General features: G+C 42.1%; 2 protein-coding genes across 2 annotated transcripts; one reads left to right on the forward strand and one right to left on the reverse strand.

Annotated features, from left to right (window-relative positions):
* Positions 1-1,959: 1,959 nt before the first annotated feature.
* Positions 1,960-17,960, reverse strand: LOC308289953 (uncharacterized protein; the record flags this gene model as incomplete). Its single annotated transcript, XM_080731733.1, has 5 exons — positions 17,849-17,960; positions 7,847-7,978; positions 4,758-4,847; positions 3,978-4,123; positions 1,960-1,971 (listed from the first exon to the last, which is right to left on the reverse strand). Exons 2-5 carry the CDS (start codon positions 7,968-7,970, stop codon positions 1,960-1,962), a joined length of 372 nt encoding a protein of 123 aa, XP_080587859.1. The 5' UTR covers positions 7,971-7,978; positions 17,849-17,960.
* On the forward strand, positions 16,973-39,994 carry LOC308289964 (U2 small nuclear ribonucleoprotein B''-like; the record flags this gene model as incomplete). Its single annotated transcript, XM_080731744.1, has 5 exons — positions 16,973-16,978; positions 35,715-35,852; positions 37,859-37,894; positions 39,234-39,322; positions 39,835-39,994. 5 exons carry the CDS (start codon positions 16,973-16,975, stop codon positions 39,992-39,994), a joined length of 429 nt encoding a protein of 142 aa, XP_080587870.1.
* Between the last annotated feature and the right edge of the window lie 32,095 nt (positions 39,995-72,089).

Genomic DNA, 72,089 nt, shown 5'->3' on the forward strand with positions numbered 1-72,089 from the left:
CAGCAGTCAATCACAGACAGACGGGTTTCGGCGTTAAGCCATAATCAGTGTAACATGTTACACGGATGATGGCTTAACGCGGGTTATATCCTCCTTAACTTAAAACCATACATTTTCAAACTGCATCAATCAATATTTCATATCATAGGCTCTATGATTAAACCAGAGATGTGACAAAGACGCAATTTCTTAGCAGAAATATAAGTCACGGAGAAGAGAATAATGGAATACAGTTCAGAGTTTGGTTACTGCACCAGAATATTATCGTTAACAGGACAATAGTTCTGTATAATGATTGATCGTAATGGATGAATTTATCTGGTTCAGGCTGACCTAAAATGGTGAGATTTCATATTATTGTGTGCTAAGATGTAGGGTCACAATAAGGTATAAAAACACACCCACAATCCTATGTCATCAGTCCTGTGTACTGTGTCCTTTGTCCTGTGTACAGATACTTTTCTGCTGGCATTAATAAGGCTGTAATCTGACCCTGTTTTAATAAAAAACAAACAATCAGACCATCGAACCATTGAACGTACTGTACTTTTAACCAGCTACTTTGTTCAAAAATGTGCTATTTTACCCATTAAAACACTTGCAAGTTGTGTTTAAGCTCTTACTTTTTCTCTTTAAAACAGGGTTGGGGTTTAATTCGAGGGGATCTGTTTTGGAAAATCCAATCAGAGAAGTTTGTTTCCTGACAAACTCAACATATTGCGGAGAGCTGCATGGACGATAATAAGTGACTGCGTCGAGATTTAACAAAGCCAGAAATTGCATTATGGATCCTTCGGTGGTTTGCAATGAAATCCATCTTTGCTTCATGCTTAGGAGAAACACTATTTCATCTTAGGGTGGGTGGATGGGTATTCGGAGCACACAGTCTGTCCTGCTTGGTCTCAGTCAGCAAACGTGTGTCTGTGTCTCTGTCTCAGCGTTGTCAGCGAGGCACAGAACATGCATGTGGTTCGCGGCCCCAACAGGAGCGGAATTGGAGCAGAGGACGGTCCTCGATCGTGTGAATCAAAACAGCATCCCGCTTCGGGCAGTGGAACAAGGGCAGAGAGCTTAATCTGATCTAGCTATAATAACAACAATCATGACATAGGCTATGTATTATAATCACTAATTCACTATGAAGTGTATTTAAATATAATTAAAGTAAAAATAGTCAAATAACAAGGACACATTGTTGTGCACACAAACCTTATCAAACCAAAATGCCTAAACTACTGTAAATGTATGTAGGTCAGGTCTATTATAACTATATGATAATGGTTCTTGTAAGTCCCAATTAATAAGTAGAATACTTGACCTTATTGATATAGAATGTTTGTTTATAATGTGTTATGATTATTTCTTGTGTTATATGTTATGAAACATCGCATGTAGGCCTATTATATTACCTATAACATATACACGAGTGAGCTCTCGGCACCTCTGTGCGGTGCAGGCGAACACAACGGAGCGCTCCCTACCTCCAGTTCAGCCAATCACAAGCTTCCACTGCCAGAAACGGGATGCTGTTTTGATACACGCTCCTCGATCACTCCAAGCTTTCCTGACGCATTTTAAAACTACTTATCAACGGTCACCATTAACCATGAGTGTTTGACGGTAACCAACCTATTTGGCTATCCCTATTACTGTGATATTCTGAAAAAAACAAAGCCATTAATTTAGAACTTCAATTGCCAACATAACAAACGGAAGTTCAAAACCTCTGATTGTTCGCTTACAGCCCTACATATTAACACATGTATTTACTTATATACTTCTAAAGATGCATACATGGTTGCTTCGTTAACACTTAAAATAAATTGAGGATATTACATTATTGAGGAAATTAAGGATAAAAAGAAGAAAACAAGCAGGGGAATGTCCCCCAAAAGACGAGTCTTAATGGAGGACTATGTTGACAGGAGCAGTATGAAAATCCATAATATTATTGCTTTTCTATCCTCCTCCCTGTCATAAAACAGGGGTTTAATGTGATCCTCACAGTGAGCTGATTTGTAGTGGAATGTTTAATCCTTTCACTTGGTGTGAATAACCTGGTGACTTTTTAAGACTTCTCAAATGTCTGAAACTCTTGTCACAATGTTTAGAGTGGAGCTTTTTTCCTCCCAGTGTGGACCAGCAGGTGTTTCTTCAGGTGACTTGACTGACTAAAACTCTTGTCACAATGTTTACAATGGAAAGGTTTTTTTTCCAGTGTGGACAAGCTGGTGTCTCTTCAACTCACCTGACTGACTGAAACTCTTGTCACAATATTTACAGTGGAAAGGTTTTTCTCGGGTGTGGACACGCTCGTGTAGCTTTAGGTGATCTGAACGGCTGAAACTCTTGTCACAATGTTTACAGTGGAAAGGTTTTTCCTCAGTATGGATACGCTGCTGGTGTCTCTTTAGATGACTTGACCGACTGAAACTCTTTTCACAGTGTTTACAGTGGAAAGGTTTTTCTCCAGTGTGGACATGCTGGTGTCTCTTCAAGTCACACAAATGAATGAAACTCTTGTCACAATGTTTACACTGGAAAGATTTTTCTCCAGTGTGGATACGCTGGTGTGTCTTCAGAAGACTTGACAGACTGAACCTCTTGTTGCACAGTTTACAATGGAAAGGTTTTTCTCCAGTGTGGGTATGCTGATGCAGCTTCAGTTTAGATGACTCACTGAAACGCTTGTCACAAAGTTTACAGTGGAAAGGTTTTTCTCCAGTGTGGACACGCTGGTGTATCTTCAGAGCACTAGATTGACTGAAAACCTTGTTACACAGTTTACACCAGAAAGGTTTTTCTCCAGTGTGGACACGCTGGTGTGTCTTGAGATGTTCTGAACGTGTGAAACTCCTGTTACACAGTTTACACTGGAAAGGTTTTTCTCCAGTATGGATACGCTGGTGTGTCTTGAGATGTTCTGAACGTCTGAAACTCTTGTTACACAGTTTACACTGGAAAGGTTTGTCTCCAGTATGGACATGCTGGTGTCTCTTGAGACTATATGAACGTCTGAAACTCTTGTTACACAGTTTACACTGGAAAGGTTTGTCTCCAGTGTGGACACGTCCACTTGTCTCCTCCCAATCATCACTGTCTTCAGTGACTTCAGTGTCAGATTCAAGCTCAAATTCACCTTCAGAGCAGTGTGAAGAGAGGTCTTCATCATCAGCTTTACTTTTCACTGATGGCAATGTTAACATTGATCCATGAGGCTCCTCTGGTCTTTGAAGTCGCTCCTCGTCTTCCTCTTTAATGTGTGGAGGCTCTGGTTTCTCCTCACTGCTGCCTTGCTGCAGGTGCCCTGGTGGATGGGGAGCCTGGTGAACCATGTTCAGAGGGAGTTTGTGAAGGACCACTACTGCAAGCTTCATAGTAGCCACTAGAGAAGTCAACGTTGACCCAGAAGGCTCCTCTGATGTGTGAAGTATCTCCTCCTGTTCTACTTTAATGTGTGGAGGCTCTGGTTCCTCCTGTTCCTCTTTAATGTGTGGAGGCTCTGGTTCCTCCTGTTCCACTTTAATGTGTGGAGGCTCTGGTTCCTCCTGTTCCTCTTTAATGTGCGGAGGCTCTGGTTCCTCCTGTTCCTCTTTAATGTGCGGAGGCTCTGGTTCCTCATGTTCCTCTTTAATGTGTGGATGCTCTGGTTCCTCATGTTCCTCTTTAATGTGCGGAGGCTCTGGTTCCTCATGTTCCTCTTTAATGTATAGAGGCTCTGGTTCCTCATGTTCCTCTTTAATGTGTGGAGGCTCTGGTAACTCCTGTTCCACTTTAATGTGTGGAGGCTCTGGTACCTCCTGTTCCACTTTAATGTGTGGAGGCTCTGGTTCCTCCTGTTCCTCTTTAATGTGTGAAGGCTCTGGTTCCTCCTGTTCCTCTTTAATGTGTGGAGGCTCTGGTTCCTCCTGTTCCTCTTTAATGTGTGGAGGCTCTGGTTCCTCCTGTTCCTCTTTAATGTGTGGAGGCTCTGGTACCTCCTGTTCCTCTTTAATGTGTGGAGGCTCTGGTTCCTCATGTTCCTCTTTAATGTGTGGAGGCTCTGGTTCCTCCTGGAGCAGACTGGGGCTCCTCTCCTGTTCAGGAGAAACCTCCTCTTTACATACAACCATGTGCAGGATGTCTAGGAGAGGAAAAATAACAGGATAGTGAACACTGGATTCCTGAAGAGTAAATAAACATTTCCATCCACCAAGTTCCATGTACAAATTGATGTATCACCTACTTAAGGTGTATTCACACTGAAATATTTAAACATTATCGCCTCTTCAAGCTGTCATCCCTTTCTGGCTGTGCGTCTGGAAGGGCTCTCTCTAGTGTGTTGTCTTTGCAGTGTTGTGTCATACAGCATAGAACAGAGTTTGTATTTGCATGTATGTACAGTATGTATGCTGTACATACTGTACTGTACAAGTTGGAATGAAGTTTAAAATGTGTGTAAATGATTTTCATGGTGTGGCTCTGTACATCTAGAAATAGGTCTGTGCGTCAGCACCTGTCTGTACAATGAGAAGTGATATGGTACAGTTTTTCCTTTAGTATTGCTTTTGCACAAAGGAGATGTTCTTTTGTTTATTGTAACGAGAAAAACAAGCTTAATAATTGATTTCAAGAGATATTTTAATGATAGCTATATGTTTGCATTATTATTATCATTCTCAAGATATTTTTGCAATGGTTATTGTTCAGTGAAAATGAGATATTATGGCAGTTCTACAACATAAAAATGACAGAAAGAAAGAGCAGGTGAAACTTACCGAGTGGATGGTCTTCAGGTTCCTCCTGTTTAATAGAAATGTCCCTGGCTGAGTCTGGAGAGTTCATCTTCTCCACCAGTCTGGACTGATCTGAAATGAAGCAAATGCATAACGACTTTAAAGGACAACACTATAGGGATGTTAATCGACGCATTATTTGCGAATCGACGCATCGCGGCTGAAAATCGACGCGTCGATCGACTTTTTTCACTTTTTTTTCTCCCCCACTATACTAATACTAAGCTGCAGCTGAGAGGAGACCACAACGGGCAACGGCGCATTACTTTAAGCAACACAACTTGCAGCAGCACCCACCAGAACTTGCATCAAAGACCTAATAATTATTATAATAAACAATTGCTCTTCCTTGCGTTAGCATGGAGTCTGTTCTCTATAGACTAGAAGCGGAGTGACAAAGTCCATGGAACCGTTCCGTTGTGGGAGCGCTCAGGCTATCAAATGTGGAGCTTTGTTTGGTCTGCCTCGCTGGCTCGCACTCCCTCCCCAACCGTGTCCACGGGTGTGTCGCATTAACGGCGAGACACGAGTAGTGTATTTATTTTGTGTTGTGTTTTATTGTCAATCTTGACAAAATCACTGCACACGAGGCGACGTTGCCATTAAATAAGCGAGCTTTCGTGTCAAGCATGCGTGCAAAGGCAGGAGGTAAACAACACATCCAGTCAGCGCGCACTGCTATGACGCGGCACACGAACAGACCAGCTAGTGTTTCTCAACCAGTAGTCCGCGGACCTGACCAGCGCCGCATGCATGCGAATCTGCGATCCATGCATGCAACACAGACATTCACTCGTCCCCGACACACACACACACACACACACACACACACACACACACACACACACACACACACACACACACACACACACACACACACACACACACACACACACACACACACAGTCCTCTCACATTTGGAAAACATTGACGCTTATAACGAACAAGCGATTAAAACATTTTTTGGGGGAAAGACTTTTGGAGAAAAAAAAATAATAATAAAAAAAAATCAAATAAAAATTCTATTTTTCGACTCATACTTTTTGAGTCGCGGCGAGCACATCCCTAGACAACACAAGGCTAAATAACATCTAGGCTAATATTCCTACTTATATTGATTGCAAATGACAGTCGACGGGGTTATATTCGGCACATTTGTCCATGCCTAATCTTATGTTGAGCATGATTTCTTCCCTAATATGAGTCCTCCTATACCTATGGCATTTGCACCCAATATTCATATGTTGGAGAGCTGGGATTAGTCCATATCGCCTTTACCTTCTGCAAATATTACTGTTATCCTTGACACCACTGGGTCTCCAGTCATTAAAGGACAATTACATAACATCTAGGCTCATTTTCCTACTATTTATTTTCATGAATGTGTTACTAGTTGTCATTACAAACACGTCCATGCCTTGGTTGTCCCTCAAAAGCCGTCATAGTCTCATAAATCATGTTTTGGGATGAGTGTTGGGCACGTATCACAGCACGTCTTTTCCGGGACTTGGCAAAAAAAACACAACAGCATAACATCCGTTTAGCAGATTGTGGCGACTCTTCTAGGACAACGATGGCATAGATGTGTGTGTAATGACAACTAATAACAGAATGATTAAATAACAGCAACAAATAGTGTAACAGTGATAGGCTTAAGCCTCGAACAGAGTCGGGTCCGCGGTGGAAGTCTTTTTGAGCGTTAACGTTGTAGTTTTATGACTCAAAAAGACTACACCGCACTACACCGACCCGACTCTGTTCGAGGCTTTATGGGCTCCACTCTGCTATGAGGGCTGCTGGGTTCTGCTGAGGAAACTGGACAAGGACATTGCTGTCAAAAGATGGACTACTGATGGCATGAAGTGAATAAGGTGAAGGTTTTTGCAAACATGCACAGAGTGATTACTATAGGGCTGTGTAAAGAAAATGTATGTGTCATGAGCTGTAGAAATGGTTTAATGTAAAACAGGGTTTCCTGCAGCGCTTTATTGGCCAGGCGGGCCACCCGGTGTAAAACCTGTAGCACCCGGCCAAGAGTCTGGTGAAAATTATGCAACATTGCTCCTAAACGTGCAAAACAAACCATAATTTTTGCGTTTGTGTTTGTTTAAGCCAATTCTCCTCCTATGTTGAGGGCAAACATAAGGATTAATCAACTTTAAGAGAATTAATTTAATCGAATGAATGAATTAATAAAAAGCCACCTGGCCAAGCCTTTTTCCTGCATGAAACCCTGTAAAATATGTGTAGTTCCAACACTGGGCTGTGATAAATTCCCCAGTTACAACTGATGTTCACAATTAGTAGGGATGGGAGAACACTTCAACAACTAAAGTCTTTTATGGCCCCCACACAGGACAGGAATATGAAATCAAAGGTTTTATCAACTGTAATACCACCCATGGAGTTTAGATGTTGAAATCCCTGTGGTATGATTTACATTGGTAAAACCAAACACAACATAAAGATTTGTATAACCGAACACAAGCCAGCCATAAGGAGTGGCAACATGGAGTACGCCATAGCAAGGCATTACAGAGATGGGGATCACGGTTCTGCAGCCACACTCAAATGTGTGGGTATTGAAAAGGTCACACTGCCACCTAGAGGTGGTGACCACAAAAAACCTTTTACTGCAAAGGGAGACAAACTGGATCTTCACATTCAACTCAATGGAGCCACATGGCTTGAATGAAAGCCTAGACCTGAGTTCCTTTCTGTAAATCACTTCATTATTGTGTCAAAATGCGACACATTGTGAGCTTGTAGATCAGCTCTTTTCAGCAAATTTTGTACCAGAGAAGGCATGCTAAAACATCAAATCAAGAAACTGACTCAACCAAAATAGCCTGTCAGATCCATTTGTGTTGTCTCACACAGATCACACTCACAGACTCATTTCTAGATGTCTCACCAATTACAGAGTCACCCCATATAAATGCATTTACAAGACATTTTGTCTTGATCTACACTGGAGTTTGCTTGGTTATCGCACAGTGTAAATGGGATATTGTGACAGCTCTACAACAGAACAGAAAACATGAAGGAAAGGGAGAGCACATGAAACTTACTGAGATGTGGTTGGTCTTCAGATTCCTCCTGTTTAACAGAAATGTCCTCATGTTCCTCTAGTTTAATAGAAATGTCCCTGGCGGAGTCTGGAGAGTTCATCTTCACCTGCAGTCTGGACTCCATAGACTGTTCTGAAATGAAGCAATAGCATAACAACTTTAATGCATGGCATACATATGAATCTTCAGGAGGCAGAACGGCCGCTTGGGAACCAGAAGGTTCTCGCTTCCCAGTCCTCCAGGCTCCCTAGTCTCGCATGGCCAGACTGTTGACTCCCTCAATTTGCAAATGCTCCCGTCATACAGTCTGGGAGATTGAAGTTCTGATGATGCATATCCGGTATGAGAAGCAATACAGCATATGTGAAGCCTCCTCCCCACCCCTGTTTCGTTTTTACAGCTGCGCACATTTACCCTAATATAAATAAAAATGTTGACAGCTTACTGCTGGGAGTCTAGTGCTGCTGCAGCAGCGACCTGCCTCCACTGACTGTCCTCTCCCAGGGGCGCCGGCAGGGGTAAAATAGTGAGGGGACGATATTGTGGGCGTGGCCAGCCGGTGACGTCATGACCGTAATCAAACGTACACATCAGCTTGGACTTTAGTTAAGTAACTAGCCTATAAGCACTTTAATGTGTTGTTAGATGACAATGTAGGCCTATAAGATCTGGATAAAGAATTTAATTCAACTTTCAAATGTAAATGTCACAATAGTCTACTTGTTATCCTGCTGTTCTTATTTCAATATTAATTATAAGCCTATATGCCTTCTGCAATCTCTGCATCATTGAAAATGAGGGCTCGGCGCTCAATGTATTTTCAAGAAAATAAATTATAAAAGTTTAAGTTAATAAAGTAAGGAAAATTCCAGCTTACTGTAGCCTATAGTGAAAGTTAGATGAAGTTAGAACTCAACTGCTCTGCTGCTGCATCGCACCAGGGTTTCCGCCACCGTTATATAGGCCGGGCGCCCCGCCCGGTCTGATATCGCCCCCGCCCGGCCAGACGTCCAGGGAAAATGATGCAAAATTCCTCCTAAAAGCGTACAGGCAGGCGACACGGCTCTGGAATGTGTTCAAGAATGTGCATGCATCCTGCCTCGCTGCGCTGTCTATCAGCGCACATTAACACCTTGACGTCCGAAATAGAATGGTGGTTGGTAGATTAGCCGTGACATTTCTATTATTGTATTGTGATCTGAGACATAATATTATGTTTATAAACATGACCCCGCAGCCCCTCCATCTTGAACAGCGCCGCTGTTTTTTCTTTTTTTTTCCCCCCCAGGCCAGTAACTCACCATGATTTTCTCGATTTCCGTTGGGATAGAATGGGGGTTTTGGCCGATCGTCGATGTCCCCGTGCGTTTCGCGTGCGCGATCCTTTCACGTAAATGTCCCCGCAAATAGTCCATGTGTGACTGAAGAACAGAACTGAAAAGTTTCGCTAGCATAGCCCCAAGCATGGCTGCAGGAGGAGCTCGAGTGTGTAGACAGTAAACGGATGGGTGGAAGGTGCCTTGGAGAAGGAGAGGCGCTGACGTTACCTCTGCTTCATGCACGGTCTGCATGAGCTATCAGTGCACGAGTGGTGACTAGGGAAGGTTAGACGATCGCCGATTTTCGGATCAAAAGCTTTTATTCCGGTTTTAAAGACAAAGTCCGGGAATGTACGACGTGGCTGAGAGTCCCTGGGGGGATGTGCGATATAGTACGGTTTTAACATTAAGGGGCTCCCCTTGGCTTAGAAGGTGTTAAAGGGATATTACACTTTCAAAAAAACTTTTAGGTCTAATCAGGCTTGTATGAACACCCTGAACAGTTTTTAATTTGCTTCATTCAGTATTTAGATATTTGATGTAAATGTTACCAGCTCCAACACGCCCAGGCCCTCTCCACATACACACCCATTGTAACTTCAAACTCCATTTTAACCATGATAGATTCATTAAAAACACACATAATTTTTTCTGGTGACTCATAATACCCTCCTAATACGTGAGCAGACCGTGTTTTTTCAATAACCTTTTTCTTTTATTTTTAATAATTCTTTGGGAAAATGGAAAACATTAAATACAATAATATTTTATTGAAAATAAATGAAAAAAGTTATTGAAAAAACACGGTCTGCTCACGTATTAGGAGGGTATTATGAGTCACCAGAAAAAATAATGTGTTTTTAATGAATCTATCATGGTTAAAATGGAGTTTGAAGTTACAATGGGTGTGTATGTGGAGAGGGCCTGGGCGTGTTGGAGCTGGTAACATTTACATCAAATATCTAAATACTGAATGAAGAAAATTAAAAACTGTTCAGGGTGTTCATACAAGCCTGATTAGACCATACAATGACCAAAAGTTTTTTGAAAGTGTAATATCCCTTTAACACCAGATAGATTTGTGTTACATAGTTGTTATTTTTTATTCTTTTGTGCTGTGCTGTATGGCTGCAGCGTGCAGAGCATACACCATACCCCTTTTTTGCAAAGAGACTTCACGTCGTCGTCATTAGACACACACACACACACACACACACACACACACACACACACACACACACACACACACACACACACACACACACACACACACACACACACACACACACACACACACACACACACACACACACACACACTTGCAGAGAGAGGGAGAGCTATATTATTAGCCGACATGCTAACAGTGCCGCTATGTGTCCGATGGGACGCGATGCCAGATGAGAACCACAACAAAAAGTTTTCATCATCTTCACCTCCCAGCGAGTCAACAGTTTGCAAATGCGGATCCTACATGCTGCCTGCATTAACATTGGATATGTTTCTTTAGCCTACTTGAAAGGGGCAATAGTGTTCCGTTTCTCTCTCTCGCTCTCTCTCTCTCTCCCCCCCAGTCCCTCCCGTACGAACGTTGTGCAGTGCAGGCTTGCTGGCGTGTGAGCTTGATGAAAACCGCTAATCTACAGGCTCACATTATGCAAAAAAAAGACGTGCATCCGGACGCGATGAGCGCTCAACTGCCTGCAACTAATTCAAAATCGCGCAATGCAACCCGTAAAGCGACATGCCTCATTGTGCGAACATGAAGTGACTGTTATGGAGAAACTAGTCTTTAGCTGTGAGTTTTCTCAATCCCCCAAAACAGGCACAGGAGTAGCGCTAGGTAGAGAGGCGCGTGTGTGTCTTTGTTTTCAAAGAGTCAGAACAAACTCCTGGGCTGGTGATCAACACTGCTTTTCCGACGTTTCCTCCCAACAGCGACACATATCCACACGTTACTGAGCTGCATGTGTGTCCAGCCTGCTTGCAAGTGTTTGTGTGTTAAGATAAACACATCTCCAACTCCGACCGTCTAACTTTGCTCAGCGTTGCCATGTTTTGTTTGTGAGAGAAAGAAGCAATCAGGTCTATGCAAATAAAATGTATGTTTTTGTAGTGGAGTAAAGGTACAATATTTGGATCCGAAATTGTGCTGGAGTAGAAGGAATCAAAATACTGAAAACTGGAAATAGACAACAAGTAGGTCGGGAGTGGCTTGTTGTCGGTATCAGCCGGTAACACGCGGGAGTCTGTCCCCGTTACAATGCGCTAGACCCCTGGGAGATGGACTGCTGAGGTGGAGCGCCACACCTACCATCAGCTCCCAGTACTTGCCGCACGACTTGCCAAGCCGTGCTACTCATACGCCGAGTTGGCGGTGCCCGGAATCGAACCCATGACCTTGCGGTACACAGGCGAGAGCTCTACCGACTGAGCTACCCAGGCACAAATACCTTGAAAATAATTAAGACACTTCTCTTTACTTCTTTAGGCCAAAAATGATAAATGTTCTCTTATTATTTTGAGGGCAAAAATAAGAATTAATATTAAAAATTAAGTGAATTAATTACTGGAATTAATTAATTAATTATCAAAAGAATTTGGCGCCCGCGCTTTGCGCGGGCGCGAGATCCCCCCCTGGTCAAGACTTTTTCCTGCAGGAAACCCTACTGAGAGTGAGCAAACCGATCGAGGCACGATCAGCAAGGCCGTCAGTGATGAAAAAAGTACTCACATGTTTTCCTTAAGTAAAAGTAGAAATACTCTTTTAGAAATCCCATGTTCAAAATGTAAGCCTTGGCTTGAGTAATGACGTTTTGGTATCAAAATGTAGGCTGTATAAAGAAAACGTAGCCTATAGTCAAGTCATTTCACAAATGTAGCCTACCATTTGTAGATACAAATATTTGAGCAGATTAAGCAATATTGTGAGCTTGTATTTTCAAATGGCCTAAATGTAGGGCTGAAGTGGTGAATGTATGCCTTTATAGCCTATAATCGAAATTTGCAAAGTAGGCCTATCTAACTGTTTTCAAAAGATTGTAGTGGAATAAAAATAGCCTACTCGAGTAAATGTACTCAGTTACTTTACACCAATGAAGCCTGCATGTGCCGTCAATTCAACACGGGCGGACAATTAGAACCGGTTCAACATGTTTGGCACAGATATTTTGTGTATTGGAAGCAATTAGCATGTCTAGAGGGTCGCCGGTCGCGGCAACCTCAAGCAACACAATGGGAACGTTGGGACTACAGCGCCGATTGGGAAAAAAAAGACAGACAAAAATAAAGAAAAATAGGTCGATAGCATGAAAAGTGGGGGGACAGTCCGGACCAAACGGACACTGCTCCGGCGCCTATGTCCTCTCCCCCTCCGGGAGATAATCCAGTCTCAACTCCCAGTTCGTTCAATGAATCACAACTAGCTGTTCACAGACGGACGGACAGGGTGCAAAACATAGTTTTTGAGATCTTCAGTTACTGGAGTAAGAGAGATAACAACCGTTTCCGCTACCCAGGACGGAGGTGGGAAAGACTTGAAAAGTCCTGTGTGCCGGTCGCTCTCAAGCAATACAACGAGACTCATGATGGTCGCTTGCCAAGGCCTAATAGGATTACCTAGGAGGACAACTGTTACCTTGCACTACTGGAACAAAAGTTGTACTGACTCTGACCTCTAACATGCTTTTCCCTGAGAGGGTTGCGGTGGCGTCTTGCTGTGGCTCCCTTTATCTTTATAAAACAAAAGGGTAAATCATCTACTACCGGGTCAATCACCGCTAACTTAAAACCAAACCACTTGGCCAAGACGTACTACATATCTACTAAATATAGCTTACAAATTCAAACACCCATGCCAATTTTGCAAGATGTAGTTTCCAAACCTCTGTATACAGTTGTATTCGTTATTACCGTCATCTTTTGCCTCTGTATAAAATAGCCTCAAGTCGACCCGGAAACAGTTAGCCAAATAGCTAATACTTAGCTCACAACTTTCTACTTCTTCTCTTTCACCTCAATCGCGCTAACGTCCGTATTTCACTATTGGCCGTCCACTCGCGTTAATAGTCCCCTCAAATAGTTGTCATCTACAACGCAAATCAAACAGTATACACCACGCCATCGCCTCACCATTACTTTATTAACGTCTGTTTACATTACAGACGTGGGTGCCACTCGATTCTATAGGTCACCATTTGCGGTGTAACAGCCCTGCACGCGCGCGCACACACACACACACACACACACACACACACACACACACACACACACACACACACACACACACACACACACACACACACACACACACACACACACACACACACACACACACACACACACACACACACACAGATGCCTGTTAGGGGCTTCCACATAGACTCTACAGAGAGAGTAGAGAGACACAGAGAGACGGCAGGGATTTTTTAAAATTTTCAGCGTTTCGCTCGGACAACTTTCGCCCGTGTGTGTGTGTTAGACAGTCAGTGTGCATTAATGCCTCGGAGACGGAGAGACGCTTTCAGCACCGTTTCCCAAGCACTGGGTCTTGACCCAGGGGTGGATTGCGGAATGGGACTGTGTGTGCGTGTGTGTGTGACTGGCTGCTGCTTTTACTCCTGCCACCAATTTAACGTGCGCCCACCCCTGCAATAGCATGCACCAAATGGAACTGTACGGGCGTGTGTGTGCAACAGTGACACAAACCTTGAGGTCTGTGTCTCATTTCCTCAACGCACCAAAACATTGCTTCAGAACATGAAAGAGTATAGATCCAGCGGCAGCTGATAGGTAGCAATGTTGTCTAACTGTGTCGCAGTCTGTTGCTTTGTGTTAATTCTTTCAACTACTTTTACGTTGATAACGAGGCTGATCTACCGCGCGCGCTTGTGTGTGAGGACTGCAGAATGCAGTGTCGTCTATATTCCTGCGGTTTACAACACAACACAACACCCATGACTGGCGACTGGTGCAGCAAGCAGCATGGAAGAGGATGAGGAAAACGTTTATCCACCGCCAGTTAAAAGCTAAAGTATGGAACCATTTCGGTTGTGAAAACCAGGGAGTCGACTCGGGAGTTAGACTGCTGAAATCTGCGCATTTAAGACATCCAAAAAACTCCGCTGGCATTTGCAAAACATAATTGTAAACAACTGCGCCTCAACGTGTCGTTTTAACCACATGAGCTAAATTGCGGTTACGTCACGATAGTTCTCTGTTTTGTTTTGATGGATCAGAAGTTCAATCAACATCCACCGTCCCAGTGAAGGAGCACGGAGGAAAGCGAACACAAACACACAGTGGGGTTGATGTAGCCTGGCTCCAGCCAATTGACCCGCCCACTCTCTGAGTGAACTGCATCTCTTGGTCTGGATGTGTCATATGACGTGTCTCTTGCTACCGAAAGCTTCTCAAACCGACCGAAACCGACCAATGAAATCAATGCAATGCGGAGGAGGGGCGCGTCTAACTTTTGAAAATCAACAGAAACAGTGGAGGGAGGGGTGGCTGCGTGGCTCACCAGAGTTCTTAATTGCTCCCTTTGAACTTCAAAAGGGCTCCGAACTGCAGTCATTGATTGAGCCATACAAGTGTCGAATAGCTCGTTAGTGATTCTCTCTAATCAATGAAACATCAAAGACAATGACCTGTTTGGTGCATGTCATTGAGGGGAGGGGGAGGAGGGAATGTTTTGTGTGCAAAAGTCAAACACAACCCCTCCCACCAGATCTCTTGTGATTGGGGATTTCAAATTTGAAATCCCCTCCCCTTTTCAATCAAATAGAATGGAGACAGGTTCAGACTCAAGCCCCAGCGTAGAGTCTGAAATCAGGCTAGGGTTGATGCCAGTTGTTGCTAGGGTTGGGTACCGAAGTCGGTACTTTTATTGGTATCGAATGCATGACGTCGGTACTATCGAGTATCGGTTCATGTAAAAACAAACGGTACCTCGTTTCGATACTCTTGAACGTACCCGTGGCCGGTCGCATCCGTAACAACATTGAATTGCTTTAGTAAACTTGCGTAGTTGCGTTACTGTGAAAATGGCCCACAACTGAAAACATCCGACAATAGCCAATAATATTATTATGATGATCCAACGTCTATGATCTCCGGCTGTGACACTGTGTGAGCATCGATCGTCACCTTTCCCCAGTCCAGTCCCACGCTAACGCTCTGGACCAGAGCTACTCTTCCCCATAGCCTCTCCCCCTCTCCGCTCGCTGCTCTGTCTGGCTTTCACCCTTTCCGTGTTGAAGAAGTGAAAGCCTTTTTCTGTGTCGTATAAAAAAAAGAATACAGTCCCGGGAGAGATGTGTACTATGGCGGTACATGTGTCTTTAGTTCCGACCGTCTAGAAAAAGTAATTGATCGTTTGAAACAAACTTTTTACGCATGTTTGTGTTTGTTTCGCCAGCGCAAGGCAGACACCCTGCCTCTGTGTAAATACATTGTGTACTTTCATGTATGCAGTAGACGCGCATTCGCGTTAAATGGAGTTGCATTCAGCAACGCAAATTGTTGATGTGAGGTTTAAGAAAAAAGAGAAGCAAGGTTTTATTCACTACTCAGGGACAAGAAGCAAAATGCAATGTTGTGATAGAGGTGATAATAATAATAAGAAAAACTAAGATAAGGTAAGATGATGATGATGATGATGATGATAATAATAATAACAATAATAGTAAAAATAATAAACCGTATAGCCATAGAATAGCTGTATAAAGAATGTGTTCTATGCAGACAAACATAAAATAGCAGCCATAGTAACAGTAATAGTAGTCCCATCAACTACAGTAAGCCTACTACTTGACATGAAAATGGCTGTCTTAGGCGGCCTTAATAACCTATTGTGGTGTGTAAAATAGCCTATGGAAAAAAGTTAATAATAATAATAATAATAAATAAAAAAGTATCGAAAACAGTATCGAAACAGGTATCGTATCGATTCCCAGGTATCGAAAAAGGTATCGTATCGATTCAGAGGTGAACGATACCCATCCCTAGTTGTTGCCAGTTTCTCTTTTGCGAAAGAAACAAGCAACCAGGTCTAGACAAATAAGCCAAAAATAAGCAACTAGGTCATGTCAGTCAAACTTTATTGTCTAATATTGTTTTACAACAGTGGTTCTCAACCATTTTCATGGCAAGATCAAGGAACCCCAATTTTTTGTCTACTATACAGAAAAAATATCTACTTATAATAAACTGATTTGGCAACACAGTCCAGTGCAGCAGCTACTGTATTAATAGCCAAAAATCCTCACTCTCTTCTCCTAATAATTTTACCTGAATTAAATAGGCCTATTGTTGATTCTGCTTCAACAGAAATGTGATATTAACTAAGTAATCAAAAAGTTATTTGCAATTGTAATAATACTATTACAATATATTAAAATATATAGGCCTGTATATTTTTGTGTTTTTAACACGTCAAAGGATATATTGATATATATCGTATCGTGGCCTCTGTATTGTGATACCTATCCTAGATCATTGTCGTCTATATTTGACGGCCGACACCATGGATTATATGAACAAGCATAGTGATTCTTCTACATGACGTTGTCCTTTCCACTCCTACACAGGAGGGCGATCCCACTGCTGTTAAAAGTTGTTATCTTATGCATAGATTAAAAGCTGACGTTTCATTTGCAGTGATGTTGAATGCAACACAGTAACGTGTGTGAAATCAGTGGTGGAAAAAGTACTCACATTATGCTTAAGTAAAAGTATCAATGAGTGACATCAGCACGACAGAACAGTTAGCTTAAATATTTGACCACATTACACATCACGCCACTGCAACATGGCGGTGAGGGCCGCGCAGCGGCCGGAAACTCTAGACTTTTGCGGCCCAAAGGGCCGCAAATTTCTAGTTGCTTAAAAAAGGAAAAAAATACATATATTCTTGATTTATTTGCGCTGACTTTGGTCACTTATTTTCTGGCCCTGCACTATTGGGTTGTGTTGGTTGAACTGAGTACTATTGCTGTGTTGATATGGCGGTGTGATACTTGTGTTGCATTGACTAGCATTGACTGTTATGTGCACTTTTTTTGTTTGTAATTTTTTTAAGTTGTGCTTTGAGTATAGCTTTTTTGTGTGTGTGTGACAATGTGTCAATTATGAGCGTTGAATGTTCCGTGGTCACTTTATGTATATATTCTTCTTTTTCGCAATAGTTTTTCGACACTTTGTTTATATTCTTCTTTTTTGTGCTTGCTCTTTGGACTGTACATTACAGTACTCTTTTTCTTTTTCTTACTTCTTTGTAACTTGTAACCTTAAACTGCTGCCTCTGGGCAACTGAATTTCCCCTGTGGGATAATAAAGGTATCTATCTATCAATCTATCTATCGTCTCGGCCAGGATGCCTTTCGGCCTGGTGGAGACAATAAACGTAAATGATCCAGGTTGTATTTTTTCAGGTAACCAAAGTTCTGTCTTCATAACTGTAATACTGAAATGATCCTCTTCTTTCACGTCAACATTCAAGTTACACAATATTCTTACTGTTAACTACATGTAATAATAACACGCACACAAACACACTTTAACAGCCTAAAGTGGGTCAGAACCTCTAGTCTGAAGTGTACTTGAAGCTAGCTTAGCAGAGCTGGCCTGATGAAGCGAACAGAAACACGTTGTCTTTTAAATGGTTTTGTAAACATGATGAAAGTACCTTGATGTGACGTCCTCTCCTCCGTTGTGTTCTTTGTCCTGTTTGGCTAGCTTAGCATTAGCATTAGCATTAGCCCACAGAAGAACTTGCTGTGTAAATTCCTCCCGTTTTCACCACGAGCCAGCTAAGCCTGTAGCTCTTTGCACAGACAATATAAGTTACACAAAGGTTTGCACACGGCAAATGATAAAGGCGTTCTAACTCTTATCTCCCGTTAACACCGTGGTGGATGTTTTCAAGATGTTCTGTTGGCAAATCTAAGACTTCCTGTGGTCGACCTCTTCAGAATAAGAGTAGACATATACCTGAAGCCATTGAAAAACGATACATTTGCACATGATTATGCATATTAAAATAGCAAATTAAGCATGTAAATGAAGAAATGGTGTTTCTGTGTAAATAATTCTGCATGATAAATGCTGCTAAGCCAGAGAGGTGTTAAATAGATTAGTTTTTGGTTAAAACTGACACTTTTTAAACAGTTTCCAAATAGATTAAACATAACATGAATAATTAGTTCGTCTTCTGCTGTGTTTCAGTGGTTGAGCTGCTAGCAGACGTCCTCCCATACTGCTTAATGACGACTCTGTTTTGAAACAACAGGGTTTGGTTTGCTTTGTATTGTAAAGTGTCAACAGTCAGTCAACGCAGTGAACGCACCAGTCTGTCTAGACACCAGTTGGTGTATTGCTGCCCCCTACTGTTGGTCTGGGGTAGTGTCCATTGTTTCTATCCAGTAACAGTACCACGTGACCTTCCAGAGCTGTAGAGAAGAGAACATCCATCTAGGAGTGAAACACTGAATACAACTAATGATTATACACTATCATTGTTCATCATTAATTAATACAACTTGTTAAGAACGTTTCGTTGCCAAGCTCAACGTTGGGCATTTAGACCTATACATGGAGATATGGAGTGAACCTGTTTGGCCTAACATGGAGATGTGGAGAACACTATATATGGAGATAGTCCATTCCATCATGTCATATGGGACTACCGTCATAGACAGTAGCCATTTGTTTTGCAACCAGGAATAATACGTGTCAGAGTGATGTCATCAATATGACATCAGAGAAGCGCATATAAACCGGCTTCTCACCTAGATCAGGGTCAGATTCCAGCGGCTCCAGTTGAACACAGGAAGAAGAACGATTAGAGCAATATACCCAAAGGGATAGAACGGGCATGGCATTGGAAGCGTTAGAGGTTCTGCCGGTTAGTTACGAGCCTACGTCAGAGCCCCGTGACTGAGCTCTGAGCTCTACTTTACAACCAATACAACTAAATGATTGTACACAATATCATTGTTAATTGATGATAGATTAATCGATTAATAGCAGAATCTTCGCTGATTTTAGTCGTATCCCAAAATATAGCAGATCTACAAGCTCCAAGCTCATCACAGTGAAATGATGTTTGAGCTTGTAGATCAGCTATTTTCAAAAGTCTTACAGAACACTGTTGGGCAACATAACATAGGGTTGATACCGTTAATCAAAAATATAAATATAAACATTAAAAAACTCAATTGATTAATCAGAAAATAAATCTATATAGATGGATGGCTTAAAACAGTTCAGTAAAACAGTTTGATTGTAATGGATTAATTGTACTGAATCAGGCTATAATTGGCTAGTTATAATTTTGATAACTTCTGGGCCTGCCATAATTGTTACATATTTGTCTAATCACAATTATTTTTGTCATAATTGTTTACATGTTGAAAAATGTTCATACATGTTTATTATAACATTTCAGAAATAGTGGAAATAGCAGATCTACAAGCTCACAATGCATCACATTGCGATACGTTGTGAGCTTGTAGATCGGCTATTTCCACAACCAATGTCCTTTTTGAGAATAAAGTTGTCAAATGTCAGTCATTTCTTTGTATGTTTAGGTTGTGTCATATCTGCCATGTGCATAGATAGACAGACAGACAGATAGACAGACAGATAGATAGATTTTTATTAAAGTGTCATGCACCACTGCCCAGCCCGCACAGGCTTCAAGACAATCACAGTTCCCACACATCTTTACCAATTCATTTCCAAAACTTTTCCAGAATTTTCTCAACCTTTTCAGGCCGAGACCCCCGAAATAATCATATTTGAACTGGGGACTCCGGCACCATGACGAGCACTAAGAGTTGAGGAATTTTGTATAACACGGTTTTATTGTGAAAATGGGCCTGTCATAATTATTACATATTTGTCTAATCGCGAGTATTTTTTCCTAATCGTTTACATGTTGAAAAATGTTAATATATTTTCAAACAATTTAGTGGAAATAGCAGATCTGCAAGCTCAAAATGCATCACATTGCGATACATTGTGAGCTTGTAGATCGGCTATTGGCACAAACAATTTCCTTTTTTGAGTATAAAGTTGTCATATCTGCCATGAGCAACTTCAAAGTCTACAGGCCAGAAATGTAAAACAACAAAAACACAATTAAATCGTTAATCACAATAATTATTTGAGTGACAATTAATCGTCATGTAAAATGACATAATTAACAGCCCTAATCACATCACACGCTATTGTAATATAATATTACTTAAAAGTTATCATAGCATTTGCATTAAGAGTAATTATTACAGTCATATATCAATTCAAACACATGCATTTCCCCCCACAGTTAAGCAATGTATAATAATTAAAATGGTTTGATTGAATACTTTATTAACGGTTTGCTACAAAAAATAAAACAATAAAACAGTGTAAAAGTACAGAGGCAGAAAACAATGCTGCTAAAAGGATAACACAACAAGCACTGGGGGCTTGTTTCCATTGTGGTCCTATGGTGCTCCATTGGAACACAGCAAGATTACATTAAATCATAACATTTAAACTGTAAAGTTATAGAAACTCACTTCTATTATAAGACATGCATGTGTACAATAATGATATGGTCATGTATAGAACGAGTGAATAAAACCAAAAAATAAAACCAAAGTAATTTACAGTACAACTGAGATCTGACATTAAGATCTTTTAAAACAAAAACTTCTCTAATCTACATTATTGACACTATTGCAGCGTGTCAGTATGCTACTGTACAAACAAACATACAGACAGACTCAAACCCAGGAGCGATGCATGCAACACTCAAAGATGAAGTGGTGAACGACCTACCTAATTCATGGGTTGCATTTGTAGTCCTACAGCGGCCATGTTGAGGACCAACACAGGTGTCCTGATAGGTGTAGAACATTAGTTCTATGCCAATCAGACAAATTGAAACACCTGTGTTGGTCCTCAACATGGCCGTTTAGGACTACAAATGCAACCCATGAATAGTTGTGCACTCACACAAATGAAACAAGGTGACTCGAGACTATGAGATTTAGAACAGGCAGAGAGGTTTTCTAACATGTCCCCGACAAGCGTGCAGTCCTTGTTGTCTGACCCTGGACTACAATGGCTTCCTCCGCTATAGAACAATACATAGATATGAATTAACATAAATGGTTACCGTTAACACTTACAACAAACTGAGGAAATTGAGAATTGAGGGAGAAAGGAAGGAACACATATGGGTAATGTCTGCAAAAGACGAGTCCCAACGGCGGCCTCTGTTGCCCGGAGCAGTGTGAATATCCATAATATTTCTGCTTTTCTATTCACCTCCTTGCCAACTTACATGTGTTTGATATGATGCTCCCATTGAGCTGATTCATAGTGGAAAGTTATGTTTCTCTTATCATGTGACCAGAGTTATTGAAACTCTTGTTAAAATGTTTACAGAGGATACAATTATTTCATTTCTTCTCCAGTATGGACACGCTGCTGGTGTTTGTACAGGTTACTTGACTCACTGAAACTCTTGTCACAATGTTTACAATGGAAAGGTTTTTCTCCAGTGTGGATACGCTGGTGTGCCTTCAGGTGATGTGACAGACTGAAACTCTTGTCACAATGTTTACAGTGGAAAGGTTTTTGTCCAGTGTGGATAAGCTTGTGTCTATTCAAGTCACCTGACCGAATGAAACTCTTGTCACAATGTTTACACTGGAAAGGTTGTTCTCCAGTGTGGACATGCTGGTGTCTCTTCAGTTCATCTGACCGACTGAAACTCTTGCCACAGGTTTGACAGTGAAAAGGTTTTTCTCCAGTGTGGATACGCTGATGTGTCTGCAGGTGAGATAACTGAATGAAACTCTTGTCACAATGTTTACAGTGGAAAGGTTTTTCTCCAGTGTGGACATGCTGGTGTTCCTTCAGGTAACCTGACAGACTGAAACTCTTGTTACACAGTTTACACTGGAAAGGTTTTTCTCCAGTGTGGATACGCTGGTGTCTGTTCAAGTCACCTGACCGAATGAAACTCTTGTCACAATGTTTACACTGAAAAGGTTTTTCTCCAGTGTGGATACGCTGGTGTTGCTTCAGGTGACCTGACAGAGTGAAACTCTTGTTACACAGTTTACAATGGAAATGTTTTTAACCAGTGTGGAGACGCTGGTGTTTCTTCAGGTTAGATGAATGACTGAAACTCTTGTCACAAAGTTTACACTGAAAAGGTTTTTCTCCAGTGTGGATACGCTGGTGTTCCTTCAGGTGACCTGACAGACTGAAACTCTTGTTACACAGTTTACACTGGAAAGGTTTTTCTCAAGTGTGGATACGCTGGTGTCTATTCAAGTCACAACCCCAAAAGAAACTCTTGTCACAATGTTTACACTGGAAAGGTTTTTCTCCAGTGTGAATACGCTGGTGTTCCTTCAGGTGACCTGACAGAGTGAAACTCTTGTTACACAGTTTACACTGGAAAGGTTTGTCTCCAGTGTGGACACCTCCACTTGTCTCCTCCCAATCATCACTGTCTTCAGTGACTTCAGTGTCAGATTCAAGCTCAACTTCACCTTCAGAACAGTGTGAAGAGAGGTCTTCATCATCGGCTTTACTTTTCACTGCTGGTAATGTTAACATTGATCCACCAGGCTCCTCTGGTCTTTGAAGTTGCTCCTCGTCTTCCTCTTTAATGTGTGGAGGCTCTGGTTTCTCCTCACTGCTGCCTTGCTGCAGGTGCCCTGGTGGATGGAGAGCCTGGTGAACCATGTTCAGAGGGAGTTTGTGAAGGACCACCACTGCAAGCTTCATTGTAGCCAATAGAGAACTCATCGTAGACCCAGAAGGCTCCTCTGATGTTTGAAGTATCTCCTCCTGTTCTACTTTAATGTGTGGAGGCTCTGGTTCCTCCTGTTCTACTTTAATGTGTGGATGCTCTGGTTCCTCCTGTTCCTCTTTAATGTGTGGATGCTCTGGTTCCTCCAGTTCCTCTTTAATGTGTGGAGGCTCTGGTTCCTCCTGTTCCTCTTTAATGTGTGGAGGCTCTGGTTCCTCCTGTTCCTCTTTAATGTGCGGAGGCTCTGGTTCCACCTGTTCCTCTTTAATGTGCGGAGGCTCTGGTTCCACCTGTTCCTCTTTAATGTGTGGAGGCTCTGGTTCCTCCTGGAGCAGACTGGAGCTCCTCTCCTGTTCAGGAGAAACCTCTTCTTTACACACAACCATGTGCAGGATGTCTAGGAGCAGAAAATAACATGATAGTGAACACTGGGTTCCTGAAGTGTAAATACACATTTCCATCCTCCCAATGTAAGATAAAGATAATCTTTCTAGTCACTTGAATCGTGTCATTTTGGTCGCTCGGTGTTGCGATGGGACAAAAGTGTTTATTTGCATGTTCAACTAATCGTCAATCACTTAACTCATTGACTGCCACCATTAAAAGTGAACTATCAAGCTAGGTTGAAAACCCTTGTTTCACCAAAACCAAGCCCTCTCAGAATAACAACTGGAGAAAAATACGTTTTTGTGAATGGTCTCTTTTCAAGCAAACAACTATTTTTTTTTACTCACAGCTCTTTATTTATTACATGAGATGCTTACTTTATGATCTGAAACAAAACAATATTTTCTTACAGTGTAATGGGCACATTGTCTGTCCGTCCGTCACACGTCACACTTTTGCACGTCACATCGTATCTCCGCAACCGTTGCCCAGATCCATGCCAAATTTTGCACACACACTCCTTGCCTGCCAAACTACAACCTCCACCCATCAATTCTCACATGCCCCTCTTCTAGCGCCACCTTGAGGCCGATTCTTGCAAAACACATTTTTGGACACTGCTCCTACAAATTTTGCCCTAAAATCACGCAAATCGGTACATACTTGCTCTACACTGATGTCATCAACATGGAGCTCTCATTTAGCGCCACCTTCAGGCCAATTTTTCAAAACCCATTTTTGGACACTACTCCTACAGATTTTGCCCTAAAATCACGCAAATCGCTACACAGTATGTCTACACTCATGTCATCAAAATGGATCTGTCCCATATAGCGCCACCATCAGGCCGATTTTTTCAAACACATTTTTGGACACTGCTCCAGCTCCTACAGAATTTGCCCTAAAATCACGCAAATCGGGACACAGTATGTCTACACTCATGTCATCAAAATGTGTCTGTCTATCATCGACGTCGAGCACCGCTTGCATGCTCATAGTCAATCTCTGCGTGGTACCGTTCAAAACAAAGCCTCCTGTGCAAAGGCACAAGACACAGATGGCAGTAGAATGAGGTCTCACTCCTTTTCTTGTGTATTTTGCTGCAGATGTAGCAGACCCTTGTAGGGTTTCTCCTTCGTGGTCTGGGCGGTATCTTTTCAGGGACATGGGCTGACCTCCTCACAGTCCGAGAATCGGGCCAGAGGGGTTGGGTGGGTCGCGGGGTGCACCAGGCTTCGACAATGGCTTCGGTGAAGCTCAAGCCAACACAAACACATCAACAACACAGCAACACCTCCCAGATGAAAGCATTGACAAATCAACACTCAAAATGTTATAAAAGTTTCAACATGAACTTACCTCAGTGTGATGAGGAGAGCGTTGGTGTAACACACACACAGAGAGAGAGAGACAGATAATTCCAGTGCCGTTTAGTGTCAGTAGATCAGTAATCCTATAGTTTCATTCGTGTAGTTTTCTTTTTCTTTTTTCGTTGTTTGTGAGCGGGTTTCATGCCCTCACCGCGGAAGCCTAAGGCCCCGGCCGGGCACAGCAAGCGCCCGACGGCTAGCCATGGTTCACCGGTCGCCTCTAGTTCTGGTTCCCGTCGCGAACCAGCCCGATCCTGCCCTGGACGCGGGCGAGGTAGAGGGGCTAGAGGGCCTCCATCGAACCCCGGTCCTGGTCAGACCACCATGGATGCCTTTCTAAGTAAGCAATTTACCCCGAGTGAGAGGACATTATGCTCTCATAATGTCCGCAGTGAGGGTGTTATCGGACGAGGCGCAGCCGAGTCCGATAACACCCTCACTCAGGACATTATGAGAGCATAATGTCCGACCCCGAGTGGTAAATAGCTTTTCTACCACTTTTTCCCGTATACATGAAAGAAAACACATAGTTGTAACTTGCAAGGATCTTAAGTTACAATCATTATTGCCTATAAAACTTCCGCGAGACAGCAGATAGTTCCACAAACAACATCTTCTACTCACCAACAGATGGCGCCAACTCCATACTAATCCATGCGTCTAGCTTACAGCTAAGCTAGAAGTTAGAAGTACCGTTCCGGCCGTAAATAGAGGCTGTTCGCTTCCAGAAAGGCATAGGTTCAGAGAAAAGGGGCTTTAAAGTTGGCGGATTGCATTGGATCCAAATAAATCGGCGACTATAGCATGCACGTTAGTAAACATAGGACCGTTGCCACCGTCATTTGTTGGTTGGGGGAAAGGTGTTCCGACTACCTCCTGAAGTCCCCGGATGTACACTGAGGTGCATTGATCTCGGACAAGTCCTCATACAACTTTGCGGCAGTTGTTTTGTCATAACCTCCGGAATTTAGCCAATCAGAATCCAGTATTTGAACACGTGACTAGAAAAAGTGGTAGAATCGCCAATTTGCCCCGTCCGGAGACGGATACGGAGTACGAGACGGAGGAAGAAGAGGCGGCACCAAAATCAAATGATGTGTACAGGTCCGTGTCCGAGGACTTCTCCGATGCAGATGATGTCATCGGCAGCACTGGTGATGGAAGTGCTTCCATCACCAGTGCTTCTCTGTCAGGCACTGGGACACAGAGACCTTCAAGCAAAGGAACAGGCAAAGGTAAGATAAAAATAATGATATTTTATATATATGTGTATATATATATATATATATATATATATATATATATATATATATATATATATATATATACATATAATATATATATATATATATATATATATATATATATATACATATACACACATATATATATATATACACACATATATATATATAAAATATCATTATTTTTATCTTACCTTTGCCTGTTCCTTTGCTTGAAGGTCTCTGTGTCCCAGTGCCTGACAGAGAAGCACTTCCTTGATCAGCTTCTGAAAACGCATACCAAAATAAAATAAATGATTTACTCCTCAAATTGAATGAAAAGTTCTGTTTCCATGTGTGTGTGTGTGTGTGTGTGTGTGTGTGTGTGTGTGTGTGTGTGTGTGTGTGTGTGTGTGTGTGTGTGTGTGTGCACGCGCGCAATGTGTGCTGCATGTGCACAACTTACGCGCAAAGAAAGAGTCATCTTTGCTCTCCGGGGGGTGCCACTCAAAATCACCAGTGCTGCCGATGACATCATCTGCATCGGAGAGGAGAAGTCATTTGATTGAGTGAATAATTTAGCGAAAGTTAGCTCAGGAAAGTAGGCTACGAAGTGATGCGCTGTGAACTTGCACTGACTGCTATCTGCTGTTTTTGAATGGATCAATGATATGGATTAGGATAATACATACATCTCACTCTGGGACTGGGAGAGATAGTGAGTCTCGATATTATCTCTCGGCGACATGGGCATGGCAGAGCGTTCTTCGCGTGGCCTCAATCCGGTGTTTGGGACGGCGAGCCACCGATTCCGGCGTGAGGAGTGCGGGCAGTGGAGCCGTGTCTGCCCGCGGTGTGTGTTGTTGGGACGGCGACGCCGCCTCTTCTTCCTCCGTCTCGTACTCCGTATCCGTCTCCGGACGGGGCAAATTGGCGATTAGAAAGGAATCCATGGTGGTCTGACCAGGACCGGGGTTCGATGGAGGCCCTCTAGACCCTCTACCTCGCCCGCGTGCAGTGCAGGATCGGGCTGGTTCGCGACGGGAACCAGAACCAGAGGCGACCGGCGAACCATGGCTAGCCGTCGGGCGCTTGCTGCGCCCGGCCGGGGCCTTAGGCTTCCGCGGTGTGGGCATGAAACCCGCTCACAAACAACGAAAAAAGAAAACTACACGAATGAAACTATAGGATTACTGATCTACTGGACACTAAACGGCACTGGAATTATCTGTCTGTCTCTCTCTCTGTATGTGTGTGTTACACCAACGCTCTCCTCCTCACACTGAGGTAAGTTCATGTTGAAACTTTTATAACATTTTGAGTGTTGATTTGTGAATGCTTTCATCGGGGAGGTGTTGCTGTGTTGTTGATGTGTTTGTGTTGGCTTGTTTTGGTATAGAGAGGCCTGAGAGGCCGGGCGGTTGCTACGAGGCTCTGATGTAGCCATTGTTGTCTTGCTGTTTTGGTAAACTTTTGTTGTAGAGACTTTGAACTTTTTTGCGTGTATATGGAGCTGTGTGTGGGTTAGGGTGACTCAGTGCAGCAGGTCACAGCTTTTCAAGTGAAAATGTTTTTGATTCATGCAGAATGGTCTGCTTGAAGATCTGCTTGTTTTGTTTTCATTGTCTGACACCACCACTGCTGCGGCCGCGCCGCACTGTGTCGGCGGAGCCGTGTCCTGATAAATGAGTTCACTTTGGGTTCATGGGGAGGTCGATTTCTCCTTTGTTTTCAAACAAGCTGACTTTGATGTGTGATTTTTAACCACCCTTTTATCATAGCAACATGACATTTTGTCACAGGCTAGGGGAAAGTGTACTTTTGCATAAACCTTGAAAACAGCCCCAACTCGTGAAACTCGGGCGTCGCAGCCTCAGACAATGGAAAAAACTCGGGGAACTCGTGGCGGCGCAGTCAATGAGTTAACACATTGGGTGTTATATAATTATTTAGATACCTCGCCAGGGTTTTCCATTGATTGTACCTTATTTTGAGAACCCAGGGAAGCCACAAACTTCATTTACTTAATGGCAAGATATCTGCTGTGTGAATATGGTCAATGTGTTAACATATTATGCAAACAGTAGGCAATTCTAGTCTAGCAGTATGTTTTCTTTTGTTGAAATGTTGAAGTACTATTTTCTGATAATAATCATTGCTATTTAGTGTTCAGTCTCTCCAGTTCTGAATTAACATACCCTACCTTAAAGGGATATTCCACTTTCAACAGGGAGCAGTGGTAGGGCTTCTCTCCACATACAAACCCATTTAACTTCCAACTCCATTTTATCCATGATAGATTCATTAAAAACACCCATTATTTTTTCTGGAGACTCATTTTACCCTCCTAATACGTGAGCAGGCCGTGTTTTTTCGATAACTTTTTTATTTATTTTTAATAATTATTTGGAAAAATGGAAAAAATGAAATACAAAAAAATTATTATTAAAAATAAATGAAAAAATGTCATCGAAAAAACACGGCCTGCTCACGTATTAGGAGGGTAGTATGAGTCAACAGAAACAATAATGTGTGTTTTTAATGAATCTATCATGGTTAAAATGAAGTTTGAAGTTACAATGGGTGTGTGTGGGGAGAGGCCCTGGGCCTGGAGGGCCTGGTAACATTTACATCAAATATCTAAATATTCAATCAAGCTAATTAAAAACTGTTCAGGGTGTTCATAAAAGCCTGATTAGATGATAAAATTACCAAGTTTTTTTAAAAGTGAAATACCCCTTTAAGTCAAGCTTCAGTTGAACATTTATTGTGTAACACATTTAAAAAGCAATGTAGCACTAGAAAATACATTTTCTACAGAATGTTAAGTGTGCCTGCAGCTCGCTAATTATGTACAACCTTGTGTAGTGGTTGGTGTTAGCATTAGCATTTTTAGCATTAACATTAATATCAGCACTAGAAAAGAAAATTCCTACGAAATTTTAAGTGTGCCTGCAGCTCGCTAAGTTTGTGCATTAGCATTTTTAATATTAGCAATTGTAGCATTAGCAATTTAGCATTAACATTTTTTAACATTAGCATTAAGATTTTAATGTTAGCATTAGCATTAGCAATTTTAGATTAGCATTAGCATAAGTAGCGGTTAGCATTAGCAGTTAGCCGTTGGGACTGAGGGACCATCCACAGAGACCAGTAATGTGTTGGGAAGTGGAGTTATGGTTGTTAAAAGCCCAGCCAATAGGAAGGCAGAGGGGGTGGGGCTTAAGCAATTACAGATCATTCCTAATGGCCATGTAAGTACACACAGCGAGTTTCGAGACAGTACCATGCTGCAAACTGGAGATATAGCTGTTTAAGAGGGGGGCGGGGCTTAGGTAATAATTCCCTATTGGCCGTTTAAGTCCAGACACCAAGTTTCAATATGGTACCATGCTGTGAACTGGAGTAATGGCTGTTTAAAGCCCAGCCAATAGGAATACAGAGGGGGCGGGGCTTAATCAATTACAGCTCATCCCTATTGGCCGTAAAAAGACCAAAATTGTGTGTGCATTGTAAAGTTTAAATCACGTTGCTAGGCAAAAGTATGGCAGAGATATGTGGTGCCAAAGTTTCTGGGTTTTTTTCTGAGTCCCCCATTCAAAGTCAATGGGGGGTTTTGTGCGTAGTTTTTTACGAATTACGTTGCCATGGTAACGCGGATCGGAAAGAAAAGTAACAGCACACCATTCCCGGCCGAGCCGCACATTTTGATGTATATATTGCGGCGGTGGTGTAAATCGTGCGGCAGTTATTACGTGCCGAAATTTGTGGGATCATTATATTTTAAGTGTGCCTGCAGCTCGCTTAGTGTGTGCAACCTTGTATAGAAGTTGGTGTTAGCATTAGCATTTGTTAGCATTAGCATTTTTAGCTTAGCATTAGCGAAAGTAGCAGTTAGCATTAGCAGTTAGCCGTTGGGACTGTGGAACCACCCACCGAGTTTGAGACCAGTAACGTGTTGGGAAGTGGAGTTATGGCTGTTTAAAGCCCAGCCAATAGGAAGGCAGGGGGCCGGGCTTAAACAATTACAGATCATTCCTATTGGCCATCTTAATACTCACGCCAAGTTTCAAGACCCTACCATGCTGCAAACTGGAGATATAGCCGTTTAAAGCTCAGCCAATAGGAAGATAGGGCGGGGCTTAAGAGGGGCGGGGCTTAAGTAATAAGTCCCTATTGGCCATTCAAGTCCAGACACCAAGTTTCAAGACGGTACCATGCTGTGAACTGGAGTTATGGCTGTTTAAAGCCCAGCCAATAGGAATACAGAGGGGGCGGGGCTTAATCAATTACAGCTCATCTCTAAACAAAAGGTGGTAGTTACTAGTTCTTCTATCTATGCCATGTTGGGCAGACCATGTGCTTTATGTATGACATAGGCCTATTATAATTAAGTGTGCCTGCCATGCAATGGCAAAACACTTATTGTAATCCGCCATACTTAAAGGAGCTATAGTCAACTTTTTCATTGTAGGTGTACATCCTAGTCTACAGACTAGGATGTAAACAAAGTACGGGCCCTGTAAATGTAAACAAAGGGCCAAAATGATTATTAAGTGTGCCTGCCATGCAACGCAATGGCAAAACACTTATTGTAATCCGCCATACTTAATTAAGTCCATAGTTTCGCCACAAATTTCTGCACGTAATAACTGCCGCACAATTTACGCCACCCACGCAATATATACATCAAAACGTGCGGCTCGGCCGGGAATAGGTTGCTATTACTTTTCTTTCCGATCCGCGTTACCATTGCGACGTAATTCGCAAAAAACGACGCCAAAAAACCCCATTGACTTAGAATGGGGGAAACTTCGGCACGTAATAACTGCCGCACGATTTACGCCACCCCCGCAATATATACATCAAAATGTGCGGCTCGTCCGGGAATGGTGTGCTATTACTTTTCTTTCCGATCCGCTTTACGATTGCGATGTAATTCGCAAAAAACAACGCCCAAAAACTCCATTGACTTTGAATGGGGGACTCCGAAAAAAACCCAGAAACTTTGGCGCCACATAACTCTGCCATACTTTTGCCTAGCAACGTCATTTAAAATGTAAAATGCTCACACAACTTTGGTCTTTTTCCGACCAATAGGGATGAGCTGTAATTGATTAAGCCTCGCCCCCTCTTTAACAGGAAGTGCCCTTCACCAAACAGGAAGTGCCTCTATAACTCATGAACCGTTTGTCGTACAGACTTGCGGCTGGTGTCATACCTTTTCTTTTTTTCTCAATTTTTTTTTTCTCAATTTTTTTTTCTCAAATTTTTTTTTTTCTCAATTTTTTTTTCTCAAATTTTTTTTTCTCAAAATTTTTTTTTTCTCAAAATTTTTTTTTCTCAAATTTTTTTTTCTCAATTTTTTTTTCTCAAATTTTTTTTTTTCTCAAAAATTTTTTTTCTCAATTTTTTTTTTCTCAAATTTTTTTTTTCTCAATTTTTTTCTCAAAATTATTTTTTTCTCAAATTTTTTTTCTCAAAAATTTTTTTTTCTCAAATTTTTTTTTTCTCAATTTTTTTCTCTAAATTTTTTTTTTCTCAAATTTTTTTTCTCAATTTTTTTCTCTAATTTTTTTTTTCTCAAAATTTTTTTTTCTCAATTTTTTTTTTCTCAAAATTTTTTTTTCTCAAAATTGTTTTCTCAAAATTATTTTTTTCTCAAAAAAATTTTTTCTCACATTTTTTTTTCTCAAGATTTTTTTTTCTCACAATTTTTTTTTCAAAATTTCTTTTTCTCAAAAAAGTTTTTTTCTCAAATTTTTTTTCTCACAAAACAATTTTTTCTCAAAAAACTGTCGTTAAAGTGCGACCCGTGATAACGGCCAAAAATGCTCCAAAACGCCACTAATTAGTCGAAATGGCTGACTTCCTGTTTGGTTTCTGATTGGCTGCTGGCCTTGTGACGTGGGTAGAGCTGCGAGGGCCTGGTCATCGCTGCTTGCAGCTTTAATTCATTAATCGTCCATGACCTTAATTGGGGCCTATTTCGCCAAACAGGAAGTGCCCCTCACCAAACAGGAAGTGACCCTTGATCTCGTGAACCGTTTGTCATACAGACACGCGGGTTGCGTCAAATGAAATAACGCTAATGCTAACACCAACCGCTACAGAAGGTTGCACAGACTTAGCGAGCTGCAGGCACACTTAAAATTTCTTAGAAATTTTCTCTTCTAGTTTTATCATTATTTTATGCTTTTTGTGGTCATTTTTTAATTGAAACACATATATGAAGCTTATTTTTTTATAAAATATTTTCGAAACATTTTTATTTTAGCATCCGTTTTTCAAGAAAAAGTTGACTATAGCTCCTTTAAGTCAGTAAGTAAGTAAGTCATGTTCTTGCAAATTTCTGCTCGTAATAACTGCCGCACAATTTACGCCACCCACGCAATATATACATCAAAACGTGCGGCTCGGCCGGGAATAGGTTGCTATTACTTTTCTAAGAGAAAAGTTGTATCGTTTAATTGATATTAATTTATTAGTGAATTAATTTTACCCATTGACTTATAATGGGAATCGCAAAAACTCACATTCAATATTTTTTTTCTTGCAAACCATAGGGGCTACAGTTTCAAAACTTGGAGAGGAGATTTATAATGATATCAAGGATTAAATAAAAAATAATTTCGTAAGTTGGCCTCATGGTGGCGCTATAACAGTCCACTTTACCTTTCGGCCTGTAACTCTTGAACCGTGGGTCGGAAAATTAAAATTCCTTTTTCCCTGGATTCCTTGGGTCATGACGCATCTCCTCATATAGGCCACGCCCATTTGCGTCAGGATAGATTTTCCGCCATTTTGAATTTTCTTCAAAACACACTTTTTGCTCCTTTTCCTACATATTTTTTCCAAATGTCACAAAAATCGATACACACGATCTATGGACTCATGCGATAAACATATTTAAACGATATTTTGATAGTCCATACCGTTCTTCCGTAACAGGGTTCCAAAGTTAGCGGGAGGAGCCCGTTTTGTAAGAAGTAGCCATAAATCACAAACGAAACATCCAGTCAACACCAAATTTTAACCACAAGTGGGGGGCGCTATACTGAACATATACCCAAAAGCATTTCCACTTCGACCCATAGGGGGCACCACAAATGCGCAAAACGTAACCGTTTCATGCCAAAACGTGTTTTTCAGGGGGAACGACCCTCTCAAAACGAAACACTAACACCAACCGCTACACAAGGTTGCACAGACTTAGCGAGCTGCAGGCACACTTAAAATTTCTTAGAAATTTTCTTTTCTAGTTAATGAAGTAGTTAGTTTCGCCACAAAGTTCGGCACGTAATAAGTGCCGCACGATTTACGCCACTGCCGCAATATATACATCAAAACGTGCGGCTCGGCCGGGAATGGGGTGCTATTACTTTTCTAAGAGAAAAGTTGTATCGTTTAATTGATATTAATTTATTAGTGAATTAATTTTACCCATTGACTTATAATGGGAATCGCAAAAACTCACATTCAATATTTTTTTTCTCGCAAACCATAGGGGCTACAGTTTCAAAACTTGGAGAGGAGATTTATAATGATATCAAGGATTAAATAAAAAAATATTTCGTCAGTTGGCCTCATGGTGGCGCTATAACAGTCCACTTTACCTTTCGGCCTGTAACTCTTGAACCGTGGGTCGGAAAATTAAAATTCCCTTTTCCCTGGATTCCTTGGGTCATGACGCATCTCCTCATATAGGCCACGCCCATTTGCGTCAGGATAGATTTTCCGCCATTTTGAATTTTCTTCAAAACAGAGTTTTTGCTCCTTTTCCTACATATTTTCTCCAAATGTCACAAAAATCGATACACACGATCTATCGACGCATGCGATAAACATATTTAAACGATATTTTGATAGTCCATACCGTTCTTCCGTAACAGGGTTCCAAAGTTAGCGGGAGGAGCCCGTTTTGTAAGAAGTAGCCATAAATCACAAACGAAACATCCAGTCAACACCAAATTTTAACCACAAGTGGGGGGCGCTATACTGAACATATACCCAAAAGCATTTCCACTTCGACCCATAGGGGGCACCACAAACGCGCAAAACGTAACCGTTTCATGCCAAAACGTGTTTTTCAGAGGGAACGACCCTCTCAAAACGAAACACTAACACCAACCGCTACACAAGGTTGCACAGACTTAGCGAGCTGCAGGCACACTTAAAATTTCTTAGAAATTTTCTTTTCTAGTATATCCTCACACCTTTATTAGAATCGCCCCAAAAAATAGCGTGTTTGTTTGTGTGTTTGTGTGTGTTTCCATCTGTAACTCCACGTTCAGCAGTTGTTCAATTCTCTAAAAAACATAATACAAAAATCAATAACGCATGTACCTTGCCCAACATCAACTTTATCACCTTCAGATGTGTCTCTACTTCTCATATAATGCCAAAATGTTTAATTTTTTTTGCGCCATATATGCTTTTTTTCTATCTTATTATAACCCACCCAGCCAAAACAGAGCAGGCCACCCTGTACCTGAGGGGTTTGTATTTCTGAAACTATTGTATATATCTTACAGACTCAACATTTTACACCATTTTGCATTTTGGAACACACTGCATATTTAATGTTGAGCTATCCTACATTTGTATTGCTTAGCTGCCCTCTGGACTGTATCCATCTCTTGAGTACAGGGGACTTTTACATAAGGGGCCAGGCCCCCGCAGGGGCTTTTTTCTAGTATATATATATAAGTATGGCGGATTACAATAAGTGTTTTGCCATTGCATTGCATGGCAGGCACACTTAATAATAATAAAAATGTTTGTAATATTTCAGAGGATCCAGTACGCTAAGACAGACCTTTGAGGTTTATAATGATGTATAATAATATTATTTCAGAGGATCCAGTAGGCTAAGACAGACCTTTGAGGTTTATAATGATGTATAATAATATCATTTCAGAGGATCCAGTAGGCTAAAACAGACCTTTGAGGTTTATAATGATGTATAATAATATTATTTCAGAGGATCCAGTAGGCTAAAACAGACCTTTAAGGTTTATAATGATGTATAATAATAATATTTCAGAGGATCCAGTAGGCTAAAACAGACCTTTGAGGTTTATAATGATGTATAATAATAATATTTCAGAGGATCCAGTACGCTAAAACAGACCTTTGAGGTTTATAATGATGTATAATAATAATATTTCAGAGGATCCAGTACGCTAAAACAGACCTTTAAGGTTTATAATGATGTATAATAATAATATTTCAGAGGATCCAGTAGGCTAAAACAGACCTTTGAGGTTTATAATGATGTATAATAATAATATTTCAGAGGATCCAGTAGGCTAAAACAGACCTTTGAGGTTTATAATGATGTATAATAATAATATTTCAGAGGATCCAGTACGCTAAAACAGACCTTTGAGGTTTATAATGATGTATAATAATAATATTTCAGAGGATCCAGTACGCTAAAACAGACCTTTAAGGTTTATAATGATGTATAATAATAATATTTCAGAGGATCCAGTACGCTAAGACAGACTCTGAGGTTTATAATGATGTATAATAATAATATTTCAGAGGATCCAGTACGCTAAGACAGACCTTTGAGGTTTATAATGATGTATAATAATATTATTTCAGAGGATCCAGTACGCTAAGACAGACCTTTGAGGTTTATAATTATGTATAATAATAATAACATTTGTTGTAATATTTCAGAGGATCCAGTATGCTAAGACAGACCGTTAAGGTTTATAATTATGTATAATAATAATATTTCAGAGGATCCAGTATGCTAAGACAGACTCTGAGGTGATCTCCAAGATGAGAGGAACGTATGGAGACAAGGACAAGAAGAAGGAGAAGAAGAAGAAAGTTCTAGAGCAGTCCTCCAACCTCAGCAAGAAGCCTGCAGTACCAGTGAGAGAGACACACGCACGCATGCACGCACGCACGCACGCACACACACACCCACACCACACTCACCACACACACCACACACACACACACACACACACACACACACACACACACACACACAGATCTACATGCTCACAACGCCTCGCAACACGAGGCGTTGTGAGCATGTAGATCGACTATGTTCACAATGTTCGCCTCTTGCTTACTTAATATTTGACAGTTTGCCCAGTCCTGTCGAATATTCGACTATTCGAATAGTTTGAGGTTGAATAATTCAAATACTAAAAATCACTATTTGTGAATGCCCTAACACACACACACACACACACACACACACACACACACACACACACACACACACACACACACACACACACACACACACACACACACACACACACCCTCATTCAGTCCCACTTTGACAACGCTTGCACCAACACCAAAAAGCCACTAAAGACTAAGCTCCAAACCTCCCAAAACAAACTGATTGGGCTACTTCTCCACCTGGGGCCCAAGGTCATGACCCACGTTTCTCCCACATATTTTGCTAGCCTAAGTTGGCTCAGTGTTGAAGACAGGTTAAACAACTAAAAATGGGATTGGCTTTCAAAATAGTCAATGCAAATCTGCCCTCCATCCCCTCAGTACCAGCATATCTGACCAAACCAAAAGGTTAGCGACACCCACAGTCACAACACCAGAGGAAGCAACACAATGATCTGATAACACAAACCCATAAGGCAAATATGGGTAAATTCTCTTTCTACAACACTGCCACCCAGGTGTGGAATTCCTTGACCCTTAAAACATGTAGCTCGCTGGCATGGGACCGTACCTATGTTCCCCAGGTTCTATGTTCCCCACGTACCCCCTCAAAGAAGGTTCTATGTTCCCCACTTAACTAAAAAATGCTTCTATGTTCCCTGCTCATCCAAAAATGCAGGAAACATAACTCAAAACACACACAACATTACATAATGGAGAGAAATTACGAATACTAGTGGGTCAGGGGGGAACTAGAGACATCTGGGCATTATCTGTGTGGCACTAGGTAGGGACATGTGGGCATTTGGACGAGTGGGCACCTGGAAAAGTAAGCACTTAGGGGTGGAGACATCTGGGCACTAGGGGCACCTGGACAACTGGACGAGTGGGCACCTAAATTAGGATTGCCTACATGGTTCTTAGTTCCCAGATCCCACCATGTCCTGCATTTGAGTTGGGAACATACAGTACCTTTTTTGGTATGAGGAACATGGATCATCTTTTGGTTGAGCGGGGAACATAGAACCTATTTTGGTGGAGGGTGGGGGACCGTACCTATGTTCCCCAGGTTCTATGTTCCCCAATTACCACCTAAACCTAAACTTAACCTCAGTAAAACTATGCCTAAACCTAACCTTAACCATGACTATGACCTAACCTCAGTAAAACTAACGCTGGTGAATGCTAACCTGGTGCATTTTAACCTGTGGGGAACATTTAACCTGGGGAACATAGGGTGGACCCCGAGGGTGGGTACGGAACATAGAACCTTTTTTTGGGGTAAGTGGGGAACATATAACCTGAGGAACATAGGGAGGACCCCCCCACACACACACACACACACACACCTGAATAAAATATATGGACAATTTGGTCGACAAATAAAAACTATGCTAGTGGAGAAGAGATCCAGAACAGTGATGTTATGATTGGCTGCGTGTGGGGTCAGAGGTCAAACTCTCAATATAGCCGATCTACAAGTAGTTTGGTTATTTATTATTCAAGTTGTCAAAGCCTGCCAAACAATAGATTTTTGTCGACTAAATCAACTGTAGATTTAGGTGAGGAAAGAAAACTAAAACAAGACTAAAAACTCAAACATTTCAGATGACTAAAACTAAATGGATTTGTATTCATAAGACTATCAGTAAAACTACAATGAGGTTTTATTCATAAGGTTATCAGTAAAACTACAATGAGGTTGGGTGTTAAATGACCATGTGTGTTGTTTGTGTTTCCAGGGGTCCAACAACCAGACTCACACACCTGCTGAAAAGGTAAGAACTTTCACCACTGTTTCCTAAGAGCTGTATATATTTGAACACATTCAATGTGTGGTGCGGGCACAGTCGGTAGAGCTGTCGCCTCACAGCTAGAAGGTCCTGGGTTCGATTCCATCCGGGGGACGCTGTGGGTGCTGGGGGCGTGCTCTCTACTCTGCGTCATCAGCGCCCACACCCTAGGTGGGGTTGGCGAAAGGGCCATTTCTGTATAGAGTTTGCATGTTCTCCCAGTGTCTCCTAGGGTAGTGTCATGACTGGCCATAACAGGTAACAGGTCATAACAAAAGATTGGGGAGAGGAGACATGGCAAAAGTGTAACAAGGTGTATTTATTAAATAAAAGCCTAGGACATTAACTAAGGAATGCTTCAAAACAACTGAGCTCAACATAATGTCAAAAGGATCCTATGAGTGTGGAGTCAGTAATCAGTGGTGTAAATGTGGATGTGTGGGACATGGTGTAGTGCAGGGTGTTGGATGGAAAGTAAAGCAAGAACTAACTAAACATAACAGAAAGGGGCATGGAGCAGAGGCTGGTGGAGACGTCTGCCTCCCCTGTATCTCTGGTTCAGAATGGCCTGGGCTGGCTTTTTATAGACTCCTGGAGGCACCGGGCCCAGGTGCTCTCCAATGAGCCATTAGACCAACTAGCCAATGAGGCCCCACCCGGCTCACAGAGACAGTTTTTTTTTTTTTTTTTTTTTTTTTTTTCACAGAGACAGTTAAGCAAGGCAGGCACCCCTCTAATGACAGCCTAAATGTGTGGGGCATCACAGTAGATACACTCACAAAAAACATGCAGTAATCCTGGTCACTATACTGCCTCCCCCTGGCCAGCCGGGACGCCTGATGGAGGGGGAAGGAACTGGTTGGAATAACGCAGGGCTACTCAACTTAAGACGGCTCAGGGGCCACTCAGCAAAATACAAAAAGTCTGAGGGCCGCAAGCTCAACATGACAGTCCTATTTTGGACGTTTAGACAATGAAACAAAATAGCAAAAAGGTCTTAACAAAACAATAAAAAAATAGTTTCCTAGTGGTTTTGGACAGTAACTGAAAAATGAATGAAATTATTTGTCCCCACTGAAAGTAGGCAAAATATACAGTATTTATTGGTAAGACCATGACGGGCTGCATAGACATGCTGCAGGGTCCTCCTCATGCACTGAAGAAAGCATGAGCTCAGTTCAGGGCTCTCCCCAGGTTGGCAGAGGGAGAGCAGAGCCCAGGATTACATTGGACAACTGGCACCGGGTGAAAAATGGGTTACAACATCGTAGGATGAAATAAATAATGATTCAAAGATATTCTTCATTAATGCTGTCTTCTTCAGGTTCCTGACAACCCTCCAAACTACATCCTGTTTCTGAGCAACCTGCCAGAGGAGACCAATGAGATGATGCTATCTATGCTGTTCAACCAGTAAGATCACTTTATGTTAATGAGTGGATGCTCTTCAACCAGTAAGATCACTTTATGTTAATGAGATGATGCTGTTCAACCAGTAAGATCACTTTATGTTAATGAGATGATGCTGTTCAACCAGTAAGATCACTTTATGTTAATGAGATGATGCTGTTCAACCAGTAAGATCACTTTATGTTAATGAGTGGATGCTCTTCAACCAGTAAGATTTATATATGATAATGAGATGACTGTTCAACCAGTAAGATTACTTTATGTTAATGAGCTGACTCTGTTTAACCAGTAAGATTGCTTTATGTTAATGAGATGATGCTGTTAAACCAGTAAGATTCATTTATGTTTATGAGATGATGCTGTTCAAATAAATAGCATAGTAAATAGCAGATATACAAGCTCACAACGCCTCGCGTTAACTTTAATTTATTTTCTGTCTTGTGTTCCCTCAAAGGGATGAATAAAGTTTAACTACCGTCTTGTCCTGTTTTTGTTTTTGTTTTATTTCACCCCAGGTTCCCGGGTTTCAAAGAGGTGCGTCTGGTTCCGGGTAAACACGACATCGCCTTCGTAGAGTTTGAGAGTGACGGACAGGCGGGCGTGGCCAAAGACGCCTTACAGGGCTTCAGGATCACGGCCACCTGCGCCATGAAGATCACCTACGCCAAGAAATAGCTCCACCTGCACCATGAAGATCACCTACGCCAAGAAATAGACAGCCGCTGGCCGCCGCGTCCACGTCCATGGACGCGACCGTGGACGCGTCCATGGACGCGGCCGCGAAAAAAACGTCCGTGGACGCGAGGCCGCGTCCACGGACGCAAACGGCCGGCCGTCCCGGCCGTGGACGCGACCGTGGACGCGGCCGTGGACGCAGACGGCCGGGGACGCGGCCGTGGACGCGGCCGTGGACGAGGCCGCGGCCGTGGACGCAAACGGCCGGCCGTGGACGCAAACGGCCGGCCGTGGACGGGTCCATGGACGAGGTCGCGAAAAAAAGGCAGCGAAAAAGAAAAAAAAAGGTGTCTATTGTATGTATTTTTTGATGGAGATTTCAAATATGACCTTCTTTTTTGCATAGGACAACTCTAACCTGCATCAATTGGTATTTTATAATTGCCAATTGTACCCTATCCATCTAAAAAACAAATTGGATGTCTATTGTATGTATTTTTTGATGGAGAATTCAAATATTACCTTCTTTTTGGGATAGGACAACTCTAACCTGCATCAATTGGTATTTTATAATTGCCAATTGTACCCTATCCATCTCAAAAACAAATTGGATGTCTATTGTATGTATTTTTTGATGGGGAATTCAAATGTTACCTTCTTTTTTAGATATGACAACTCTGACCTGCATCAATTGGTGCATCAACCTACTTACTATCTATCTATCTATCTATCTATCTATCTATCTATCTATCTATCCATCTATCCATCTATCTATCCATCTATTTATTTATACTTCACCTTTAGTCCAGAAGAGAGTTCAGCCTCAGGAACTTGCACACATGGAACTGTGTCATGACTGTGTCATGGAGCTAAAACAGAGCCATGTTAAATACTCACAATGACTCTGATGGACCAATCAGGGTGGTGGTGGGGGGAGGGATCAACAATAGACAGAAACTGGATAATGCTTTGTTAACTGTCCCACCTAAGTCCCTGCTAGTCTGAACAAACATCACCTTCCCTCTCATAACACTACTACTACTACATTTATATAAAGCTGCTCTTGCATTTGAATTCAAGTCTGACACAAGTTAAGGTTAACTTAGGTAGTATTTCATTTAGCTGGCTTTTAGGGTCTGTGTGAGTGTGTAGGCTCACAAATTATTATAATTGTCATTAAGTGACTCTGAGATCTATCCATCCATCCATCCATCCATCCATCCATCCATCCATCCATCCATTTATTTATACTTACTGTTTACATTTTCTATAAATATTTATTTCTATATAAAACTCAGTTGTGTGGAGTTATTGTGTGCCTTTTCTTGTTGCTAAAGAGTCCATTTGTTCACTAGACATTAAGTCAAGGTTACTATTTTGAGTTGAAGCTAAGTGTTTTATTGCTTTGTGGTTTAACATGATTTAAAAGGCAAATTCATTGTTATGGTTACTTTAGAAGACTGCTTTTGCATTCATGAGTTAAGAGAGCCAAGCTAATTCAAAGAGTTAGGTTAAAGGAACACAAAACATGACCTAACTCACAGCTGCCATTGGACAGACAGTTACAACATACTCTTATCTTTCACAGAACAGACAATTATCATTTATTTTATCTATTTGAGACTATGTAGCTGCTCTAGGGGAAATAGAGCATTATATCAGCCTATTCAATTGATAATGACCAATGGGTGCCAGTTTCTAAGTAGTTAAAGCATATTAACATAACAATATATGTGGCCTAGACATGGACATTGCCCAATCAACTCGTAATCTACAGAAATGTCCACCACATCACACAGTATAAAACCTAGTAGGCTTAGTGGATTACCTATGTTAAATCATGTCAGGTTAGTTTGGTTCAAGGTTCAAGTATAATAATTTATGAGACAAAAATGTAAACAGCACAAATGTACAATCACATCTAGGCTAGAATGATAACATAAAGTCCTGACTACTCCTTGTTATTGTGGTCCTAAATACTACAATGATTAGTTTGGATGCATTGCTTCTATCATGTCCAATTAAAAATAAATACATTACATACATACAGAAATCTGCCTTCTCCTGTATTGTATTAGTGACATCTAACATATAATTTTCGGAATGTCTGAGTGAGTGTCTGTCTGTCTGTCTGTCTGTCTGTCTGTCTGTCTGTCTGTCTGTCTGAGTGTCTGAGTGTCTGTCACAGCGTTTCTCCTCAATGGCTGGAGCAATTGATCTGAAATCGCATCACCATAAGCATATGAACACACCTGACATAACTGTGAAGCCCGTTTGTCACTTTCACAAATCATATGCTGTATATTAGCATTTTTATGGTGTATCTACTATCTATTCTGCATCTAGCATGAGGCTTATCTATTCTGCATCTAGCATGAGGCAACATGTTTAACCAGCTGTGTGTGTGTGTGTGTGTGTGTGTGTGTGTGTGTGTGTGTGTGTGTGTGTGTGTGTGTGTGTGTGTGTGTGTGTGTGTGTGTGTGTGTGTGTGTGTGTGGGGGGGGGGTTGTCTGGCCCCGTTATAGATGTTGTCCAAAAATCATGCAGATCGGTACACAGTATCTCTGTAGCCATTAAACGAAACGGGTATTTCTTACATTGATGCTCCTACATATTATCATGTAAGCACCAGTTAAAGTTACTTTCCATCCCTCATATACTGTGTGCACAGTGCACACCCCATAACCCACACACACTGCACATCATTTCAGAGCTCATATCTTTGAACGGGTAAGGGCTAGTTCATTATAAATAGTAAAATAACAGGACAGAGCAAAAAAGGCCTCTGTTGTGTCTTTATCTGATCACATGCAATCAGACACTCACACTGCACAGCAATACTTTATTACAGGCTCAAGGCCCACAGGGTAAGAAGACCATACATTACAAAGATAATAATTAAAAAAACAACAACAGAGTACATTCACCAAGCCCCAACAGAGCTAAAAAGGCACTCATGCCAGTGGCCTCTAACGGTAGACATGTACCTGACAGAGTTTTCCCCACATTGGTTACAGATATAAGGTTTCTCTCCGGTGTGAATTTGTTGGTGTATTTTGATATGTTCCAGTCTAGGAAAGCTCTTTCCACACTGGTCACAGCAATAAGGTTTCTTTCCAGTGTGATTTTTCTGGTGTGCTTTGAGATGATGAATATCACTGAACCTTTTCTCACACTGGACACAGCAGTATATGGCTTCTCACCAGTGTGTCTTTTCAGAGCCGTCTTCAGAGTGAACCTTTTCCCACATTGGTGACAGCAGTAAGGTCTCTCTCAAGTGTGAATCTTCTTGTGTTGTACGAGGCTAGATTTTACAGTGAAACGTTTGCCACAGTGTTCACAGCAGTAAGGCTTTTCTTCGGTGTGAAATCTCTGGTGTACTTTCAGAGCAGCCGTTAAACTGAACTTTTCCCCACATTGGACACAGCTGTACGGTTTCTCTCCTGTGTGAATTCGTTGTATTTTGAGATAAGACAATCGAGTAAAGCTTTTCCCACACTGGTCACAGCAATAGGGCTTCTCTCTAGTGTGAATTCTCTGGTGTTCTTTTAAAATCCCCTTTTGAACAAATCTTTTCCCACACTGGTCACAACAATAAGGTTTCTCTCCAGTATGTGAACGCTTATGATCTTTTAATTGTCCAGACGAGCAAAATACTTCCCACATTGTTCACAGCTGAATGGCTTCACTCCGGTATGAATTCTCTGGTCTACTTTGAGATAATAAATTGAGCTGAAGGCTTTTTCCACATTGGTCACAACAGTACTGTCTTGGTTTAACTGAGGACAGCACAGGACAGGGAGAGAAAACACACACCTGATAAGAGCCAGATTCACACATTGATCAGCATTTAAGTAACATCATCATTATTATTGTTGAGTCTGAAAAGAACAATACAATGTGATAGATCTTTACACATCTGACCCATAACATTATTAGCAATTCACATGGTTACTATAATAGGTGAGTCTTCTAGCTTTTAAAAAAAATATATGTCATTAATTCTTTCTCTTACTAAGTGGAACATCCCACTTCTTAATTGTATATTATTTGGAAAGGGTTGAGTAGCAAAATGTTTGCCATAAATTCAATGCTGAGTTGCATTTGTTTTCCTACATTTCCCCTTCAATGTATTATTACAATGTATTTACTATTTCTTACTTAGGTCTACTTAACTTTGTATTTTTACATTATTATATTGATCAACATTAACACATAGTTAGGTTAGTTGCAGAGGCCTTTTTTGCAGAGGCCTTTTTTGCTCTGTCCTGTTATTTTACTATTTATAATGAATGTCACTAATACAATACAGGAGAAGGCAGATTTCTGTATATGTAATGTATTTATTTTTAATTGGACATGATAGAAGCAATGCATCCAAACTAATCATTGTAGTATTTAGGACCACAATAACAAGGAGTAGTCAGGACTTTATGTTATCATTCTAGCCTAGATGTGATTGTACATTTGTGCACATTTTTGGCTCATAAATTATTATACTTGAACCTTGAACCAAACTAACCTGACATGATTTAACATAGGTAATCCACTAAGCCTACTAGGTTTTATACTGTGTGATGTGGTGGACATTTCTGTAGATTACGAGTTGATTGGGCAATATCCATGTCTATGCCACATATATTGTTATGTTAATATGCTTTAACTACTTAGAAACTGGCACCCATTGGTCATTATCAATTGAATAGGCTGATATAATGCTCTATTTCCCCTAGAGCAGCTACATAGTCTCAAATAGATAAAATAAATGATAATTGTCTGTTCTGTGAAAGATAAGAGTATGTTGTAACTGTCTGTCCAATGGCAGCTGTGAGTTAGGTCATGTTTTGTGTTCCTTTAACCTAACTCTTTGAATTAGCTTGGCTCTCTTAACTCATGAATGCAAAAGCAGTCTTCTAAAGTAACCATAACAATGAATTTGCCTTTTAAATCATGTTAAACCACAAAGCAATAAAACACTTAGCTTCAACTCAAAATAGTAACCTTGACTTAATGTCTAGTGAACAAATGGACTCTTTAGCAACAAGAAAGGGCACACAATAACTCCACACAACTGAGTTTTATATAGAAATAAATATTTATAGAAAATGTAAACAGTAAGTATAAATAAATAGATGGATGGATGGATGGATGGATGGATAGATCTCAGAGTCACTTAATGACAATTATAATAATTTGTGAGCCTACACACTCACACAGACCCTAAAAGCCAGCGAAATGAAATACTACCTAAGTTAACCTTAACTTGGGGAAAGTCCCGAAAGCGCGAAGCCCGAAAGCGCGAAGTGGGGAAATGTCTCCTACCGCACCGTTAGCGCGAAGTGGGGAAATGTCTCCTACCGCACCGATATTGTATGGTAGTACAGCTCCTTGTGAACGTTGATAATATGCAGTGCTCGATATTGTATGGTAGTACAATGTCTCTCTTCCTTGTGAACGTTGATAATATGCAGTGCTGTCTGCACTCAGCTTGTCTCGCAAAATAGCTGATCTGCAAGCTCACAACACATCGCATCCACGAGACAACGTGAGCTTGTAGATCATTTCTCTGCCTTCAGCCCTTCACAATAAGGGTCCAGGAAGATATATTGTGTGGTAGTACAATAGTTTCGACAGGGGGCACCCTTTTTCATTTAGTCAAATATATTGTGTGGTTGTGTAGTTTCTTAGGGCTTAAAATGTCCTCACGCCTCCCCTCCCCCCGCAAAGTGAAGCCGATAGCCGAAGGGTGCTAATAGTCGGCTAATAGCCTGCATTTGCATGCATACGTATGAGACATTTCCCCACTTCGCGCTAACGGTGCGGTAGGAGACATTTCCCCACTTCGCGCTTTCGGGCTTCGCGCAAAAGGTACGCACCCTTAACTTGTGTCAGACTTGAATTCAAATGCAAGAGCAGCTTTATATAAATGTAGTAGTAGTAGTGTTATGAGAGGGAAGGTGATGTTTGTTCAGACTAGCAGGGACTTAGGTGGGACAGTTAACAAAGCATTATCCAGTTTCTGTCTATTGTTGATCCCTCCCCCCACCACCACCCTGATTGGTCCATCAGAGTCATTGTGAGTATTTAACATAGCTCTGTTTTAGCTCCATGACACAGTCATGACACAGTTCCATGTGTGCAAGTTCCTGAGGCTGAACTCTCTTCTGGACTAAAGGTGAAGTATAGATAGATAGATAGATAGATAGATAGATAGATAGATAGATAGATAGATAGATAGATAGATAGACAGACAGACAGATAGATAGATAGTAAGTAGGTTGATGCACCAATTGATTTAGGTTAGAGTTGTCATATCTAAAAAAGAAGGTAACATTTGAATTCCCCATCAAAAAATACATACAATAGACATCCAATTTGTTTTTGAGATGGATAGGGTACAATTGGCAATTATAAAATACCAATTGATGCAGGTTAGAGTTGTCCTATCCCAAAAAGAAATTAATATTTGAATTCTCCATCAAAAAATACATACAATAGACATCCAATTTGTTTTTTAGATGGATGGGGTACAATTGGCAATTATAAAATACCAATTGATGCAGGTTAGAGTTGTCCTATGCAAAAAAGAAGGTCATATTTGAAATCTCCATCAAAAAATACATACAATAGCCACCTTTTTTTTTCTTTTTCGCTGCCTTTTTTTCGCGGCCTCGTCCATGGACCCGTCCACGGCCGGCCGTTTGCGTCCACGGCCGGCCGTTTGCGTCCACGGCCGCGGCCTCGTCCACGGCCGCGTCCACGGCCGCGTCCCCGGCCGTCTGCGTCCACGGCCGCGTCCACGGCCGGGACGGCCGGCCGTTTGCGTCCGTGGACGCGGCCTCGCGTCCACGGACGTTTTTTTCGCGGCCGCGTCCATGGACGCGTCCACGGCCGCGTCCATGGACGTGGACGCGGCGGCCAACGGCTCTTGCTGGAAATAGTTCCAACTGCAGCAAGAAATAGTTCCACTTGCACCAAGAAATAGTTCCACCTGCGCTAGCCTTAGATGAATGGCCGATTTACACTCCACTTTTAGAGACAAATTTATTTCGGTTCCGTTCAGGGAGTCACAAAATCTCGGCGGCACCGAACAGCCAAATTAATGACGGTACTCCCACGAACCTCTGAATGACGTCAAATTCTTATTTTTTAAGATTTAGTTTTTTGGGCTTTTATGCCTTTATTGATAGGACAGTAAACCGTCAGGAAATGGGGGGGAGAGATGGGGAGTGACACACGGCGAAGGATGTGCCAATTCCTAAGTGGTATGCACATGGACCAGTAGGCCAGCGGGCGCCCCGAAACCCAAATAAATTAGTCTCTAAAAGTGGAGTGTGAATCGGCCCTAAGACTCTTGGTAGATGTATTCTGAGACCACACCCTCCATTTTGCGCTGGAATGTCAGCATTTCATCTCTCAAACATGTACATGTATGCAAAACATAAAAGCTGCTTACCCGCCTGCCCCAAATGTTAACCAGCGTCCCGGAGTCTGTGTGCCACGTATCAGTCCATAGCTGTCGCTAAAGAAGTGGTTTAGTCCTGTCTGTGGCTGAAACACCACTTACTTTCCCCTCTCGTTTAATTCCTGTTTACTCTCTGATCAAAGATAAAGAGATCCTGTGTGCAACACACTCCGGACCGCTAGTTAACATTTGCTGCAAGCGGGTCAGCGCCTTTTATACTTTGTGTCTGTACGAACATACAGTACATATAAATATATCTAGGAGAGTCTTGATCTAAGGCTACACCTGCACAGAGAAGACATCTAGTTACATCATGCTGCGTTGTAGTTCTCCAGATGAACCACTGCAGGGCGACACAGAGACTGACGTTTATTTTTTATTTGATATAAAAAAGGATTCTCTTTTCTGGAGGTTTTGTCGTTTGTTTAAATTCTTTCCATGTGTCGTCATCGAGGAGTCCAAGGATAAAGTTATGACCTCCCGTTCGTTTGTTTTGTTTGTTTTTTCTAAGAATGGATAATAAAAGTCTGTTTGTGTATTTTGTTGCCGCCTGAATTTATCTGCTGGCTAAAAGTATCAATAATACTGCAATGTAGAACCCCAGGGGGGTCCCCACATTATTTTGGGGGGGTCCCCAGATGATTAACTTCATGTGCAAAATAGTTTTCTCACTCAACAGTAAACAGACCAACATAACGTTTAAGTCTAGAGGGTATCTGCACATTTCTAAAGTGACAATTAAGGACTTTTTAATACCTCTATAAAATTACAAATTAAACATTGGCCAAAGTGTCAAATATTAGGCAGAAATTGTTCAAATAGTCGATCTGCTTGCGAGGCACTGTGAGCAGGTAGATCTGCTATTTTCACAATAGAACCGTGTCATACAGAATGTGATGCCTCAACTCTTAGTGCTCGTCAGTTAAAAATAAAATGTGATTATGTCGGGTCCTTACAGGGTACCTTTGGGACTCTGTAAGGCCTTTTGACTTTTCATCTGTATTCACGTCCAGTGACCCCTTAGGTATTTAGCAGACGCTTTTAATCCAAAGCGACTTACAATAAGCAGATAAAACATCACTATAGTAAACAAGATAACATGTCAGAACATCAACAACAATATAACAAATGCATATGAATACCGGTATCAATATAATCAATAAAGAAAAAAGGATTCTAAAAAACCTAAAAACAAATGCAAACTAGCTTCATGTGCGGTCATTGAGTGTTTCAGAAGTGCTTCGGGTTTAGGTGGAGTCTGAAAAGGTGAGTCTTCAGTCCACGGCGAAAACTAGCGAGTGAGTCCGTTGTTCTAAGTGCGACCGGGAGTTTATTCCACAGTTTGCCCTCCTGGCCCCCAGCCAGGAGGGCAAACTGTCTCGGACGAATGGATTTTTGCCCTGGGGCTTTTAGCGAGGGTTCTGTCAGCATTCTGTGTTGGCTGATCTAAGTGAACGGGTGGGGTTGTAGGGGTTGATCAGGTTTTGGAGGTATGGAGGAGCCGTTCCTTTGGCTGCTTTGAAGGTCAGCATCAGTGTTTTGTATTCAGTGCCAGTGGAGGGAGCGGAGAACCCTAAGGTTGTACTCTGAACACAAATTGAAATAAGGGACACCTCTTCCGGCCGGGGGACAACAATGCTTTTTTAAACTCCCAAACCCCTGAAATACACAGAATAGTTATGACTTGACACACAACATCGTGTAGGCTCTTTATGTTTTGCAGTTCGAAATTGGCAAATGTTTCCAAAACATGTAAATTGTATGAATATCCTACCTGACCTGGCAGAGACCTGTTTTTGCCAGGTCATTCAAGATTTGTGGCACTTCCGTGACCACGAGAGCGAAGGTCCGTTTCTCAAGGGATTTGTCATCGAGGAGGGTTATTTAAACAAATTTGGCCGGGATGTATTTTAAAAAATGGCAGGGAAAATGTTTGACAGCTAGGGTAATTTTCAGTCTCATTCACTTACTATACACTACACTATAAAGGAAAAAATGACTCCCAAAAAAATCTGCTTTAAGTGGGACTAGCCCTTACCCGTTCAAAGATATGAGCTCCGAAATGATGTGCAGTGTGTGGATTATGGGATGTGAGACAGACAGACAGACACTCAGACCAAAATTATATGTTAGATGTGAGGGCTCAAACTTTTTTTAATTATTCTGAATCCATTGCAAGCATTTGTTTTGCATGAAAAACATTCCTTGGGCTAAAAACGGACCCCAAAACACTGAAAATTGATGACTCCTCACTAAACCATCGTTTTGTGGGGCCATTTCTTGCTCAAGGAATGTTTTTTGTGCAAAACAAATGCTTGCAATGGATTCAGAATAATTAAAAACCCCAAGTTAGACCCCTCACATCTCACTTAAAGCAGATTCTTTGGGAGTCATTTTTTCCTTTATAGTGTAGTGTATAGCAAGTGAATGAGACTGAAATTTACCCTAGCTGTCAAACATTTTCCCCATTTTAAAAAAGACACCCCGGCCAAATGTGTTTAATAACCCTCCTAGATGACAAATCCATTGAGAAACGGACCTTCGCTCTTGTGGTCACGGAAGTGCCATAAACGACCCAGCTATGCACCTGGTCACGGTGTGGAGTCCACAGCTAGTAGCCCGGCTGGCGGCCGCTGCCTGCAGGCATTTACGCTGCGTTGCTGAGCACCGCGGATTTACCCCACAAGCGAGCCGCTCTGCAAGCTCGAGTGTTTCGTTATCTTATATATATGTCATAGTATATTAGAGAAACAGCACATTCGAGACGCGGAGCACTCGTGGTGCGGCACGGGGCGGAGCAAGCGGTCGCCACAACAACGTACTCCAGGCGGTGCGCCGCTCTATTGTCCACGACACTGCGAGCGGCTACCGAAGCCCCCCTGTATCCACGAAGCCCAAACGAGTTACGAGGCCCCCCTGGGTCCACGAAGCCCCAAGCGGCGCGAAGGCCAGCGGACCTTGGTCCTGCTCTTCGCCCCCGAGCGCCGCAGGCGCGAGTGGCCGCGAAGAGCGGGCCAGGGCCGCGCGGCCGGCGGAGCGCCGCGCGAGTTACGAAGCCGTGGTGAATGCAATCGTTATATTTATGCCCAGGCCGTAAGGCCTGGGCAAGCGCACGTTAAACGCCCTGTCCAAGTGACTACAATGGAGCTAATGGCTAGGCTAGGCTAGGCTAGGCTAGGCTAGGCTAGTAAATAAAGAGTAAACACTTCCGGTCTGCGGCGAGTTCAAAGCGTGACGTAACTCTCTTATATACACTCTGGTGAATGGCAGAGCAGTGGCTGACGTCGCCATCTGGTGGTGATTAGTGTGTGGTGAACGTCAAAACGAGTGCTCCTTGACAACTTTTACTGGTTTCTTGAACATACTGTAACATATACATTCCTCCTATTGCCGCATCCCACTTCCAAGCCCGTCCACGCCCCCTTTACATCCACTCCAACTCATAGGTAGTCGCATAGGTAGTCGTATAGGTAGTCGTCAGGACGGTAAGGAATACCGCCCATAACCCTATGCCGTCCGCTCATTCGCTAAGCACGAGAGAGAGGAGGCAACAGGGGAGGGGGGGCGGGCAAGCGAGAGAGAGAGAATTTACTGTCTTTGCATGTGCGCTGCTGCTGCTGCCTCCACTCTCAGTGAGTGCAGAGAAATAGCAGAGGCATAAGTCACTTCTCTCCAGTGCGGTCAAATATGTCCGACTGGAAACGTGCGCTGCGGCACAATAGTTCCGCCACAATAGTAAAATTATTTTTTTTAAATTTTATTTTATTTTTATTTTTTTTTATTTTTTTTTTTTTTCAAAATACTTTTTTTTTTTGGAAAAAAAAAGTTTTTTAGTAAAGAAGCGGGCGTGGACTCTAGATGTGAGCGGCCAAAGGCCGCGAACCTCTAGTTTAATAACAACACACTAATAGTTCACAGAAGAGATGTGTAAATTCAATAGGAGACCTTTAAAAACACAAAAAGCACGACCACACCAAACTCTCTGTGTGCGCCTTTCTGTCAGGTTGGTGGGAGGAACCAGCAACCACCAGCAACCCCTCTACCAGGTCAAGATCAGATACAATAAGGTGACATGAGATGAGATAAACCTCTATTGATACCAGTGTTGTAGTGCTAAATTTGGAAGTGTGGGCACTCACCGCGTGTGCACGCACATGCACGTGCGTCCGTGAGCGTGCACATAACGTTTTCGCTGGCTTAAAACGGGTCTGTGCGGCGGCAGAAATAGCCTTAGACCAGTGGTTCTCAACCAATAATTTGATGACCGGATCATCAGCCAAACTTCCCATGCAAAATAGCTCCACAACTGATATTTCCAATTAATTAATCCATTTTCAAATCTTATATTACCATCTGCTGTTAGTCATGCTCATTTCAGCACGGCTGGCGAGCCTATTTCAACCAATTGCTGGGTCAGAACGACCTGAAAATATAATATCAACTGACTTGACTTGAGAGAAGTGTGGGCACTCCGTACCCCCGTTTTCCCCCCCCCCCCCCACTACATCCCTGATTGATACGGAGAAGAAATAACAGAGGGGAGGTATTTTAAACTCACGTGTTGCAATGTGACACGTTGTGAGCTTGTAGATCTGCCATTTTCAAAATGTCTTTGAATTTGAGCATTTTATTTTTTAAACATTTCAACAACACAAATCTTGAAAGACATGGCAAAAATATATAAACTAGAAAAATGCTCCTCGGAGCACGGGTCTCCGCCAGGTCAGGTAGGATATTCATACAATTACATTTTTCATATTTTGGAAAACAATTGCCGATTTCAAACTGCAAAAAGCTTACACAATATTGTGTGTTAGTTATAATTACATAGGGCGCCCGGAATGCACGCCACCGCGCGACCAGAAAAGGCGTCCCTTATTTCAGTTTCTGAAAGTTAACCCTACTGAATCCCACTGTTCTCTGTCCCACTGTTCCACTTTGTTCCAATGTGGCTGGGAGGGCCTGCCCAGAGCGATATATAAGAGAGTGGCGTCACGCTTTGAACTCGCCGCAGACCGGAAGTGGCTTCGCATGGAGCCGTTCTCATTCCTAGCGAGCCTCTGCCCCGTCCGCCCCCATTCTAGCCGAGGCATTTAAAATCGCTGGAAGTAGACCAAATCACGTCTTTTTCACCATTGTAACGCATTCACGGGCCTCGCTAAGGTAGAAAACATTATTAAAAGAGTGAAAAAGACGTAATTTAGTCTACTTACCAGCGAGTGACAAAATGAATGGGGGCGGACGGGGCAGAGGCTCGCTAAGAATGAGAACAGGCTCCAGTAAGCTAGGCTAAGTTAGCTTCCCACCATAGAGTAAATAGGCTTTCCACGCTTACTATGGGAGTCGACGTAAGTGACGTAACTCTCTCTTCTACAACTCTGGGCCTGCCGGTTGCATAGGCTGCCCATTGGCCCGTTCCACTTGGATGGGAGGGCTCTGTCCCACTGAACTTCTTCGCCCTGAAGCGTCCGATTGGCCCAGAAGCATTCCAACTGTCCCAGTTTTCGCCCTGCAGCGTCTGATTGGCTCGTGTTCCACTGAGCCCAGCACAGCAGGGCTGCAGGGCCATGTCAGACAGACAGTGTGCACAGTGTGAATGGGAGAACTATACAGGAGGATTATAATCGTGGTCAATTGCAGAGTGCATTAAGGAATACTTTTACATCTTTTATCTGCTGAGGGTTAGATAAAGACTGGAGGAAACTGACGTTTTGGTGCTTTTTTCATGGAGTTCTCTCATCTTCTGTGTGTTGTGCTGTACTCAGGATTAACACATTGGTAAGTGCTTCCAAATCAACAAAGTTAAAATTTTTCATTAGCCAAGGCTTAGTTAGGAAATCGAAATGAGTTTGGAGTGCATGTGTTGATTATTTTTATTTATTTGTATTTAATTATGGCCCAAGTGACAGGGCACACAAAGAGAGGAGAATTCATAAAATCATATAATATTGGCCAGTGCCCTAAACACATCAAAGTTTACTGTCTTTATCAGCCAGGTATTAGATGAAGCCCTGACAATTATAAATAAATCATTTGGTGCAGTTTCCACTTTGCTGTCATAAAGTTTGTCTGTTAGCCTCCGTTAGCATGTTTGGCTAGCGTCTATGTATATGTACCTTAAATGGAGTCATACAGGCTTCTGGTTAGCCATTTACATCCCAAAAATGCCTCGGTTAGAGAGTCATTGATGTTGTAAATAAATGGGACAGTAGGTGACACGTTTAATGTCCATTTGGAGTGGGGATAAGTGAGGTTGTAATGTATGATGTGGTATCAGAAACAAGCTATAGATTCAGCCTGCCTGCAGCTCAGTCAGATGCAAAAGGGCATACAACGTGATTTAATTTCCATCTCTGCCCATGCAAGACATGTATTGTTTTGAAAATAGCAGATCTACAAGCTCACAACAATGTGAAAATGGCAAATCTGCAAACTCACATTGTTTTGACTTTTGAGCTTGTAGATCAGCTATTTTCAAATGGCTGAATAGGGTTACTGTTATTGTGTTCATTCTTTGTATGTGAGGGACCGTACCTGTTCCCCAGGTTCTATACATAATGGGGAGAAATTACAAATACTAGTGGGTGGGTCAGGGGTAACTAGGGACATCTGGGCACCATATTTGTGTTATGACTGGGCACCTGGACATCTGGGCACTAGGTAGGGACATGTGGGCATTTGGATGAGTGGGCACTTGGAAAAGTAGGCACTGTGGGTTAATCCTAATTTAGGTGCCCAGTTGCCCAGGTGTCTCCACCCCTAAGTGCCCACTCGTCCAAATACCCACATGTCCCTATTGCCCAGATTGCCATTTGTCCAGATGCCCAGTCATAACAAAAGTATGGTGCCCCCACTGCCAGATGTCCCTAGTCCCCCCTGTCCCACTAGTACTCGCAATTTCTCCCCATTATTGAGTTATTAATAATTAGAAATTAATGTTTCCTGCATTTTTGGATGAGTGGGGGAACATAGAACCTTTTTTAAGTCTTGTTTACAGCGTGCCTGCATTGTTCAACCCATGCCAACTGTCACCTAATGTCCTGTTTTTTTTCTTTACTTTGTTTTTATTTCAGAGATTTTGCCCCTTCCACCGACAAAGGCTTCTAGCCTCATGCTGAGGCTGCGCTGTCCATGATGCCACTGGTCCCATTCATGCCCCACTGTCCACGCTGCCCATGTTCAACACCATGCTGCTACACTACTGGCTGTCCTCTCACGGCTGCTCCAGCAGGCTAATGCCACCGCACAACTCCATGCAGCGCTGCTGGCCATCTCAACTCTCAACTCAACTTTTAGCTCAGCGGGAAGCAACTGCTCAAGTTCACCACACCAGACCACTGCGGGCTATAGCCTAAATTATATTTCTATTATTATTCAGATTTCAGATTTTAAACTATTTCACTTTTTACAATCATTAAATGTTCAGTAGCCTAGGCTATGATGTTCTAAACAAGTGACTGAAGTGAATAAAATGAAGTGAACATTTTACTTCATATCTGGACCTCCATTTTATTTCATTGTCTCTGCCCATGCAAGATGTGTATAGTTTTGAAAATAGCAGATCTATAAGCTCACAACGTTGTGAAAATGGCAGATCTACAATCTCACAATGCTATTCTCTAATGGCTGAAGAGGCTTAATGTTATAGGCTTATTATTTGTATGTGAGACTTGTGTCTTACTGTTACTGTACATTTCTGTATGTTCAGGGTGTCACAAGGCAACCACAACAATGGCAGTAGTACAGCCAGATTAATAATGTGAACAATTATATCACCCAGATAGTGCTGTGATTACACCGTTATCATCCTTTTGTAAAATATGACAATACCGTAATAAAAGATAATAAACCTTTCTGTTTTCATTTTTCCACTTCATTGGGAGAGAGGTTGATGTAGTGATGGCTTGATGGCTCACTTGATTAAAGACATTAAGTCTGCTAAATCATTGGTTCTCAAACTTTCAAGACACCCCAAAATAATCATGTGAACTGTGGTCCCTCACACTGACAAACAGGTTTGGAGGAACTCATGGAGTTGCTGGAGTTGAGCCATTACATTTTGTCTTGATTCAACAGATGAATATTGTGAAAATAGCCGATCTACAAGCTCACAATGCATAATAAACTAGCTTTTGTTATATCTATATTAAATCTATTTCTGATTACTGGAACACTTGATTCCCCCGATTGAAATAACTAAACTCAACAGACAAATATTGTGAAAATAGCCAATATACAAGCTCACAATGTATAATAATAATAATAAACTAGCTTTTGCATTATATCTATTGCAGATTACTGAAACACATTTGATTCCCCAGTCTATAGTTCTGGCCACAGATTATATTTCACTGGGAAAATCACAATACACAATCTTTACATCTTGTCACTCATTCAATAAAGTTCACAGACAATGATTTGTATGTAAATAACACATTTTAGTTTTATTACAAAGTGCACATGTAAAAAATAATAAAAGGGCAGCACAGGTCATGTTCTACTTAAAACAAATAGGAAGGAATTGATTAGGTGATTTTTGATGCTGGAGGGAGGGAGGGATGGGAAAGACAGACAGACAGACAGAGTGAGTGAGTGAAAAAAGTTTTGAGCAATTTGTGCACGTTTGGGAACACATGGCCAATTAGAATAAAAAGCACATGGCTCATTTGCATATGCCATGCCCTCAACAGCGCGTTCTCTGGAGGTCATCTGGAGTTCAACTCTGGATTTCGGCAATTTTTTTGGTTCCGCTGTTCCCGGACACCAAAAAGGACGGGGTTTGTTCCGAGGGAATTGGGGGGTCCCAGGAAGCAGGCCTGCGAAAAATCAGGACGGGGGGCGCCCTTAAAGGGTGCGTTTTGTGCGTGTGTTAAACAGAGAACATCGGCTCCCATCTTCCTGGTAGAGGGGTTGCTGGTAGTTGCTGGTTCCTCCCACCAACCTGACAGAGGTGCACGCAGAGAGTGTTTGGTGTGCTCATGCTTTTTTGTGTTTTTTAAACATCTATTGAAGTTGCACATCTCTATTAACTATTAGGCCACCATCACACATATGCGTGAGACATCTTCTCCGTATCGTTTGAGAATGGGGGGGGGGGTCCAATATGACAGACAGTGCAGTGTATATGACAGAGTGCAGCATATATGACAGAGTGCAGTGTAAATGACAGAGTGCAGTGTAAATGACAGAGTGCAGTGTAAATGACAGAGTGCAGCGTATATGACAGACAGTGCAGTGTATATGACAGACAGTACAGTGTATATGACAGACAGTACAGTGTATATGACAGACAGTGCAGCGTATATGACAGACAGTACAGTGTATATGACAGACAGTACAGTGTATATGACAGAGAGTACAGTGTATATGACAGACAGTGCAGCGTATATGACAGACAGTGCAGTGTATATGACAGACAGTGCAGTGTATATGACAGACAGTGCAGCGTATATGACAGACAGTGCAGCGTATATGACAGACAGTGCAGCGTATATGACAGACAGTGCAGCGTATATGACAGACAGTGCAGTGTATATGACAGACAGTGCAGCGTATATGACAGACAGTACAGCGTATATGACAGACAGTGCAGCGTATATGACAGACAGTGCAGTGTATATGACAGACAGTACAGTGTATATGACAGACAGTACAGTGTATATGACAGACAGTGCAGTGTATATGACAGACAGTACAGTGTATATGACAGACAGTACAGTGTATATGACAGAGTGCAGCGTATATGACAGACAGTGCAGTGTAAATGACAGACAGTACAGTGTATATGACAGACAGTACAGTGTATATGACAGACAGTACAGTGTATATGACAGACAGTGCAGTATATATGACAGACAGTGCAGTGTATATGACAGACAGTACAGTGTATATGACAGACAGTACAGTGTATATGACAGACAGTGCAGTGTATATGACAGACAGTGCAGTGTATATGACAGACAGTGCAGTGTATATGACAGACAGTGCAGTGTATATGACAGACAGACAGTACAGTGTATATGACAGACAGTGCAGTGTATATGACAGACAGTACAGTGTATATGACAGACAGTACAGTGTATATGACAGAGTGCAGTGTATATGACAGACAGTGCAGTGTATATGACAGACAGTACAGTGTATATGACAGACAGTGCAGTGTATATGACAGACAGTGCAGTGTATATGACAGACAGTACAGTGTATATGACAGACAGTGCAGTGTATATGACAGACAGTGCAGTGTATATGACAGACAGTACAGTGTATATGACAGACAGTACAGTGTATATGACAGACAGTGCAGTGTATATGACAGACAGTGCAGTGTATATGACAGACAGTACAGTGTATATGACAGACAGTACAGTGTATATGACAGACAGTACAGTGTATATGACAGAGTGCAGTGTATATGACAGACAGTGTAGTGTATATGACAGACAGTGCAGTGTATATGACAGACAGTGCAGTGTATATGACAGAGAGTACAGTGTATATGACAGACAGTACAGTGTATATGACAGACAGTGCAGTGTATATGACAGACAGTGTAGTGTATATGACAGACAGTACAGTGACAGACAGTGCAGTGTATATGGCAGACAGTACAGTGTATATGACAGACAGTACAGTGTATATGACAGAGTGCAGTGTATATGACAGACAGTGTAGTGTATATGACAGACAGTGCAGTGTATATGACAGACAGTGCAGTGTATATGACAGAGAGTACAGTGTATATGACAGACAGTACAGTGTATATGACAGACAGTGCAGTGTATATGACAGACAGTGTAGTGTATATGACAGACAGTACAGTGACAGACAGTGCAGTGTATATGACAGTCAGTACAGTGTATATGACAGACAGTACAGTGTATATGACAGACAGTACAGTGTATATGACAGACAGTACAGTGTATATGACAGACAGTACAGTGTATATGACAGAGTGCAGTGTATATGACAGACAGTGCAGCGTATATGACAGACAGACAGTGCAGTGTAAATGACAGACAGTACAGTGTATATGACAGACAGTACAGTGTATATGACAGACAGTACAGTGTATATGACAGACAGTACAGTGTATATGACAGACAGTGTAGTGTATATGACAGACAGTGCAGTGTATATGACAGACAGTGCAGTGTATGACAGACAGTGCAGTGTATATGACAGACAGTGCAGTGTATATGACAGACACTGCAGTGTATATGACAGACAGTGCAGCGTATATGACAGACAGTGCAGCGTATATGACAGACAGTGCAGCGTATATGACAGACAGTGCAGCGTATATGACAGACAGTGCAGCGTATATGACAGACAGTGCAGCGTATATGACAGACAGTGCAGCGTATATGACAGACAGTGCAGCGTATATGACAGACAGTGCAGTGTATATGACAGACAGTGCAGTGTATATGACAGACAGTACAGTGTATATGACAGACAGTGCAGTGTATATGACAGACAGTGCAGTGTATATGACAGACAGTGCAGCGTATATGACAGACAGTGCAGCGTATATGACAGACAGTGCAGCGTATATGACAGACAGTGCAGCGTATATGACAGACAGTACAGCGTATATGACAGACAGTACAGTGTATATGACAGACAGTGCAGTGTATATGACAGACAGTGCAGTGTATATGACAGACAGTGCAGCGTATATGACAGACAGTACAGTGTATATGACAGACAGTGCAGCGTATATGACAGACAGTGCAGCGTATATGACAGACAGTGCAGCGTATATGACAGACAGTACAGTGTATATGACAGACAGTGCAGTGTATATGACAGACAGTACAGTGTATATGACAGACAGTGCAGTGTATATGACAGACAGTACAGTGTATATGACAGTCAGTGCAGTGTATATGACAGACAGTACAGTGTATATGACAGACAGTGCAGTGTATATGACAGACAGTGCAGTGTATATGACAGAGTGCAGTGTATATGACAGACAGTACAGTGTATATGACAGACAGTACAGTGTATATGACAGACAGTACAGTGTATATGACAGACAGTACAGTGTATATGACAGACAGACAGTACAGTGTATATGACAGACAGTGCAGTGTATATGACAGACAGTGCAGTGTATATGACAGACAGTGCAGTGTATATGACAGACAGTGCAGTGTATATGACAGACAGTACAGTGTATATGACAGACAGTACAGTGTATATGACAGACAGTGCAGTGTATATGACAGACAGTGCAGTGTATATGACAGACAGTACAGTGTATATGACAGAGTGCAGCGTATATGACAGACAGTGCAGCGTAAATGACAGACAGTACAGTGTATATGACAGACAGTACAGTGTATATGACAGACAGTACAGTGTATATGACAGACAGTGCAGTGTATATGACAGACAGTGCAGTGTATATGACAGACAGTGCAGTGTATATGACAGACAGTACAGTGTATATGACAGACAGTGCAGTGTATATGACAGACAGTACAGTGTATATGACAGACAGACAGTACAGTGTATATGACAGACAGTACAGTGTATATGACAGAGTGCAGTGTATATGATAGACAGTGCAGCGTATATGACAGACAGTGCAGTGTAAATGACAGACAGTACAGTGTATATGACAGACAGTGCAGTGTATATGACAGACAGTGCAGTGTATATGACAGACAGTGCAGTGTATATGACAGACAGTGCAGTGTATATGACAGACAGTACAGTGTATATGACAGACAGTACAGTGTATATGACAGAGTGCAGCGTATATGACAGACAGCGCAGTGTAAATGACAGACAGTACAGTGTATATGACAGACAGTACAGTGTATATGACAGACAGTACAGTGTATATGACAGAGTGCAGCGTATATGACAGACAGACAGTGCAGTGTAAATGACAGACAGTGCAGTGTATATGACAGACAGTGCAGTGTATATGACAGACAGTGCAGTGTATATGACAGACAGTGCAGTGTATATGACAGACAGTACAGTGTATATGACAGACAGTGCAGTGTATATGACAGACAGTACAGTGTATATGACAGACAGTGCAGTGTATATGACAGACAGTACAGTGTATATGACAGACAGTGCAGTGTATATGACAGACAGTACAGTGTATATGACAGACAGTACAGTGTATATGACAGACAGTACAGTGTATATGACAGACAGTGTAGTGTATATGACAGACAGTGCAGTGTATATGACAGACAGTGCAGTGTATATGACAGACAGTGCAGTGTATATGACAGACAGTGCAGCGTATATGACAGACAGTGCAGCGCAGTGTAAATGACAGACAGACAGTACAGTGTATATGACAGACAGTGCAGCGTATATGACAGACAGTGCAGTGTATATGACAGACAGTGCAGTGTAAATGACAGACAGTACAGTGTATATGACAGACAGTACAGTGTATATGACAGAGTGCAGCGTATATGACAGACAGTGCAGTGTAAATGACAGACAGTGCAGTGTATATGACAGACAGTGCAGTGTATATGACAGACAGTGCAGTGTATATGACAGACAGTACAGTGTATATGACAGACAGTGCAGTGTATATGACAGACAGTGCAGTGTATATGACAGACAGTACAGTGTATATGACAGACAGTACAGTGTATATGACAGACAGTGCAGCGTATGACAGACAGTGCAGCGTATATGACAGACAGTGCAGTGTATATGACAGACAGTGCAGTGTAAATGACAGACAGTACAGTGTATATGACAGACAGTACAGTGTATATGACAGAGTGCAGCGTATATGACAGACAGTGCAGTGTAAATGACAGTGCAGTGTATATGACAGACAGTGCAGTGTATATGACAGACAGTGCAGTGTATATGACAGACAGTACAGTGTATATGACAGACAGTGCAGTGTATATGACAGACAGTGCAGTGTATATGACAGACAGTACAGTGTATATGACAGACAGTACAGTGTATATGACAGACAGTACAGTGTATATGACAGAGTGCAGCGTATATGACAGACAGTGCCGTGTAAATGACAGACAGTGCAGTGTATATGACAGACAGTGTATATGACAGACAGTGCAGTGTATATGACAGACAGTGCAGTGTATATGACAGACAGTGCAGTGTATATGACAGACAGTACAGTGTATATGTGTCACACTCTGACTCTGAGTGAGGATAGTATTGGCCGAAAAAGGCACTTGTATCCGTTTCCAAAATGCTCAAAAACACCCAAATAGTAAAATGTTCAGAGGCAGTCAGTCAGAGAGTTCTTTGTTACAAAAACAAGTGCTTTTATTCACCTCTCAGTCCACAGAACTGGTGTTCACCAAACTACAGCAAAGACAAAAAACTATGTACAAACGACTGGCCAGATTGGCATTGGGTCCCCTCAGCTCACAGCCCTACTTTGACTTCCTGAGCAGGTGGCAGGCCCCCTTCTTAAATAGGCTAAGCCCCTCCCACCGGACCGTACCATCTTAAATTGATTCCACAATTCACGTAAGAACCAGTATACAGTATAACTATTCCATGTCAAATCCATGACAATACAATGCAGACACATCACATTTCTCAATTACTTCCATAATAATTCCACTCTATTTACATAAACCCACAGCTAATGGGCAATTGGGCATTCACATTTTGATTGAGCACAGGTGTGCTCAATCAACACTGTGAGCTTGAACAGGCTCCCTACTATGGAGTCATAGCACTCATGAATCAAACAATATATCAATACAACAAATGTTAAACAATACAGTGCAACCCAAACTTCGAAATTCAAATAGTGTCCTTTAAAACATGTGGGGAAACACTGGACACATACTTGAGTCTGTTCAAAGTATGTTAGTGGCAAAGTAAATTGCCACATTTCCTCCCCCCTCTCCCGGCGCAGCCGTGGTGGTAAAATCTTGCGAGGCACATGGCAGTATCAGAAAGTTTCTTTTTCTTAAGAGGGCAGTCCGAGGTCCCATGGCCAGGCTGCTGGCAACAGCAAAGTGACTCCCCCCACAACTGCCACCAATCTGCTGCACACAGCCAGCTTCAGCCCTTCCTGCCGGTGATGTTGGCCTCGGCCAGGGCCGACGCTGCTTGGGTGGTGCCACTGGGGTCCCCACGGGGGCTGGTGAATGTCGGCACGGTGTTGACGCCGTTGGATGCCGCCGTGGTGTAGATGCTGCTGGTCATTGCTGCGGTGCCGATGCCGGTGGCTGCTGCTGTGGTTCTGGTGGTTGCTGATCTGGTGCCGCTGTTGGGGGTTGCTGTTGGGCACCCATGAACCGACGCTGTAGAACGACCCTCTCCGACTGGGCAGTACTGCGTGGTGACGCTGAGATGGACCGTCATCGTCACATTCTTGATAGTCTGCATCAAGCTCACATTTTGGTTTGGCCATCTTGCTTTTAGTATGAATTTCTCTTCCCCCATGGGGGTCTCCTGGGTGGCTATCCCACCACTGCCACCAAATGTCACACTCTGACTCTGAGTGAGGATAGTATTGGCCGAAAAAGGCACTTGTATCCGTTTCCAAAATGCTCAAAAACACCCAAATAGTAAAATGTTCAAAGGCAGTCAGTCAGAGAGTTCTTTGTTACAAAAACAAGTGCTTTTATTCACCTCTCAGTCCACAGAACTGGTGTTCACCAAACTACAGCAAAGACAAAAAACTATGTACAAACGACTGGCCAGATTGGCATTGGGTCCTCTCAGCTCACAGCCCTACTTTGACTTCCTGAGCAGGTGGCAGGCCCCCTTCTTAAATAGGCTAAGCCCCTCCCACCGGACCGTACCATCTTAAATTGATTCCACAATTCACGTAAGAACCAGTATACAGTATAACTTTTCCATGTCAAATCCATGACAATACAATGCAGACACATCACATTTCTCAATTACTTCCATAATAATTCCACTCTATTTACATAAACCCACAGCTAATGGGCAATTGGGCATTCACATTTTGATACTGTGAGCTTGAACAGGCTCCCTACTATGGAGTCATAGCACTCATGAATCAAACAATATATCAATACAACAAATGTTAAACAATACAGTGCAACCCAAACTTCGAAATTCAAATAGTGTCCTTTAAAAAATGTGGGGAAAAAAAAAAAAAAAGTAAATTGCCACAATATGACAGACAGTACAGTGTATATGACAGACAGTGCAGTGTATATGACAGACAGTGCAGTGTATATGACAGACAGTGCAGTGTATATGACAGACAGTGCAGTGTATATGACAGACAGTGCAGTGTATATGACAGACAGTGCAGTGTATATGACAGACAGTACAGTGTATATGACAGACAGTACAGTGTATATGACAGACAGTGCAGTGTATATGACAGACAGTACAGTGTATATGACAGACAGTACAGTGTATATGACAGACAGTGCAGTGTATATGACAGACAGTACAGTGTATATGACAGACAGTACAGTGTATATGACAGACAGTACAGTGTATATGACAGAGTGCAGCGTATATGACAGACAGACAGTGCAGTGTAAATGACAGACAGTACAGTGTATATGACAGACAGACAGTACAGTGTATATGACAGACAGTACACTGTATATGACAGAGTGCAGCGTATATGACAGACAGTGCAGTGTAAATGACAGATAGTGCAGTGTATATGACAGACAGTACAGTGTATATGACAGACAGTACAGTGTATATGACAGACAGTACAGTGTATATGACAGACAGTGCAGTGTATATGACAGACAGTGCAGTGTATATGACAGACAGTGCAGTGTATATGACAGACAGTGCAGTGTATATGACAGACAGTGCAGTGTATATGACAGACAGTACAGTGTATATGACAGACAGTGCAGTGTATATGACAGACAGTGCAGTGTATATGACAGACAGTGCAGTGTATATGACAGACAGTACAGTGTATATGACAGACAGTGTAGTGTATATGACAGAGTGCAGTGTATATGACAGACAGTGCAGTGTATATGACAGAGTGCAGTGTAAATGACAGACAGTACAGTGTATATGACAGACAGTACAGTGTATATGACAGACAGTGCAGTGTATATGACAGACAGTGCAGTGTATATGACAGACAGTGCAGTGTATATGACAGACAGTACAGCGTATATGACAGACAGTGCAGCGTATATGACAGACAGTGCAGTGTATATGACAGACAGTGCAGTGTATATGACAGACAGTGCAGCGTATATGACAGACAGTACAGCGTATATGACAGACAGTACAGTGTATATGACAGACAGTACAGTGTATATGACAGACAGTACAGTGTATATGACAGACAGACAGTGCAGTGTATATGACAGACAGTGCAGTGTATATGACAGACAGTACAGTGTATATGACAGACAGTGCAGTGTATATGACAGACAGTGCAGCGTATATGACAGACAGTGCAGCGTATATGACAGACAGTGCAGCGTATATGACAGACAGTGCAGCGTATATGACAGACAGTGCAGCGTATATGACAGACAGTACAGTGTATATGACAGACAGTGCAGTGTATATGACAGACAGTGCAGTGTATATGACAGACAGTGCAGCGTATATGACAGACAGTACAGTGTATATGACAGACAGTGCAGTGTATATGACAGACAGTGCAGCGTATATGACAGACAGTGCAGCGTATATGACAGACAGTACAGTGTATATGACAGACAGTGCAGTGTATATGACAGAAGGTACAGTGTATATGACAGACAGTGCAGTGTATATGACAGACAGTACAGTGTATATGACAGACAGTACAGTGTATATGACAGACAGTGCAGTGTATATGACAGACAGTGCAGTGTATATGACAGACAGTACAGTGTATATGACAGACAGTGCAGTGTATATGACAGACAGTGCATATGACAGACAGTACAGTGTATATGACAGACAGTACAGTGTATATGACAGACAGTACAGTGTATATGACAGACAGTACAGTGTATATGACAGACAGTACAGTGTATATGACAGACAGACAGTACAGTGTATATGACAGACAGTGCAGTGTATATGACAGACAGTGCAGTGTATATGACAGACAGTGCAGTGTATATGACAGACAGTGCAGTGTATATGACAGACAGTACAGTGTATATGACAGACAGTACAGTGTATATGACAGACAGTGCAGTGTATATGACAGACAGTACAGTGTATATGACAGACAGTACAGTGTATATGACAGAGTGCAGCGTATATGACAGACAGTGCAGAGTAAATGACAGACAGTACAGTGTATATGACAGACAGTACAGTGTATATGACAGACAGTGCAGTGTATATGACAGACAGTGCAGTGTATATGACAGACAGTGCAGTGTATATGACAGACAGTACAGTGTATATGACAGACAGTGCAGTGTATATGACAGACAGTACAGTGTATATGACAGACAGTACAGTGTATATGACAGAGTGCAGTGTATATGATAGACAGTGCAGCGTATATGACAGACAGTGCAGTGTAAATGACAGACAGTACAGTGTATATGACAGACAGTGCAGTGTATATGACAGACAGTGCAGTGTATATGACAGACAGTGCAGTGTATATGACACAGTGCAGTGTATATGACAGACAGTACAGTGTATATGACAGACAGTACAGTGTATATGACAGAGTGCAGCGTATATGACAGACAGCGCAGTGTAAATGACAGACAGTACAGTGTATATGACAGACAGTACAGTGTATATGACAGACAGTACAGTGTATATGACAGAGTGCAGCGTATATGACAGACAGTGCAGTGTATATGACAGACAGTGCAGTGTATATGACAGACAGTACAGTGTATATGACAGACAGTACAGTGTATATGACAGACAGTGCAGTGTATATGACAGACAGTACAGTGTATATGACAGACAGTGCAGTGTATATGACAGACAGTGTAGTGTATATGACAGACAGTACAGTGTATATGACAGACAGTACAGTGTATATGACAGACAGTACAGTGTATATGACAGACAGTACAGTGTATATGACAGACAGTGCAGTGTATATGACAGACAGTGCAGTGTATATGACAGACAGTGCAGCGTATATGACAGACAGACAGTGCAGTGTAAATGACAGACAGACAGTACAGTGTATATGACAGACAGTGCAGTGTATATGACAGACAGTGCAGTGTATATGACAGACAGTGCAGCGTATATGACAGACAGTGCAGCGTATATGACAGACAGTGCAGCGTATATGACAGACAGTGCAGTGTATATGACAGACAGTGCAGTGTAAATGACAGACAGTACAGTGTATATGACAGACAGTACAGTGTATATGACAGAGTGCAGCGTATATGACAGACAGTGCAGTGTAAATGACAGACAGTGCAGTGTAAATGACAGACAGTGCAGTGTATATGACAGACAGTGCAGTGTATATGACAGACAGTACAGTGTATATGACAGACAGTGCAGTGTATATGACAGACAGTGCAGTGTATATGACAGACAGTACAGTGTATATGACAGACAGTACAGTGTATATGACAGACAGTACAGTGTATATGAAAGAGTGCAGCGTATATGACAGACAGTGCCGTGTAAATGACAGACAGTGCAGTGTATATGACAGACAGTGTATATGACAGACAGTGCAGTGTATATGACAGACAGTGCAGTGTATATGACAGACAGTGCAGTGTATATGACAGACAGTACAGTGTATATGTGTCACACTCTGACTCTGAGTGAGGATAGTATTGGCCGAAAAAGGCACTTGTATCCGTTTCCAAAATGCTCAAAAACACCCAAATAGTAAAATGTTCAAAGGCAGTCAGTCAGAGAGTTCTTTGTTACAAAAACAAGTGCTTTTATTCACCTCTCAGTCCACAGAACTGGTGTTCACCAAACTACAGCAAAGACAAAAAACTATGTACAAACGACTGGCCAGATTGGCATTGGGTCCCCTCAGCTCACAGCCCTACTTTGACTTCCTGAGCAGGTGGCAGGCCCCCTTCTTAAATAGGCTAAGCCCCTCCCACCGGACCGTACCATCTTAAATTGATTCCACAATTCACGTAAGAACCAGTATACAGTATAACTATTCCATGTCAAATCCATGACAATACAATGCAGACACATCACATTTCTCAATTACTTCCATAATAATTCCACTCTATTTACATAAACCCACAGCTAATGGGCAATTGGGCATTCACATTTTGATTGAGCACAGGTGTGCTCAATCAACACTGTGAGCTTGAACAGGCTCCCTACTATGGAGTCATAGCACTCATGAATCAAACAATATATCAATACAACAAATGTTAAACAATACAGTGCAACCCAAACTTCGAAATTCAAATAGTGTCCTTTAAAACATGTGGGGAAACACTGGACACATACTTGAGTCTGTTCAAAGTATGTTAGTGGCAAAGTAAATTGCCACATTTCCTCCCCCCTCTCCCGGCGCAGCCGTGGTGGTAAAATCTTGCGAGGCACATGGCAGTATCAGAAAGTTTCTTTTTCTTAAGAGGGCAGTCCGAGGTCCCATGGCCAGGCTGCTGGCAACAGCAAAGTGACTCCCCCCACAACTGCCACCAACCTGCTGCACACAGCCAGCTTCAGCCCTTCCTGCCGGTGATGTTGGCCTCGGCCAGGGCCGACGCTGCTTGGGTGGTGCCACTGGGGTCCCCACGGGGGCTGGTGAATGTCGGCACGGTGTTGACGCCGTTGGATGCCGCCGTGGTGTAGATGCTGCTGGTCATTGCTGCGGTGCCGATGCCGGTGGCTGCTGCTGTGGTTCTGGTGGTTGCTGATCTGGTGCCGCTGTTGGGGGTTGCTGTTGGGCACCCATGAACCGACGCTGTAGAACGACCCTCTCCGACTGGGCAGTACTGCGTGGTGACGCTGAGATGGACCGTCATCGTCACATTCTTGATAGTCTGCATCAAGCTCACATTTTGGTTTGGCCATCTTGCTTTTAGTATGAATTTCTCTTCCCCCATGGGGGTCTCCTGGGTGGCTATCCCACCACTGCCACCAAATGTCACACTCTGACTCTGAGTGAGGATAGTATTGGCCGAAAAAGGCACTTGTATCCGTTTCCAAAATGCTCAAAAACACCCAAATAGTAAAATGTTCAAAGGCAGTCAGTCAGAGAGTTCTTTGTTACAAAAACAAGTGCTTTTATTCACCTCTCAGTCCACAGAACTGGTGTTCACCAAACTACAGCAAAGACAAAAAACTATGTACAAACGACTGGCCAGATTGGCATTGGGTCCTCTCAGCTCACAGCCCTACTTTGACTTCCTGAGCAGGTGGCAGGCCCCCTTCTTAAATAGGCTAAGCCCCTCCCACCGGACCGTACCATCTTAAATTGATTCCACAATTCACGTAAGAACCAGTATACAGTATAACTTTTCCATGTCAAATCCATGACAATACAATGCAGACACATCACATTTCTCAATTACTTCCATAATAATTCCACTCTATTTACATAAACCCACAGCTAATGGGCAATTGGGCATTCACATTTTGATTGAGCACAGGTGTGCTCAATCAACACTGTGAGCTTGAACAGGCTCCCTACTATGGAGTCATAGCACTCATGAATCAAACAATATATCAATACAACAAATGTTAAACAATACAGTGCAACCCAAACTTCGAAATTCAAATAGTGTCCTTTAAAACATGTGGGGAAACACTGGACACATACTTGAGTCTGTTCAAAGTATGTTAGTGGCAAAGTAAATTGCCACAATATGACAGACAGTACAGTGTATATGACAGACAGTACAGTGTATATGACAGACAGTGCAGTGTATATGACAGACAGTGCAGTGTATATGACAGACAGTGCAGTGTATATGACAGACAGTGCAGTGTATATGACAGACAGTGCAGTGTATATGACAGACAGTGCAGTGTATATGACAGACAGTGCAGTGTATATGACAGACAGTGCAGTGTATATGACAGACAGTGCAGTGTATATGACAGACAGTACAGTGTATATGACAGACAGTACAGTGTATATGACAGACAGTGCAGTGTATATGACAGACAGTACAGTGTATATGACAGACAGTACAGTGTATATGACAGACAGTACAGTGTATATGACAGAGTGCAGCGTATATGACAGACAGACAGTGCAGTGTAAATGACAGACAGTACAGTGTATATGACAGACAGTACAGTGTATATGACAGACAGTACACTGTATATGACAGAGTGCAGCGTATATGACAGACAGTGCAGTGTAAATGACAGATAGTGCAGTGTATATGACAGACAGTACAGTGTATATGACAGACAGTACAGTGTATATGACAGACAGTACAGTGTATATGACAGACAGTACAGTGTATATGACAGACAGTGCAGTGTATATGACAGACAGTGCAGTGTATATGACAGACAGTGCAGTGTATATGACAGACAGTGCAGTGTATATGACAGACAGTGCAGTGTATATGACAGACAGTACAGTGTATATGACAGACAGTGCAGTGTATATGACAGACAGTGCAGTGTATATGACAGACAGTGCAGTGTATATGACAGACAGTGTAGTGTATATGACAGACAGTACAGTGTATATGACAGACAGTGTAGTGTATATGACAGAGTGCAGTGTATATGACAGACAGTGCAGTGTATATGACAGAGTGCAGTGTAAATGACAGACAGTACAGTGTATATGACAGACAGTACAGTGTATATGACAGACAGTGCAGTGTATATGACAGACAGTGCAGTGTATATGACAGACAGTGCAGTGTATATGACAGACAGTACAGCGTATATGACAGACAGTGCAGCGTATATGACAGACAGTGCAGTGTATATGACAGACAGTGCAGCGTATATGACAGACAGTACAGCGTATATGACAGACAGTACAGTGTATATGACAGACAGTACAGTGTATATGACAGACAGTACAGTGTATATGACAGACAGTGCAGTGTATATGACAGACAGTGCAGTGTATATGACAGACAGTACAGTGTATATGACAGACAGTGTAGTGTATATGACAGACAGTACAGTGTATATGACAGACAGTACAGTGTATATGACAGACAGTAGAGTGTATATGACAGACAGTACAGTGTATATGACAGACAGTGCAGTGTATATGACAGACAGTACAGTGTATATGACAGACAGTGCAGTGTATATGACAGAGTGCAGCGTATATGACAGACAGTACAGTGTATATGACAGACAGTGCAGTGTATATGACAGAGTGCAGTGTATATGACAGACAGTACAGTACAGTGTATATGACAGACAGTGCAGTGTATATGACAGACAGTGCAGTGTATATGACAGACAGTGCAGTGTATATGACAGACAGTGCAGCGTATATGACAGACAGTGCAGCGTATATGACAGACAGTGCAGCGTATATGACAGACAGTGCAGCGTATATGACAGACAGTGCAGCGTATATGACAGACAGTGCAGCGTATATGACAGACAGTGCAGCGTATATGACAGACAGTGCAGCGTATATGACAGACAGTGCAGCGTATATGACAGACAGTGCAGCGTATATGACAGACAGACAGTGCAGCGTATATGACAGACAGTGCAGCGTATATGACAGACAGTGCAGCGTATATGACAGACAGTGCAGTGTATATGACAGACAGTGCAGCGTATATGACAGACAGTGCAGCGTATATGTATATGACAGACAGTGCAGTGTATATGACAGACAGTACAGTGTATATGACAGACAGTACAGTGTATATGATAGACAGTGCAGTGTATATGACAGACAGTGCAGTGTATATGACAGACAGTGCAGTGTATATGACAGACAGTGCAGTGTATATGACAGACAGTGCAGTGTATATGACAGACAGTGCAGTGTATATGACAGACAATACAGTGTATATGACAGACAGTGCAGTGTATATGACAGACAGTGCAGTGTATATGACAGACAGTACAGTGTATATGACAGACAGTACAGTGTATATGACAGAGTGCAGCGTATATGACAGACAGTGCAGCGTAAATGACAGACAGTGCAGTGTATATGACAGACAGTACAGTGTATATGACAGACAGTACAGTGTATATGACAGACAGTGCAGTGTATATGACAGACAGTGCAGTGTATATGACAGACAGTGCAGTGTATATGACAGACAGTGCAGTGTATATGACAGACAGTGCAGTGTATATGACAGACAGTGCAGTGTATATGACAGACAGTGCAGTGTATATGACAGACAGTGCAGTGTATATGACAGACAGTACAGTGTATATGACAGACAGTGCAGTGTATATGACAGACAGTGCAGTGTATATGACAGACAGTGCAGTGTATATGACAGACAGTGCAGTGTATATGACAGACAGTGCAGTGTATATGACAGACAGTGCAGTGTATATGACAGACAGACAGTGCAGTGTATATGACAGACAGTGCAGTGTATATGACAGACAGTACAGTGTATATGACAGACAGTGCAGTGTATATGACAGACAGTGCAGTGTATATGACAGACAGTAGTGTATATGACAGACAGTACAGTGTATATGACAGACAGTACAGTGTATATGACAGAGTGCAGCGTATATGACAGACAGTGCAGTGTAAATGACAGACAGTGCAGTGTATAT

The sequence above is a fragment of the Nannobrachium achirus genome, assembly GCF_963921795.1.
Source record: "Nannobrachium achirus genome assembly, chromosome: 1".
NCBI lineage: Eukaryota > Metazoa > Chordata > Actinopteri > Myctophiformes > Myctophidae > Nannobrachium > Nannobrachium achirus.